Source organism: Tasmannia lanceolata, unplaced genomic scaffold (genome assembly GCF_043159265.1).
Source record: "Tasmannia lanceolata isolate RefF3 unplaced genomic scaffold, GAP_Taslan_0.1 ptg000005l, whole genome shotgun sequence".
Taxonomy (NCBI): Eukaryota; Viridiplantae; Streptophyta; class Magnoliopsida; order Canellales; family Winteraceae; genus Tasmannia; species Tasmannia lanceolata.
In genome coordinates, this window is record NW_027518682.1 from 947439 (window position 1) to 1008386 (window position 60948).

Below are 60948 nucleotides of genomic sequence, written 5' to 3' on the forward strand. Positions count from 1 at the left end.
ATTCACTTAAGTGACTAAACTAAAGTAACTTAAAAAATTAAAAGAAACTCAAATATCTCTATCAACTTAAGATAACTCACTGCCATTGAAAGAAAAAAAAAAAAAAAACTTTAGACAACTCACTTTCTAATTACCCTCTAACTCCTATATGGGGCTCATTTTATCTTTAAAACACTAAACCAAAGCATGGGGTTGTCTCTTTTGTCTTTTTGCACCTTTGAAATGAGTAAACGATTATTTTACCTTTTCATGTTCCTTTTGTTGTATGTTTTGACTTGATCCCTAGCACATCTTTACCACCCCTTTAAATCAAGCATGTTATTATAAACTCCGTACATTGCCAATGTCTCAACATGCGTGCGCCCCATCTCCTTGCAGATTCTCACAAATATCTGAGATATCTAAGAAGGAATACGTTGGCCAGTGAATAGTACTTGATGGTTTTATTAAAAAAAAGGGCGGCCCAGTGCACGAGGCTCCCGCCATTGCGGGGTCTGGGGAGAGCTGGAATAGTACTTGACGGTTTTATTAATGGACAAAAAAATGGAGAATGAAACAAACAGCATACATGCTTCAAGTTTCCTCTGTTGTAGTTTCAGATGTGTGTTTCGTTCATTTCGTATATAGGATATACGGAATAGCCATTAAGAAGAGTCTGCTCTTCTTTAGTTAGTTGGTATTTTTCCTGTATTATAGGTATGGTAGTGGAAGCTAATGCATTTGAATTCACTTTAGACCTTGTGAATTTTTAATTATTTATTTTAATCAACTGTCTTATCCTTTTATTGTACTTGTTGTAGGCCATATTTGGTTGCTTTAAAGCTTCGCACATCCTCCTCAATCATAAAATGAAATCAAAGACAGATAGGACCATAGTGAGAACCCAAAAATCAAAGCACATTCAAGGGCAGGGGCTGAATTGGGTCCTTCTTGCAGGCGGTGCCTTGTTGAGCACACTATCAATTAGGCTTGGATTCAAACTGAAACAGGCTCTGGAGACAAAGCGGCCGGCCAATGCTAGTAATGCCTTGAAAGGTCTAATGGTTCATGATTTGTCAGTCAAATTTTATGCTATGAGATTACATTCTGATGACTTTTGGAGTTGTTTCCAATTCAGGAAATGGAAATTCAACTTCCAAAAGCAGGTTGGGAGCTTGTCCAATGCATTCAGATATATATTGTTTTACCCATGACGAAGATGGCTGTTACCAATGTCTCTCAGGTATTTTATTTGATTCTTCGTATTTATGACAGCATATTCATTTAGACTTCAAAGAAGTAGGCCAGATGTCCAAGGATCTTAGATGATTGATTGCCACCCTACTGATTATAGTTCACCATCCAAACCATGGGTGCTAGTTGTAATATGATCTTATTTCCTTCATTAGCATTGTTAAATTCAGTCTGCTTGCAGTTCTTTTTATTAGGGTTTGGGCAAAATAATTGTCGTGTGCATTACTCAACTCAACTCAACTAAGCCTTTGTCCCAAACTAGTTGGGGTCGGCTAATGAATCCTTTAGAAAATTTTCATGATCATTTTCTATAGGATTCATTTTCTATAGGCTATGAAAAACCCAGGAATTGTGGTGTGCATTCATAAGTAAAAATGTAGGAGCACCATATATATTCATGCACAAAATCCAAAAGCATGTACACAAATCAACTTGTCTAATTCATTGCATATACTAATTTAAAAATGCATATACAATGAAGCCTATCACATCCTTGTCAAAAGATAATGTCAACCTATACTGTATAGATTTCTTTTAGATATCAAGTATCAACCATATCATAGTCAATGTCATAATGTATCTGTTTTTATGCATATTATCAAAAATCCTATTTCTTCTCACTTTGTGGGGAGCCAGGAGAGAACCAGCAAACCAATCTGCATGTTTGCCTTAAGAATTGAGGAGATTCGGGTGTTATGTATGTGGATTTTATTGTTTTCTCTGTTTTTCTATTTTTTCTTCTTATTTCATCTTCTGATGATAGATTTAGGGTTTTAATTGCTGCAATATAACTGCCAGTGTAAAGGGACTTTATGATGACTTTTTCTTTTTCAAGATTTAAATAGAGACCACTTCACGTGGTGTTTTTGGGAGTTTATAACCCTTGTTTATATAACCTAGGAATGCTTTCCTACATCCATATTTTCTAGTATGATTTTTTCTGTGTTTTCTCTCTTACTTTAAATTGTTAGTGTTGTGCCAATTGGTATAAGAGTGTCAGGTTTTTAGCCTTTGGATCTGCACATATTTCTCCTCGAAAAGAAGACGCTGACATGTTGCAGCTGTGGCGGAGATTCCCCCAATGATCCTAGAGTAGATATTGAACAGTTGAGACCCCAAGTGGACAATTTCACTCAACTAATCCTACAACTCAAATATCAGAATCTTGATGATAAAGAATTGGAATCCAAAGATGAGTTTGAGAACCCCTTTCATGATCGTGCTCTGCGTAGAGAGCCCCAAGTTTTGGATGATTGCCGTTGGGAGATGAACCTAAAGATCAAGCTACCTGAGTTTAATGGTGCCACTCAATTTTAAGAGTTTATTAATGTTAAAGTATAAAAGATAAATAACCCTTTCTTCAACAGCTTAAGCTTTTGGAGAAGTTGGTAAGTTAACATGGTATCGGAGCCAAAGGTCTCGAGTTCAAACCTACCAGATAGCAAAACTCCGCATGCGATGGCGGCCTAAAGTGGGACCACATGTGTCACGTGTTTGCCAAGTGGGCCACACGTGCGGGGGAGTGTTAAAGTATAAAAGATAATAACGCCTTTCTCCAACAGCTTAAGTTTTTGGAGAAGTTGGTAAGTTAACAATTAACTAGCTCAATACCGATTAGAGGATTTTTAAGTATGAAGAAGTGCCCAAAGACAAGATACTGAGAAAGTTAAATTGGTGGCCATCGGCTGAGAGGACGGGCATCAGGTTGATGGGAACAATTGAGAGTTAACGAAAAAGAATAGGAAATTCGAAGATTACAGATTGGAGAAGATGAAGAGGAAATTAAAAGGGAGTTTCCTACCTTTTAATTATATGCAAACCATGTATCAAAGACAATGGAACCTAGGACAAGGAACAAGATCTGTGAACGACTATACGGACAAATTCTACCAATTGATCACACGTGCCTATCTGATGCAGAGTGAATACTAATAGGTTGCTCAATATATTGGAGGACCGCATCAAAATCTGTAGAATATGTTGAACCTCCATTCGTTCTGGACTAATGACTAAAGCACAAAGCACTCTGCACATAATGCAGATGTGCAGAAGTGGCTTAACTATGCTGGTTATATTGAGAACAACCTTTTGAATCATTTAATGCCCATAAGTATTTTGTATGGCAGCTTGCTTGTTCAGTTCTAGACTTGCTAGTGATGTCTTTTGCATTTTTAAATTGATTGAAATTTTGTTTCTCTTGGAACAGGGATTTCACAAGGCATGGTGGAGATTAAGAGGCCAACCACTAGCCCAATGTCAAAAGAAACAGATCCAGTACTTCCTTTAGTCACAATTCCGCCACGAGAATCTAACAAGGAAAATGGTATGATATGGGCATCATCCCCTGAGCGCCTTGAGCTCCCTCGGAAGCCATTCCACTACTCAAACAGCTCAGACTCTCCCTGTGTCTCAGAATCTGGGTCTGACATCGTTAGCAAACGGGAAGTGATACATAAGCTGAGGCAGCAGCTGAACAGAAGGGATGAAATGATCCTAGAAATGCAAGCTCAGATCACAGACCTCCAGAATTCACTCAACACTCAATTATCCCATTCCTCCCATCTTCAGGTTCAGCTTGATTCTGCAAACCGGGACCTGTTTGAATCAGAACGAGAGATCCAAAGGCTAAGGAAAGCCATTGTCTATCACTGTGTGGGAGAGACAGGGTCTCCTGAAAAGCCTACAGTTACCAGAAACCAGCAAGTGGATGAGAGAAACGGGCACGCCAATGGGTTTTTTGAAGGGGGCAACAACTTGGAGTTGCAGTGTTTGAGTGTAGACATGGGCAGAGGTAGGGAATCAGAGAGGAATGAGTTGTTGAAGAGGGAAGTGGAGGAATTGAAGGAACTAATACAAGGGAAGGAGTTTTTGCTGCAAAGCTACAAAGAGCAGAAGATGGAGCTCTGCTCCACGGTCAAGAAGTTACAGGTGAGATTGGCTTCTCAGGTGCCAAATATATTGTAGACTTTGTTGAAATTTGTGTTCTTGTTTGGGTTTTGAAGTACCAACCACCCAACCCCCCCGCGCTCTCTCTCTCTCTCTCTCTCTCTCTCTCTCTCTCTCTCTCTCTCTCGTGGAAGCCTTCATTTGTGTGTGTGTGAGTGTGAGTGTGAGTGTGAGTGTGAGAGAGAGAGAGAGAGAGAGAGAGAGAGAGAGAGAGAGAGAGGTTTTTGAATGAAGAGCAAGCCTTGAAGCAAAGACTTCATTTGTATTATAGGTCTTTTTGAATGAAGAGTAAGCCTTGAAGCAAAGACTTCATTACTACTGGATGCTCTTGTTAGAAATCATGGGAAGCCATGAACTAGGATCCGGATCATTCATGAGAGGGCCTCCGACTTGTAGATTAACATAAATGACGGTGACTGGAATTTGCAGTGGTGCAGAAGCGACGCTGCTCAGATGAATAATCGTCCATTGGAAGCCCATTTTTCAAATCCAGGAAAGCCTTGCCTCTTCCATGTGACCCTTTAATCAGGCCCTATTTAATTTGGATTTTGATAACCAATTGTGAGTCCAAAGCAGTATTTTATTTTATTTTTTTGACAAAAATACCTTCCAACACACCATTGCTTGAGCAAACATGACAAATTGGGGGGGTTGTCAAGAAGCTCCCTCCATGCACGACAGGCCTGCGTTTCCATTTGGATGCACATTATTAAGTAAAATGACAGATTACTTGGATTACTTTCTCTTAGCTATTGATTTGGGAGGAAATTGAAACGGTTTTCATTTTGGAAAATTTTCTATGGACAAGGACTGTCATTGGAATAGTATAGGGTATCCAAACACCCATGGGAAAGAAAAATACTTCATTTCCACCCTTTTACTGAAAAACATGGTTTCAATGAAAATCAGAAGGATAACTTCCATGTTCTTTTTTTTTTTTATACCTCATTTCAGTTAAGTCTCTTTCCCTCGTAAGACATAATACGACATAGGAAAATGATATGAAGATAGGTCGAATCAGGGAAACAACCCTTTTACTAAAGGCAACCGATATTGGCACTTCCATGTTTTGATAATTGTACTAACTCACTTAGTCTCTTATATTTAAAGAGCTGTCAAACGTCATTACAATTCCCAAAATGCTCTAGGAAAGCTAGTTAAAAAATAAAAGACGAGGTTAGTGCAGTTATTTAAACATGGTAAGAGGGTAACCCCTTTTTTTAAAAAAAGGTGGCCTTGAATAGCACCACATGTGCAAAACTCCTAGGGGGATGGCCTGTCCAAAAGTTGAGCTAAGGGTGAGTTTGGTAGCTATTCTCTTGATTCTATTCCTGGACTCATGGAATCTCAGAATCAGTGCTACATCATTACGCGTTTCTTTTGGGGAAATGACATATCCGCCCCTTTTGATCACCAGGAACACCCCAGTAAGTGTATCAATGACTAAAGAGGGGCTGTTGTACTTATGTCTGAAGAATTCAATGCCCCTTATTGCCACAAACACTGACAGCAAAGTGAACCAAACCTTTCCTTACATTGGAAGCATCCTAACTACGGGGGGCAGGAATTGATTCTATACCAGCTCAAAAACCATTTTGTAGGACTCTTAGCCAGGGGGAAAGGTTGCATTTACAGAAAAATATCCAGCAGGGTTCTGATCAAATCTTAGGCAAGTAGAAATCCCAAAACCCCATCTGAAGTGCTGGCCAAGGAAAGGGAAGCTCAACCACCAATGCTGATAGAGTAAACCTTTATGCAATTTCCCTGTATTTTGCCTATTCGGCAGTTCAGTCCAGTGAAAATAACGAGGTTATTTAGCTACAGTTATGTTCTAAGAATGATATGGGACTATGGCCTTCAGACCCCAGTTTCTATGTTTTATATGATTCTGGTTAAGTTTCTCCAAATCCTATATAAGGGTAAGTTTCTCCGAGTCGTACCCATGACAATCAACCAAGTTATCACAAATTCAGCGCCCTATGTTTTGCATTTGCACACGGCACTAAACCTGATGGTACAAGACCATTTTGCTGCACAAAGAAGATTGAATCAATATATTATCCAAACAACTCAAATGAACTCCTTCCTGAAACCTGATGAATCACAAATGCTTGCTTCTTACAGGGACTCAAACTCGAGGTCCCTACATAAAAAATAAAGATGGATACGTACAATGGAACATAACAGAACAGACTTTTTCGTGAACCTACTAGAAAAGGCAGGAAACATGGGTGTGAAGGAGAAGGGTTCACAAAAGAAAGTAGAAATAAGCCAATTTATGAGCTAAAGCATCTATAGATTGCCAGATTCTGTAGCAGGTAAAGCACCAAAAGGAAGTTTCTGCAACTTTATTCCCAAAAGTGGGGATTCGATGGCTTTCAAAATTTGATGTATGACAACTAGGCTACAATGTAATTGAAGCTTTTAGAAGGAATTGCAGAATATGCTGGACATATTTATTGTGAAACTGTAGAGGGAAAATGTAATAGACTCTTAACATGATGTGCAGCATGCATCATGCATTTGGCAAAATAAGGCAGCCATGCATTTGGCAAAACAAGGGACTGATGTTAACAAGATCATTATTAGTGAGAGTTACTCGATTATTTAGTGCTGTTTTTGTGTGTGTTTTATGTTTTGTTTGGCTGCACAACTGATCCCCTGGTGGACAGCTCGCCCGTCCCATCATTTCTGTACTCTTATCTTTTTCTTATAACAGAATTACCATTTTAAAAAAAATCGTATGCATCACACATCTTTACTAAGACCCTGTTTGTTTTGAATTTGAGAACCGATAGTGAGTCCAAAACTGATTGTGAACTAAACGTAAATTTGAGTCGAATAATCACTTTTGGACTCGAGTAGTTTTCAAAATACAAAACAAACAGGAAAAGCTGAGTCTGCATGTAAACAGACAAAAGACTCACTGCATTAAGCAATTCAGAATAAGAAAAGCTTAATGCAGTCTCAAATCGCGTGCACGACACAACTTAGATGGGTAACGAGGAGACATTGAAATGGTTAGACTGAGATAACATTGTACGCATTGTAAGTTACAGACGCAAGCTTTTAACCTGAGATAACATAACATTACATAGCAAACTTGAAATAATCAAAGAAGCAAGCAAACTTTGTATTACATTCTAAACTTGAAATGATTGAAAGAAAATGCATGAAACATTACAGGTACCAGATAACTGAAAGCTAATAATACCAGCCTAATCAGAACAACAATTACAAGTGCATACTTCTGATCTGAAATCATAGGATACAAGATCTTCAATGAAAAAATATAACAAAATAATGGAGCTAAAAAATAGAAGTAACCTATTGATTACCACATGAGAAATACAATCCCAACATACTGTTGCTATTAACTTTCCATCTTCTCCTTCAGGCAAGCATCATTTCCTTCTTGTACTCCTCCATTTCCTTCATCCATAGATCTGCAAATTCACAGTTCTTCCAGGCCTCAAACCAAGGTCCACCACAAGTATAATGGATGGCCTTAGGCACCGTTGTCGGGTTACTCACATCAACCTGGTTATGACCCACAAGGAAATTCCAAACAAAGGGGATTGATCCAATTTCATGATCATCAAGCCACATGAACCTATGAAGAAATGCGCCTGTCTGAGAATTCACCAAATCAGGTGTCAAAATCTTGTTCTTTGGGTGCCCACAGTTATACAACACCATAGAAGACCAGTTCTTCCTCGGATAAACCGTCTGTACGGCACCATCCATTTTCGTGCTCTCCTTAGGTGTGTAATCATGCTTAACACACATAATCGCGTAAATATCATCGATCAATTCTGTCAATTCCTTAATGTCTGTGGTATAAAGAAAATCACAGTCCACAAACATTGCCCAACCCTCGAAATTGGCAAGGAACGTAGTCAGGAACCGACTAAACGAGAACTCTGTGCTCTCTGTAGAACCTCTCTCACGCCAGTAAAGGCCTCTACTCCTTAAATCAGACTGTTTGATCGGATGTACTTCAACTGGAATCGTAGATCGCTTCAAGATCGAGTAACGACAGACCTCATAAGCGAGATCTTCACGAGGATCGTATCCTATGAAGATCTTAAACGTATTCACCTTCCCATTACACAAATTCATCTCAGCCGATCCGTTTGCTGAAGGTTTAGTCATAGAATTGGCACTTTCGAGCTTATTCCCACACGGATTATCAATCACGACAGGTGAGGACATTCCAAATCCCAAATCTAACCCTATAGTGATAGTTCTACTATCTCTACAAAATCTGCTGACTCTAAATGAGAGTAACTCTTAGATATGGCGATTAAAAATGTAAAAAAAAAAAAAACCTAAATCGGTTCCAAAAATGACTGAAAAGGGGCTAATATTGCTAAAACAAGCGAAATATAGGATGAAATCGGTAAAAATCCAAAATACCTGAAGATTTTTTAGAAAAAGATATCGTCCGAGATCTGGAATGGAAGAGCTTTAACGAGATGTATTGAGATCTGAATGTATATCTTCCTTCTTTATGTGAGGCAAATTTTCAGAAAGAGAAAAAAGCTTCCTCGAAATGCTCTATCAGAGCTAGGGTTTTTAAGGCATCTGAAAACTTTCTTGAAGAAAAAGAAGCGCTTGCTTCTTTTCTTTTGTGAAACTTCTGAGTCTTAAGAAGGAAAGCAAGCAAATGAAGAAAAACCAGGGGCGTAAGGAATGTTGGGGTTTTAGGTCAAAAACCGATGGAGCTTTTGAACAATGAGCGGTGGCATTGATTGAAGGGCGGGTTTGAGAGGTGCGGCTTAAATAGAGGAAACCCAGAGATGGAGAGAGATCCTCCTCTCCCTTTCGTAAATTCCGTTTATCATTTTTTGGCCAACCGATACTCCCACTATCATGTTTTAAAAACAGCACCAACTTACCGTGTCTTTTATAATCTGACCAGCTGTCAAAGAATATTAATAGGCTATTACAATTCCCAAAAGATCATGTTAGCCAAAGAAAAAAGAAAAGACAAGGTTCGTTCGTTTGTTAACAGAGTATGCTAGTGCGAATACCAGCACTGTTATTTTTTCACCCGTTGTTATTTATTTTCCATGTTTCTATTTTCTGGATTTCTTTTTCGGGTTTCCCGCGCTCAAGGATTTTGCAGTTGAGCCCAAAAGTAGCGCACCGACATTAAAAATAAAATAAAAACGCGGGGGCCGTTGGTTTACTCCGAAATCAACTTGGCTAGCAATCTCCTTTCCGGTTAGACGAGCCGGATAAGATCGGTTAAGTGCCTGTTACTATTCCATCAATGGCTAGAATTGTATTATGAAAAATGAGTTTTTATATGGTGTAAGCCCCTGTACTCCACTATTTTTCAAAAGTACTGTAGGCCGACACCATAGGATGATCCAAACCGTCCATTTGAAAATGTGCCACGACGTAAAAAAAAAAGTTTGGGCGCCCAAAATCATTTCCATATGATCCGCCGGCTTGGATCATCCTATGTTGTGGGCCGTGCAGAACTTTTTGAAAATACAAAATTAAGGCACTCAATGCATAAATGCTTCTTGATTGATCTAGGAGAGATGAAGCTAGATAACCACAAATTGTAAGTGAATCACGCCACAAATATTACAGAAAGTTAGTAACCCCCCCAAATGAAGTAAAAAAAAATTTGAGACGGGTTCTTTTCTTAATATGACTTTGAACAAAGAAGAAATTAGAATTGAGAAAACTCATTGCCCCTTTGGCCCTTTCTTTATGCGACATGACAACTTTGTCTTGTTAGTTCGACTGTCTCTACAGCAGAACTCTTCTATTATTGCTCTGTTTCTTGGAATGATAGAGAATATGTGGTCTAAGCTGCATTTTTGTAGTCGGAAGAAATCGTACTCTGGGTGAGAGCAGCAAATAGGGGTGTCAATGGATCCAGACGGTCCGATGGACCATCCGAATTTAGTGAACAGGATATAAGCATACCAAGAGGGTCCATGGGCATATTTTGGATTCGCAATCATACGATCCAAAAATTTTCGAATCGGATCCGGGAATGCTTTAAAAGTCCTTAGGGACAGTCACGATCCGAAATCATCTTACAAAAATACCCTCAAAAGTCAAAATCATTATAACATCAATGTTAATAAGTGGGGGAATTCTCGTCAAAATAGCCCAAATCTTTCTAATAGTTATTGGTTTCCAACTTTCCATCATTATTGAACGTAGCAATCTCCTCTTTGCTTTTCGAAATAAATCTCCTCTTCCTTCCCGTGTAAGTAACCCTTGCCCATTTGCCGAACAAACATCTCATCTCATCTTCCTTTTGGTAACCCTAACCAGCCGCTCCAATGACACTCTCACATTAACTCGCTACCCATTGCCCTCACCCTCGCCATTGCCGCAACCTTGCCTTCTCACTTTCCCCGAGCAATAAGCACAAAAAACCCCTGTTATATTTTTGGTTTCTATTATATTCTTAGTATTCTAGAATCTGATATGTTTTTAGTCACATTTTTGAAGTCTATCACCTATTTTTTCTAGTGGTTATGATGGAATGATCCAGTTCTTGGACTTTTAGAGGGTCTAAGGTACTGTAAAAAGAATCTCTGCGGCTGATAATTTATCTAAGCAAGGATTTCAGCCTGAGTAATGGAGAAAACTTTATTATCAATTATTTGGATGTAAGCAACTCAATGGGTTTTTAGTAGGGCTGCAACTCGAGCCGGGTTTTACCCGACCCGCATCGACCCGACCCGAAAATAGCCTGGGTCGGGTTCAGGTTTCATGGGTTTCGGGTCGAGCCGGGTTCAGCATTCAAAAGCCCGCATGAATCTCGGGTCGAGCCGGATTTGAAGGGGCCCGACCCGACCCGAGTTACATAAGTTATAGTATGTACATTTTTTTTCTATTGTTAGTTAAAAGTTAAAGGGATAATTACATTTACACCCCCTCTAGTTTCTGACACATCCACTTCCACCCCTATAGTTTAAAACGTGACAAATACACCCTTGTAGTTTCAATTTGTTTAAGGTAGGCCCCCTCAGCTGAAGGTTCGTCCATAGATTGAAGGGTTAGGATGATCCGATGGAGCTGATTTTTTGGGCACACCCTATCTATGTCAGGACCCATCAAATGAACACTTTGGATCATCCAAACAATGTGGGCCCACATTATTTGGATGATTTTTTGGTAGTGTTTGGATTCCGGTAGGGGCCCACATTATTTGGATGATCCAAAGCGTTCATTTGATGGGTCCTGACATAGATATGGTGTGCCCAAAAAATCAGCTCCATCGGATCATCCTAACCCTTCAATCTATGGACGAACCTTCAGCTGAGGGGGCAAACCTTAAACAAATTGAAACTACAGGGGTGTATTTGTCACGTTTTAAACTATAGGGGTGGAAGTGGATGTGACAGAAACTAGAGGGGGTGTAAATGTAATTATCCCAAAGTTAAAAGTGAAAACCCACGCACCCACTGTTACTGTATGTGAGTGTAATTTCTGCTTCTATGAGTTGAGTTGATTCAAGTGTTTGATTCAGCATTGTTTGATTGTAATTACAACATTGTTTGATTACAGCATTGTTTGATTCAAGTGTGATGTGAGTGTAATTACATCATTGTTTGATTCAAGTGTATTGTGAGTGTAATTTCCGCTTCTATGAGTTGAGTTGCCTTGCCAAACAAGAATTTTCCTTAAAAATTTTCGTCAACGTGAAAAAACCCGACCCGACCCGAACCGACCCGAGATTTATCATGGGTAGGGCCGGGTTTGGGAATCGTGGGTTTTCCGGAAAAAATCCCGACCCGACCCGACCCGAGATATTTCTCGGGTAGGGTTGGGTTCTCCAAAACCCGACCCGCCCGACCCGAGTTGCAGCCCTAGTTTTTAGGGTGGTGATAAATTCACCCCCTATATTTCAAAATGGACTGTACATTCCACACCGTAGGATGATCCAAACCGTCCATTTGATGTGCCACAATGTAAATAGGTTGTGCCCCAAAAATCATTTCCATAGTATGATCCTAGCCCTCTGATCTATAGAGAAACTAAATATAATCAAACCTCGATAGATCGGACGGCAACGATCCCTATGGAAATGATTTTGGGTCACAACCTATATACATTATGGCCCATCAAATGGACGGTTTGGATCATCCTATGGTGTGGGCTTTACAGTGAATTTTGAAATATAGGGGGTGAATATTGTAATAGAACGGGGTGAATATATCACTGCCTGGTTTTTATCACAGAGTTTTCCTTTTGGAGTTTTTTATATGGTGTAAGGCCTTACAACTATATGGTGGAGGTGCCACCATTGATATTTGATCCAACAGGAGCTCACTTTTTGAGAAGCTGCTATTGGATATCAAGGGTGGGACCTCCACAGTACAAACGCCTACTAATCTTAGTAAGACATACTAGGACACTCCAATGGACGGTCCGATTTAAAATGGATCGTGATCGTGAAGTGGAAAGTAGGATCCGAAGAACAATCCGAATCCGACCCGACCGATAAGAAATTTGAATGGATCGTGACTTCGACATAGGTGGATCCGATTCGAAGTGGATCCGTTGACACCCCTAGCAGCAAAGGGACTTGAAAGAGTAAACAACTTTTAAAATGGTTGGGATCGTATCAATGGCTCCGATTATCAACCACATGTTCCACATGGGAGGGCATTGGATGCTTAAATTGAGAGTAATGGGGCCTACGCAGATACTTGGCGAGCTAGGATAGAGCTACCAGTCCGTGGAAAGCACACGGAGCCAAAGAGAAATGGCGTTGCCACCATGCGTCGTGGCTCTTCCCACTGCATGCTTAGCACATGATAAACCCAAGCATGATTTTTTTTACCTAACAAAGTAACAAGTGGCTACATTTTTAGGGAAGACTTTAGCGTTATTTACTGTTACGTGTCAGAGAGTTGCATTATTGACATAAAAACGTCACTTGTTGAGAAAAAACGAATAAATACTGATTTATAAAAAATCAAAATTTTAGGACCAAAATGCCCCTCGGTACATTTATTCTGCTTCCCTTCTTCTTTTTACAGTTTTACTTTTACCATGTTTTTAACCTAGTTGAAGTGCTTCTTCTCCGGCGAAACCTACTCTTTTCTCTGGCAATACGTAAGAAGGTAAGCCTGAAATCTCATTCTCCCTCTCTCTCTATATTTCTATTTTTTTTTTCAAAACTCTCTCTCTCTCTCTCTCTCTCTCTCTCTCTCTCTCTCTCTCATTTTTTAGGGTATTCAAATGTTTTCTTTGCTTGAAATGCACAAAATTGGACCCATCAGCCTTCTGCCTCGTCAAATCTTTCTCAAAAAGGGTTTCGAGATCTCCCCATCTTCTTCTCAACGCAAAAACAGGTACTCGAAGCCAAAACAGGATATTCGAAGCCAAAATTTACTTGGTCGAAGTGAAAAATGTGTTTCCTGTAATATTCGCCGTTGTGTTTTTCGCTTCAACTAAATTTTTTTAGGCTTCGAATAATTGGCTCTTTTGCTTCGACTAACATGTTTTTGGCTGCGACTAACATGTTTATGACGAAAAATGTGCATAAACAGCGTTTCTCGTCATATATTATGCACTCATGCTCTATTTATTGTTGTGGGAAGGTTAAGTGGGCCCCAAAAATATGTTAGTCGAAGCAACGAGTACCTGTAATTTTAGTCGAAGCGAAAAACACAACGGCAAATGCTATAGGAAACACATTTTTCACTTCGACCAAGTAATTTTTGGCTTCGAATATCCTGTTTTGGCTTCGAGTACCTGTTTTTGTGTTGAGAAGAAGATGGGGAGATCTCAAAACCCTTTTTGAGAAAGATTTGACGAGGTAGAAGGCTGATGGGTCCAATTTTGTGCATTTCAAGCAAAAAAAACCTTTGAATACCCTAAAAAATGAGAGAGAGATGATGTTAGATGGAGTTTTGAAAAAAAAAAATAGAAATATAGAGAGAGGGAGAATGAGATTTCAGGCTTACCTTCTTACGTATTGCCGGAGAAAAGAGTAGGTTTCGCCGGAGAAGAAGCACTTCAACTAGATTAAAAACAGGGTAAAAGTAAAACTGTAAACAGAAGAAGGGAAGCAGAATAAATGTACTGAGGGGCATTTTGGTCCTAAAATTTTGATTTTTTTTATAAATCAGCATTTATTCGTTTTTTCTCAACAAGTGACATTTTTATGTCAATAATGCAACTCTCTGACACGTAACAGTAAATAAGATGTTCGTAATCATCGTACGAAAGCCACGTACTGACGGATTAAGATCGGACCATGAAAAGATGTGGGACCCACCTAACTGAGTAGGTGATAAATATGGGCACGAAAGCCACATATCGGTGGACCACCTGCACAGATGCCTTTGTCGTTTCCTCTTTTTGGTTGGAGACATTGGATTCCGGCCTGTATCTTGTCCCGGTCCAGGAGAAGAGAGAAGGCAGGAGACAACAAGATGACTTGATGATAGAGAATGAGAGAGATGAGAAACAAGTCGAGAAATGCCTATGATACTCCCAATACCATGTGATGATAATAAGAAAGAACTGACCTCTCTTGTATTATTTAACCTGCTGTTAAAAGGCCATTACCACTCCTAAAAAGCTCTATGCAGCATCAAGAACGTGCAATCAAAATGGTTTAGCATCAAAGGTAACAAGAATTGTGAAGTTTGTAAAGAAGAGGTTCGAAACATACATGTTACCGTATTACGAATACAAAGTGTTCAAACGGTTAACGTGCACTAAGACACACATGAATTTCAGTCAAGTGATACTTTCCGAGGAAACCCACCTGTTACACTGTAATGAAGAGGTTCGAAGCCTACCCGTCACATAGCTATGAGGAGGCAAATAATTGCTTTTCTAGTTTATAATAGCAGATGTAGGATATGAAATGAAACCGTTTGGTTCAAAGAAATGTTTAAACATTTACACTCGCCATCTTTTTGAAAAGTCAGTCTTTTAATCGGTAGGTTTTTTGGCATGTATCATTCATATCTTTTTTTTTCCTACTTAGATATGACGTTCTTTTAAAGAGGGCATCTCTCTGGGAAGCCAAAAACTTTCCAACCTATTTGATTCATCCCATATGGCTTAGACATGGAGTCATATAATGAGAAGGCTTGTTTACCTGTCCGTAGGCATACTGACCACCGAATGTTAACCTTTTCCACCAGTAGTTTTCCCTTTTTTACTCCATTTATGTCATTGGATAATTTGTTGACACTTTCACTTGACAATGTCAAATATCTTCTGGAAAAAGGTTTTTTGGTAAAGCTTAAGCCAAGTTATTGTTCCATCTCATCATGCATGTTAGATTTTACTCCTTCAAAAGATGGAATGGGAGGCTGGGCTGATAAAAGTTTTTGCACTTTCAGTTTGGTTCTGAATGTGCAATGGGGACCTCTCTGTCAAACATAAGGACCATCTTCACTTGAAAAGAATGCCACTGCTTCCAGAAATACCTTTTTACATACAAGAGTTCTATACATAATTAAGGGTAGTAATAGAATCTTTTGAAATAAAGCCAAGAATTTGGTCCATATAACAGACTAAATCAAAGGACAGTACTGCACAATCAACTTGGTCGGTATAACAGACCAAATCAGATTAGGCCTCAAAGAAATCTTCAAAACAAGATATAAATCAGTTAAAATGTATAATCACACACTAAGTTACACCCTCTAGAAGGTCAACGTGTCTGGACTTGCCTGAGTTTTCTATTGCACAAGAAGCAAGGTCTAGTGATCACGACAACTACATTAAACAAAATTGAAGCATCAGACTTCACCAAATATCATTTGTTCCTGAGCAAGTACACTGAAAGTTGATTTTAGTGATGGTTGACTAACAAGCTTAGCAACCCACAGCCGAACAACCCACAGACCTTGGTTTAAATCTCATTACGCAAAACAAAAAAATATACACTAACAGAATAAACATATTTCTCAGTCAGTTCCAAACCCCAAGACTTTAGAAACTACACAAAAAAGCAATGCCCATCTCTTTCTTCAAAGTGGGTTTCGCACTAGCATCGGCGCTGAATGAAGCGACTGACATACAACAGTTGAAGGTCCTTCGGACGGTTTAAGAATGATCGTCCTTCAATTGGGTGAGTGCTTAGATGCTCATAGATATCAGATAGGTCACCAATGTCAAGACCATCAATCTCATTCAGTGCTGCCATGAGATTCTGACAGAGAATGTCATCTCTTTCGGTCGCACACTTAATTGCAGATGCCAACTCAGAGAGGCTGCTGGCGAGTTCATCTATACCCGTTTCCATCAAAGTTGCAGAATGAGGAGCATGCGAGAACATTTCTAGGTGTTCCATAACTGCCATTAGGACTAAAGATGAACCAACTGCAACCACTGCTGATACTGTCATAATCAAATCATCTTCATCAAACAAATCTTCATCACAGTCGTCAGCACCATTGAGGATGTCCTCATCAAACAGGATCCCATCATGGTCATCCATCCTGATGTGTCTTCCAAGAAGGCAAGGGACATCAGTTTAACATCCATACTGTTGGTCATAGGATTGTATTTATGCATGAAAGTTATTTTCTCATGCTATACTTTATGAGAAGGAAAAACTATTACAAGACTAACAGCAACGGACGCAGGTGAACCAGCTCCATCAAGGACTAGAACCTCTATCATTTCACAAGGATCTCATTGCCATCAATGTAAGGAGAGGATCACTTGCTGTTTGAAGTTTGATCTTCACATGTAAATTACCACTTATTAATATTAATTTTATTTTGAGTTCCATTGATAAAATTTAGTAGTACCAGGAACAATAGTGGCTGATGAATTGGTTGTACATTGAAGCAACTGAATCCTTTATTTCAGTGGACTTGATAATAAAATAAGATGTAATTATATATAGTTATGAAAGCATGTGGAGTGTTCCTATAAAAGAAAAATATAACGATGTGAAAATAATCTTCATAGGTAAAGAGTGTTTCATAAGTATTATAGGCCCTTGATTAACAATTTGTGTTTACAATATCCATTTAAACTTTCGTTTATCATCTATTTAGAAAAGATACTGCCTAGAAGCTCAAGTGTTACATCAGATTAGTAGATGTCAAATTGCAAATGAAGTAACTTATTTAAGTTGAAGTCTATTATAATATGTACTCAACCCATATTTAAGCAGTTGGTTAGTCATGATATAGAACAAAAAGTTAATTGTTGAGCAATTGAACAAGATGCTGTGTATTTTTTTCCTTTCTGACCAAGTTCAAGACTGAAATACTGACATAGAAAGAGAAAAAAAACTATTTTAAGAGGGTGTTAAGCTTACGGCACAGTCATGATATAGTACAAAAAGTTAATTGCTGAGCAATTGAACAAGATGCTGTGTATTTTTTTCCTTTCTGACCCATTTAAGACTGAAATTCTGACATAGAAAGAGGAAAAAATCTATTTTAAGAGGGTGTTAAGCTTATGGCACTAAGAGTACGGGATATGCATCCTACAAATAACGGAGGACTCGGGCATCCCCGCCCCCCCCTCTTTTTTTCTTTTTTTTAACAGTAGCAAATTTCATTGATTAAATGGGGCAACTGAGAAAGTACACCCAAAAGATACAAACTAGAGCATGACATAAAAAGCAGAAAACCAAAAAACAAAGATACAGCCCAATTATGGCGGAAGGAAATCAAAAAGCTCTAAACTCTGTTTATCTACTCCTTCCCTGGCCAACCTATCTGCAATCCCATTGGCCGATCTTCTCACATGCGTAAAAGATAAAGAGGCACCATTCAATCTATCACGGATTTCATCAAAGAGTTGAGCAAACCTCCAAGGGGGGACCGATGGACCTCTAAGCCATCTAACTACATTAAGGGAATCACCTCCAAGCATCTCTATTTGTAATATTAGTTTTGCAGTACAGGGTATGCCAACAATCACAGCAAAAATCTGTAGCAAACCAAACTCAAGGTGTAAATCAGTACGATAGACATGTTAGCAACAAAAAAACATAAATAAAATATATCGATACCACAATGAAAAACCCATTTCCCATCTTCTGTTTCATTCACAAAAAATCAATAATAGATAAAACCCCTACTCACACACTCTTCATTCCCCAAAAGAAAGAGAAAAATGATGGTTTTATCATCACTCCAGCCACAAGAACACACCCAACATCAGAGAACTTCTTAAAAGGAAAGAAAGAAAACACACAAAATAAAAAAAGAGGCCACAGAATATGGACGCAATGATATTGGTTTCTCTAGAAAAGACTAGCAAAGGAAAAGGGCAGAAAACGCTGGTTCATGATGCCTGAAACAAGATCAAAATTCCATTCCAGTTTCTCTAAATTTCACCTATTGAAAGCCTGCATGTCACCAGAAAAAACCCCACAAAAGAGTGAATCCTAATCTAGAAAAACCTGCATAGAAAAACAACCCAAGGGTTCAATTTTTCTTCTCCGATAGGAACAGATCATGACAGAAACCATAGATAAACCAAAAAATTCTGACATTTACTGAAATCATCCAACAAAACCCTGAATTTCCAATCCACAGATGCATCCACCACTAGAAAACAAAGAATTCCAAAGCGTTAAATGAAAAATAAAAGGATCACTCTCAATGCGTATAACAGGCACCGAGGCAACATAACACCAATAGCTAGACAATAGCAGCACTCGAACTGAAAATAAGAAACAAGTAATAAAACGAAGAAATTAGCAACTAGACCGAATATATTGTATCTACTAAATCCGATCCCTTCAATTCGTCAACTGAAAGGAGTGATGAGGGCGAAGAACAATGGAAAATCACAAGAAATTAGGGTTTGAAGACATTGGGATGAGAAAAAACAGAAGGAAAAAAGGGAATCCAAATCGGAGAGCACCAAAGGGAGAAAACAGAAAAGGGGAAAAGTAGAGAAAAGAGATAAAAATACTCTCATCAAAAGCCAGAATACCGTGAATCTTAAATGAGAAAACTAGAGAAAAAAAGCATCCACTAAACACCATACTCGATAGAAAACGGGAATAAACAATCAGAGATCTAAACAGTGTGTGTGCGCGTGTGTGTTACGAACCCGAATCGGTTCGCAACGCAATTGATCTTTGTAGAGGGAAGATCGGCCTTTTGATCCACTTCAAGGGAAGGATCAGTCCTCCTTTGTGCACAAGACACAATTTCTCAAACTAGTTTCTTCATTGATTTCCATTAACAATAACATTTGCTTATATAAAACACTCAAAGATAAACATGGAAAGATCTTATTATAAGAATAGAAATAGCTAATTAGAGACTATCATAATCTAACCTAACTACTAAATATAAGATATGATCTTATTCACTAAAATATCTAATTAACCTATTCCACTATGTGGGACCCATCTAGGTACGTATCATTCCACCCCTCTTGAAATCAACCTTGTCCTCAAGGTTGGAAATTAAGCGCTGGCTCGTTGGTGATCGATTGGCTCAGAACCTTTCAAAATTCTTTCATCTTCTTTTTCTTTTCCTTCTCTCTCCCTTTGCTATCTTCGTCTTGCGATTAGCTACCAAGTGTTGAGGAAGCTCCATTTTCAAATCGATTTGATCGTGGTTTTCATCAAAGTTACATCGTCGTGCTTGTTTTGAACAAAAATGGGATTTTGACGCATGAACGGTAGTGGATGAGGATCTTCTTGATGATGTTGAGAAGGTTGAGAGGAATGACGGATTTTTCGACGACGAAACTGAAAATCAAAGACGACTTTTATTTGTGGCTTTTTCAAAAAAAATTTCTATCTTTCTTTCTTTCTCCATCCTTCTTTTCTCCTCTTTTTTTGTTTCTTCTTCTTTTTTTCATCGTGCAAGACTTATCGATCGCCATGCCGATTTCGTTCAAGCCTTCCATAAATTGTCGATTCCATTCCTTTAATTCCAAAACGAGTGTTTTGATCTTCTTAAAATCCTCACGCATCGAATCCAGAATCTCTGAAGATATAGCCATAGCATAGGATCGACCTCTTTGATACCAATTGTTACGAACCCGAATCGGTTCGCAGCGCAATTGATCTTCGTAGAGGGAAGATCGGCCTCTTGATCCACTTCGAGGGAAGGATCAGTCCTCCTTTGTGCACAAGACACAATTTCTCAAACTAGTTTATTCATTGATTTCCATTAACAATAACATCTGCTTATATAAAACACTCAAAGATAAACATGAAAAGATCTAGAAAGATCTTATTATAATAATAGAAATAGCTAATTAGAGACTATCCTAATCTAACCTAACTACTAAATATAAGATATGATCTTATTCACTAAAATATCTAATTAACCTATTCCACTAAGTGGGACCCATCTAGGTACGTATCAGTGTGTGTGTGTGTGTGTGTGTGTGTGTGTGTGTGTGTGTGAGAGAGAGAGAGAGAGAGAGAGAGAGAGAGAGAGAGAGAGAGACCATACCTCAGAACGGAGACGTCGCTTTCTGTCGGTAGTTGAATGGTCTTTCAGGGTATGAGCCGGAACCACTACTCCCTACTGCTGCTACATAGGGGGTGTTAACCATATAAAACCAGAGACCTGTTGAGGGTTGTGCGGGAGAAATAAGAAAGGAACTACTAGGCCTAAATAGCCGTTGAATGCCAGGAACTACCCATGTGCGGAGTCATTGCTTCTATAGATTTGCTAGTGATCTCCCTAAAATAAAACTTGAAATTTAAAGACTTTCGTTGGGATGCAAACAAACATACCAGGTAGTTACCAAATAGAGTATCGTGAATTAAAGCTTAAGAGGAGACAAGGTGATAGTATCCTCCTTGTGGTTACCTCGTAGAGTAATGGCAAGTAGTGCTTGATGTCAACCTCATAGAGTAGTAGTTTATGCATTTCGGTCGTTTCAATAATGGTACCGTATTACACTTCGATTTTAGTTTATGCATTGCATCCAATTCAGTTTCGGCCTCGGTGAGGATGGTAACATTTCACTCGTTTCGTGTTAGTTTCGGAGAAAATTAAAGACCGTGTTCCCTATCCTCGAATCTTCTTGAAATTGCAAATGAAGCCACCAAAAGATTATGAAAAAAAATCTAAATCCTTTAAGAAGAAACTCCCATCCTTCCCACATCCTCAAATGAGAACTTCCTCCAATATGATCAATTCCTCCACAAGACTCAACTCTTAGAGTTCTTGTTGCCTCTCCATGGTCGCCTTCAAATTTGATGTCTATGGTGGCGCTATTCTAAAACAGGACATTTGCAGGGCTGCAAAAGCCACTACTAAAGGGCGTCTTGATGGTGCTCCCAAAGCATCGCATCTTGCTGGCTGTGGTGATATTCTCTTAAGATTCAGAGGTGAGGTTTTTATTGTAATGTTACCATCAAGAAAAAGCCTAGTAGGCATAAAGAAACTACGAATAATCTTGTTGAAATAATCAAATGTGAAATTCATAGTATTTAATCATCCATTTGTCATAAATATGAATACTTTCAACAAAATTCCCAACTTCTACAAAAATAGAAGAAAACTGATAAATCTTTCAGGCTAAATGTGGCCTGCATTCCTGCATTACAGAACACAAATACATGAAATAAATTCAACATCTCTGCAATGCCATCCAAATTTAAGGAATAATAAGAAACAAAAACGCAAGACTTCCGACTTCTAAAGCATCGAATCTTACACTAATTTTTTTTTTTTTATCAAAGATCAAGGTTTTAAATTAGGAACAAGGTTTTAAATTTCGGTTTTGGTTTCAACCACCACGGAAACGGAAATGTTTCAGTTTCGGTTTCGGTTGGAAATTTAGGAGGAAATCCTGTAAAATCACAAAAATGGGTGGAAGCACATGCAAACGATAGAATTTTAAGATAAAACTTTAGAAAAATGCTAGAATTACCCCTTGACAAGGCTTTAACCCTGCTATTATTAATGCAAGTGTCTTGATGTAGAGGAAATGAGTGGTCTTTACTAAACTTCTGAACACCCTCGCATTTCTCTCTTCCCATAAGACCCAAATTACCGCAAATAGTGACACATTCCACGAGATCTTTCCTTTCCTCCACCATGGAATTAAGGACTATCCATCTAAGAGTTCTATAAATGTAGATAGAAACACCCACGATATTCCAAACCTGCTTAGGATCTTGCTCCATACATACCTAACAGTCCCGCAATGAAGGAGCATGTGGCCGACGGCCGACCATCTCTCCTTCTTCCACACACAATGCAAATGATCTATGATCTATATGGGTCTATGGCGAAGGTGATCTACTGTAAGGATCTTACCTAGCAGAGCTGTACAAGCAAAGGCACATACACTTAGGCTCTTTTTTTAATGATGGCATACCCTTAGGCTCTGTTTGGCTGCAGGTAGTTACCTTATATATTAGTGGTATAAGTAGTCAATAGGGAGGAGACAAACATTTGATTTACCTATAATATACCTCGTAGAACAGTGATAATTAGTGTTGGTTGCCAACCTCGTAGAGTAGTAGGAAAGGGTGCTATTGCCAATATAGAAAGAGAAGAGAGAGAAAGTGAAAAAGCATCATTCTCCAAGCTAAATTCCACCTTTTTGAGAAATTTGACTTGAAAGGTATGAGGGGACATGGATGCCACATCACCAGACATGCAATAATAACCTATGAAACTTGTCCGGTAGCCTTCAGGGATTTCGATGCTACATTGAAAATCAAACAATAGATTTTGCTGATGTGGCACCCAAATGCAAAGCAAAACCCCTAAACTACAGGTGAGACTGCAGAATTGGATGCAACTGCATTGTAGAATGATTTAACGTTGAGCACTCCTGACTAACACCGGAACCAAAGCATTTTATCTTCTGCTGGCTTCTTAATATAATAGGACGACAGCACATGAAGTAACCTAGCCACCCTCTCCAACTCCCTGTCAAACAGGTTTCTTCTCAAACAAAGCCTCCATCGAATCCCCGTGACCCTATGCTCAAAATACTCCTTCACCCAATCTTCTTTATCTTCCACCACCTCATATAGGGAATGATTCATTCAAAGGGACCTCTCCACACCACATGTGAAGCCAAAATTTTATTCCATCCCCTAAGCAAACTCTGATCCTGACCCTTTATTGAACTTGCTTTTCTAATTCTATATGTCCCTCCACATTGTGATTCCTCCATCTTGAAACCCTCAATCAACCCCAGCATCTTACCTTTATCAATCATCCTGCTAAACATTTCTGCCATGATCGCATACAAGAACGGTGATAGAGGATCGCCCAGCCATAATCCCCCCGTAGACTTGAAAAATCCCTTGGAGAAGCCATTCACGAACACTGAGAACCATGCCAATACACACTCCCTCATCCACCGTCTCCATCTCCTTCCATAACCCATTCTTTGCAAATCATACCCTAGGTAGTCCCACTCCACCCTATGGTATGCCACTATGCCTTCTCCATATCGATCTTGCAAACAATCCCTTGTTCCCCTCTCTTTAAAATTTAAAGATAGTTACTAACTTGTTTGCAATCATCGCACAATCTAGTATCTGACGCCCACAAACAAAGGCTGACTGATTACTAGATCTAATAATTACTAGAAATGTTAGCCACGTGGCATCATGAGGCTTCAAATGTATGTCAAGCTCATCAAGCATAAGAAGAACATCAACGAACCTCACATTCTCTGAAAATCATTAAAATGCTGAGCAAGTACAGCAATAAAACTCCACTCAAGAAACAGCTAAGCAAATCCAGTAACCTATCTTACTAACAGTACAATTCAGGAATAAAGAAGGAATGCCCATACACACAGTAGCAATATTTATACATCCACGACACTGCGATTAGTGGACTCACTGCATATAAATCATACAAATAAGAGATTACTGGTATGAATCAAGGCAGTAAATAGCTGTCCTCGGATGCTATCGATTACAACAGAAAAATAGCACTTCACATCATAAATAATTTGCCTTCCAGAAGATTTGGTAGCAGTGAAAGATTCAAAAATCCCAACAATGCATTCCGTTAAAGAGATTAATACTAAAATCTAGCTCAAAAAGCCCTAGCATTATCGACAAATGCATATTGATCAACAGTTTTGTAATAATAGTAGACAAATTGTTAACAAAAGGCGAAGAAAAGTAAAATGTGGAGAAGATGCCGAACCTTGAGGGAAGTTTCGATGTGGAGATAAATCAATGCTTAGGGTTTTCGGCTTGTTGTTTCCTCGTGACAGTTCTCGGCACGAGATTTTGTATGGCGTGTGACCGTATAGTATAGTATTTTTCAAAAGGGACCGCCCACTCTATAGGATGATCCAAACCGTTCATTTTTTCGGGCATTTCTATACGATGATCCTTAACCGTACGATCTAATAGAGATTTTGAAAAATAGTAACCTCATCATCGCACACCATTTACAAGCTATGCCCCTCCCTCTAGTGTCTAGACTTGGCTTGCTTGTACCGTAAATAGAGTCAAGTTGGCTACTCTGAGGCTGCTAACCTAGGCCATAGGCCTTCTTAATCTTCATTTTATAACCTTCCTTGTCCACCACCCCATTGTTTCTTGGACTGAATTAAACATTAACATAACCGATGAAAGCTGTAAAAAATGCTATCTTAAAAGATATATTTATGGTGTCTCACTTCTATCTCGTTTACTTAATCAGATCCGCTTCTTGAGGACACCTTGATCGTATGATCCTAGATACTTGACCCATCAGCCCTTAATCAAGCCTAGTTTTTGTAGTCCTTTTATCTAGATGTCAGTTCGGGATCGGACAAAAAGCTCCTGTGATTCACCTCATGATGTTCTATATGATGGGTGGCCGTGAAAACACGTGAAGTCTCAAAAAGTAGGTACAGCCCACTTTTTTTTATGATCCAAACTGTTCATCTGTTTGGGCACAACGTAAATAGGTTGTGCCCCAAAAATCATATCCATTGGATGATCCTAACCTTCCGATCTGAACTGATCTGAATATGGAGATTTCCAAAAACCAGTTATGGAATCTTCTACAGATCGGAGGGTTAAGATCATCCTATGGAAATGATTTTTGGGGCACAACCTATCTACGTTGTGCCCAAACAGATGAACGGTTTGGATCATCAAAAAAAAGTGGGCCGTACCTGTTTTCCAAGACTTCACGTGTTTGCATGACCACCAATCATATAAATTCTCATATAATCCAAGATCATGATCTCACATACGCTCCTACGCCTCTTGTAGGACCCAAATATTGTCTTTTTTCCATTGAACGTTAAAAGTGACATTCTCTACCGTCAGTTCTGAATCTATACACTATTCATGCGTGAGCGTGCATTTTATTATACTTTTCTTTTACTTAAGATCCATTCAGACCATCTAACAGATGTGGCTTGCCTTTGATCTCTGACTATCTGAAAAATCATATCCATCCTATCAGTTCAATCAAGATCCTCTAATTCAACGTTCAAAAAGACAGGCAACATTATATGTACAATTATCGAAATACAATTGATACAAAACAACCAAAGTAAAACAACTCTTGACAACCCCCTCCACTGTCATAAATAGACTAGAGAGGGCTGTCCAAAGTAAGAAAAGGGGGGGGGGGGGATAATATATCAATTCCTATTATTTTTTAAAAAAAAATGCAGTGAGGGCCAGAAGGTTGGATGATCCAAACCATTCATTTATTCCCAACTTAAATATGTTGTGCCCATAAAATCATCCCCCGTATAGAATGACACTTCAGATCGGAGGGGTTAAGATAATCCTTTGGAGATGATTTTTCTGGAACGTAGTCTATTTAAGGACCTAACAAACGAATGTTGTGGATGATCTAACCATGTGGGCCCACTGCACTTCTTAAAAATACGCGCAAAAGGAAACCGCGTGCAACCTCAAGGCCAAAAGGTTCTAACTAGAAAATTGTGTGTGGGCCCCCCCTTGTGCACTCTCCTTCTTCTTGAGGAGATGCCAAGCTAGCGCTCCTCCAGAGTCCAATGGAGGCCACTAACCTAAGCCATGGGCCTTCTTGATCACCCAAAGACTCCGTCCAGGTAAGTATGCCTTTCCCATCGTCCCTCTTCCGATTTATAGTCTTCCCCCTCTTTGCACTTGTGTTTATCCTCTTCGATGAAATATGAAAGATATGCATACGGTTATTAAAATGCTAAATCTAGCCAAAAACAGTCCGCTCCATTCTAAAAACACATTTATTGGCCCTACTCCGGTCTCTTATACGCAGATCATATCCGTTGATCAGAATGGCAACCGTAAATCTTGCTAAATTTTGTCAACACACCTTGATCGGATGATCCTAAGCTCTTGATCCTTCAATTAAGGTCCAATCAATAAAAGATAAACCATTGGTTGGAGTGGATTGGTCTAAAAGTGGAGTGGAAATATCCAAAGCATAGGGGAGTTGATATTTCCGCTCCCCACTTGGAGTGGATTGGTCTAAAAGGGGAGCGGAAATATCAACTCCCTTTCTTTCTTTTTTATCTAAATACGCATTGGGATATCCGCTCGCGAAGAGACCAAGACCACGTAGCTCTCTGATGATGCTATGCAAGATTAACTGTCTTGATTTCACATTCATGTCCTCCCATAGAGTCCAAATACTGCCCCAAAAATAATACTGTACCCCTGGTTCGCGAAATTGTCTTTCATCATGTTCGTTCTCAATTCATATACAATTCAAACAAAGGATACCTTCCCTAAGCTTTTGGCTAAGATCAAATGTTCTACCTGTTTTTACCACTTCAACAAAGAAAGAAACCACAGCATTATTTGCTTGTCAATGGGGATGTTGATCTGGTGGGCCATGGTGGATTTCTTAGTCATTCATCGCTTCCGTTGCGAGTTAGCACTTGTGATCAGGGCCGTTGATCTTATAGGCCACCATCCTATTGAACGAACCAGTTTACTGGCTGTCCAAGGTGCAAGATTCAATCCGTTGTTCTGTCCAAGGTTTCCAATACTTAAACCAGATTTGGGGTAAATACCTCAGTAGGCCCAATTTCGATCAAGAGGTTGAGACCATCTTTCTCAATATAAAACTAAGGACCAATTACCAATGGGGGACAAACATTAGGCAAAATTATCAAAAGGACCCATGCTTTTCAAAAATGATCAGTAAAAGCTGGACGAAAATGCCCTTTGGCATTTACAACACGTTTTGACCTTGGTTTTTCCTTCTTCTCTTTTCTTTTACTTTTCCATTATCACCTTTTTTATTTTTTACCCTACCAGTCATCATCCTCCTTATTCAGCCACCATTGTTGTTGGCAAATCTTGAAAACTTGAATGTTGAGTTCTTACCATCTATCTCTTTGTATTTAGGTTTTGTTTTTGTTTTTCTTTTTGTAGAGTTTTGCACTATTTTTCATTCCTCTGTTTCTGATTTATCTTGTGTAGGGTTTAAGCTTTTTTTTTTTAGGGTGAGTTCTGGAGATAATGCATGGATGGCTTCACTCACTTTTTTGGAAGACAAGTGGTTGTATAAGAAAAAGTTGATGTAATACATGAATGGATGGCTACACATTTTTTTATTTACTTAATTTTTTATTTTTATTTTTTGTAATACACAAATTGGGATGTAATACATGAAGCACATTTAATGAAAACAACATCCATTTCTTTTGTTATTTCTATCATGAGCAGAATTGTAATGCCATTAAAAGAGTTGCTATAAGCAGGGAGTTTTGTAGCAGAAGGGGTTTATCAACTCTCTGGAAGGGGATTAGTAACTCTCAAAAGTAGGGTTACCAATTTTCGAATGGGTTTATCAAGTGCTTGAAAATTGGCCGAGAGTACTGGAGTTTTGGAAGAGGGTTTTCAAGTCTCTAGAAATGGGGTTATCTAGTATAAAAAATTGGGTTACTAATTTCCGAATGGGGTGATCAAGTCCCTGAAAATTGGCCAAGGGTACTAGAGTTTTGGAATTTGGTTTTCAAGTCTCTCGGATTGGGGTTATCTAGTATCAAAAATGGGGTTACCAATTTCTGAATGGGCTTATCAAGCCCTTGAAAATTGGTCGAGAGTACTGGAGTTTTGGAAGGGAGTTTTCAAGTCTCTAGGATTGGGGTTATCAAGTATCAAAATGGGGTTACCAATTTCCAAATGAGCTTATCAAGTCCTTGAAAGTTGGCCGAGGTCACTAGAGTTTTGGAAAGGGGTTTTCAAGTATTTGGGATTGGGGTTATCTAGTATCAAAATGGGGTTACCAATTTACGAATGAGCTTATCAAGTCCCTTAAAAATTACCCAAGGGTACTGGAGTTTTGGAAGGGGATTTTCAAGTCTTTGGAGTTTGGGTTATCTAGTATCAAAATGGGGTTACCAAATTCCGAATGGGCTTATCAAGTCCCTCATGAACATGTTTTTACTTCCTGTTTTTTTTCACTCGTTCATTTTCATGTTTTTTTCTTTCTACCGTACGATTCATCTTCCTCATCCTCTATTGAAAGGGAGAAGGAGAAATGCAAAACCCTAAGACAAATGAAAAACAAAACCTAGATATTGAGAGATAGATGGGAATGAACTCACGTTTCAAATTTTCGAGTTTTCCCACCTCCAATGGTGGCTAAATGATGAAGAAGATGACTGGTAAGGTAAAAAAAACAAAGTTAAAAATGAAAAGTAAAAAAAAAAAGGGAAAGAAGAGAGAAGAGGAAAAAGTGGAAAAGCAAAACGTATTGCTTAAGAAAAGGGCATTTTTGTCCAGCTTTTAATGACAAGACCTCTTTTGTCCCTCGTTGATAATTTCTGAAAAACATGGGTCCTGTTGATAATTCCACCTAATTTTTGTCCCCCATTGGTAATTGATCCTAAAACTAACAAACACCATACAGTTTAGTAGTGGGCCACATGAGACCAACTGACCCTGATCATTTTACAGATATGCCTATAGAGACTACGGTTGCATTCGGCAACCTTTCACGGGATGGGTTTTGCAGATTTTCATTCGCCAATAATGGTCGGCCAACTTGAAACACAAGAAAATCACACCTATCAAATGATCCCACTTTTAGAACAATGGCTCGTAAATGTCTTGTTAAGAAAAATTACCAAAGCCCACAAATTCAAATTCTATGAATGGTCTGAAAATGTTTGAACACGAAGTGATTTTCAAGCGGCCATGTTTGGCAACCATGAAAATTTTTTCCATGGAATATTAGTTTATCAAGTGGAGGGAGAGTGGGAGGAGGAGAGATTTGAGAGGGCATGAATAATGAGGGTGAGAAATGGCTAAAAACAGAGAAAAATAAATAAATTTTATTTTGAGTACATTTTTTCCCCTTGTTTTCAGCCTTTTCTCACTCTCTCCTCACTCAATCCCCCTCACTTCCCTCCCTCTCCAGCCCGCACTTACAAATGAGTAAGCTAATATTGCATGGAAATACAATTAGGTTGCAAAACATGGCCTTGATGTCATCTGAAGGGAACCACCAGATCATGTCGAACTCATATGCGTGGTCCAGGTCAAGTTTCCCTGTGCTTCACACAATTTGGATAACCTGTGGGGGGAAATAATCTCCTCAAAATATAAGCAAGTCTCACGTCTCCTTTCCTGAGGCAGATCTTGTGAGTATGGTTGTACAATGTCGCACTCTTCAGTGCCTGAAACAATTGGATAACACACGCAAACATACAGTATTCCCTTTCCAAGTAGGAAATTCTTATTTAGACTTGAAAGAACAGATATGACGGTATCATTTCTCTTTTCCAAATCCCAGTGTTAGCTGAGAATTCCTACAAATATTTTCATTCAAAGTATAGAAGAGGTGAAGAAGAATTTGAAATGGCCTGCAATCCCTATATCTGAACACATCCTTCATTATGGAGCAGGCAGGTATAGCAGAGATAACAGTGGAAAAGAAAGGAAAAAGAATATCGGAAACAATTACTTTCTGTGGTTGTCAGTTATTTAATCGGCTGATGGGCTAGAATCTAACTTTGGAACTATTGCAGATGACAGCTCAACATGTGATGCACGAACAGCGCCGATAAGCCGCTCGGGCAGCTCATCATAAGTGTTTGCCTATGAACAGAACATAATAATCATTTTTTAGAGGAATGGATGAAAAATCTGCAGAGAATGATGTGAAAACAGAAAGGAATTTACGAACAAATGTTTTTCATTTTCTTTTTCATGTTTTGTGTGTGGGTGGGTAGGTCTGAAAGGTTCCTTGAGCAGTAAAATGAATCAAAATTTACCACTAAGTAAAAAAAAAATTGAACATGTGAGACCGATTTTGACATGATAGTCTCTAGCCAATGACAAACATGCTCAAGCATACACTGAACTTGAATGAAAACTACCAAACGTCGAATGATGAATCACCCAATTTCATAGTTAGAGAATCCACACTAAGCTCACTATTTCAGGCTACTGTATAAGCAAGTTAGCATTTTGTATGTTGATTATCTAACAGATTGGGCTTGACCTGAGCCACAGGGCACTGACTAAATACCTTTGCAGATATACAAAATAAGAGAGAAATACACTTCACTAGCTAGAGTTTTTCATTTGAGAGAGTTCTCCCGTGATGGAAGGTGTCCACAAAGGACAGGTACAAAATGCTAACAAACAGATGAGAGACTCAACATTTCCCTGGATTGGAATAGCATTCTTGTCAAAGATCATCTGCTCAAGGAGTCCTGCTTGGGGTCTTAGCTTTGACAAGAGCTTAGAAGGAGAAGGCATCCAGTGTTGTCAGCTTGTGGCTAGATCCCCGAGTCAAGTTGTGAGAAGGGTCAAGCCAATATGTACATTGGCACCAAGGGAGGACAAGGATAAAGAAAAGGAACAAAATTTTCACTTGGATGCTCCTACCATCTGGCAGGTGAAATAAAATCATGTGTTTGCACAGGAGCACTGGTAAGATAGTGATATGGGCCATATGGCTTTTGGAAACACCGAACACCAGATACCCAGTCAAGAATATGGGTGATTTGTCACTGAGAAATGGGGGTTTCCAAATGAATGCCCACAGGGCGAATAACGAGGACACGCTATATTTGCCCCTTCGTATAAATTAGTGCCACGTGATCAAACCTGACACTTCTTTCTCTTTTATGGGTTTGACAGGCCATTCAAAGCCTAAACTCTTTCTTAAGAGACACTTGTTCCCCTTCCTACAAGGAATTCTTTCATTTTATCCCGATATAACATGGAATAATCTCACAAGGCGCAGAAATCCTCCATGAATTCCTTTTTATTGTTAGCTACAATGGGCCTCATGGCAAGCAACAAAGTGCCTACTTGAATAGCACATAAAAATTTATCTTTTACAAACTTTAGAGTGCACCAATTTAATGGGGGTGTTTTGGTCTTTTTTTTGTTGTTGCTACCCACACAACTATATTGCCACTTGAGAGAAACATTGTCTACTTCTTGTCACCTGAATAAGACTAATGAAAACAGCATTTAACTAGAGGCTTTTCAGCATTTTTTCACTCAAAAAGTCCCCAGTAGCTTGTCTATCTTCAAATTATTTTGTCCCGACAGCCTACCCACACATAATAGCATGCATTTGCCACTATATCTTGGCAAAACTTAATAACTTTATGAGTACCTTGGGATGATCAGAAACATTCACAGTGATTCATTAATATGTCCAAGAGAAACCAGACTAACTTAATAGATAACACCACAAGCACGCATTGGCACAAGCTCGTGATTTTCCCCCATGACACTGATTTTTTTTTTAAAAATTTTCTGAGTGCCCTTCAACCTTGTTGCAGTATCATCATGTCTTTCTTTAAGTAATATTGAATATTCTAGACTGATTCAAGTGTTGTGTACGGTTTCCTTGCTTTTGTAGGTTCTTTCTCCAAGCACAGGTACTTACTAGTTTCTTATTGGACAGAAGTCTTTTCGAAATTTTTGTTGTTTCTTTTGAACCAATTCGTTTTGGGGGATTTACCTCACTTTCCAGTTTCAGGTTTAGTGTTTAGAGTTTCGGTCTCTAGGTACTCACTTACCAGAAGCTCTGAAGATCAATGAGGTAAAAGAGACTTGCATGATAAAATCCTTAAGAAACTAAAATTGTTAAAGCCTATATAAGTACCTGTACAAGAAAAGCCATGTCCACCACCAACGTTGTAATTACACCACACACAAGCCCCAGAACTCCATTAGCAACAGTAGAAGAACCAATGTCAACATCTATCTGCACAAAGATAAATCGCGATTTGAATTTATTAGTCAGCAGCTGAAAGCCAAGATCTTAACATTTTCTAATAATGAAAGCAAGTATTTCTTACTTCCAAGTACTTCGGTCCACGGATATAGTTACAGTCAACTGCTTTGCCCAACAAACATGGGGTGCTTCCCACACTTTGACGCACAATCCAAGAGCCCTGAATGATTTAGCTATACTTAGGAAACAAATGAGAGACAATGCAATCGGCAAGCAAGATGAATAATATTGAGGCATCTAGAAGGAGAAAGCGACCTTAGGAACAGATGGTATGAGTTTGAGCCTACTATTCCTGAACTCATCATCACCATCAACAAAACGTTGCAATAGTGACCCAGGTACAAGGTATTTTGTAACAAAATAAAAGACCATACTGTAATGTGTTGAACCTGGTACCTGTATGAATAAGCACAGTATCATTTCCAGGCTCCAGCTGCGTCAAATGTAATTGTATATAAACAGCCAAAAAAAAAAGATTTGTTTGTGTTAGATTTGATGTTTGAAGCTATTTGGAACTCGAGCAGTTTTCTTCAAACCACTCAACAAATTGATGAAAAGGGCCACTCCCAACTGGTGATTCTATTAGGATTTCACATACAGTTTCCCAACGAATGAGGAAGCATACTAGTTGGTTCTAGCCTTATGCAGTGCTACAATTTCTTATACAATTTTTTGAAGAATGCTTAAAGTGGGGAAAAAGCATTCAAAGCAACTTACTTGCAGATTTATAGCCAACGAGAAGAGTCCTTTTTCCGAAGCAATCTACATCAGAAGAGCACACTAAGAATAGAACAGAAGACATCAACAACAATATAATATGGTATGATGTCAAATCATAAACCTAATGTGATGTGAGGAAAGTAAGTAAGATGCTCAAGGAAAGCATTCCTGAAAGTTCAAAAACCATTCATACAAGTAATGCATATTTCTTCACAGGGGCATGCTCTTGAGTCTACATGCTGTCTCTCAGGTTATCAGATATGATACCAGCTGAACCTTAACTTTGCTAATCCAAATAATGTTTAAAAATAAATATTTTACCTCTTAACGATATTTGCCTGACTCATGATGCAAAATGTAGGTAAAGCCAAGTCCAAAGCAAAGAAGAATAGATACAAAAATAGGCGAAAGGGTCTGTATTTTTTTGAGAATAGGCCTTTATGAATATTTAATTTATAGCGTATTTTGTAGGATTTTGAAGGGGCGGTTTTGTCTATTTAGAAATTGCTGAAGAAACTCGGAGAATATATGAATAGTAACTTGTGAGCTCTAGATGGTCAGTCTGCCTTCCAGGGTTTTCTTTTATTAGTAATAGAGAAACTTTATTAAAGTAAGCTTAAAATTACAAAAAAGGATGTGGTGAGATGTTCTGGAAGAAATATGAAAGTACACCAAATAGTCCTCCACAATCAACATTAATAGAAACCAGTTTTTTCCCCTAGTCTGAGGCCTACTTAGTCAATAGGATAAGTTTGCTTGCCTCTAATTAACGGCTGAGATTAGACTAGAGGATGGTTGATATTGGAAGTAAGATTCAGGGTTAGTTTTAGGAGTATCTATGTTAGATTTTGTGGGTTTTTTTTTATGTAGAACAAGTTGATGAGGACCTTTTAAAACCTCTTAACCACCGGAAGGTCCTGCAGTGATCCAAAAGATTGAAGGAGCAGAACCAAAGTCTGATGTGTGATCTAAGCCTGCAACTTGACCGAGTGTCCAAATCATCGACAACAAGACACCCTCTAGAAGATGATATCTTGTTTTGAGAACAGTACTCTTTTTGTTTTTCACATTCCTAATTAGCTATTGATAGGTTTCTGATACTTCCATAACATCAATAATATACATGTGAGTATGTGCATGTAACATTATATCACCCAATAGACCTGGTTTCACCTCAACACGGCTTCATAAAATGGTATTGAAAAAAAAAGGAAATTTTATTAGAGAAAAATAAAGAAGTCACTCATGGGACTAACTTGCACTGCACATCCTTGACGTCTTGCAACATGATCCATTCGTTTCGTGTCCTTGAACCAATCAACTGCAACAAGCTCCATCAAGGGCTTCCCTGCAAGAATCTGCAAAACATAAGATCACAATAAAATAATCAGTACAAGCCTAATATTGTTTAAATATTTGACACTAGGATAAGATGAAATTCACAGCCATCAAAGAGAACATGTAAAAACCTTGGTTTTGTCATATGTGAAATGTTTACTACGGACTCTGAAGTTGTTCCCATCAGATATTCTCCAACAGTCACGACTATTATCACGGTCATCCCGGCGTAGATTGCCAGAAAAACAAGACAGATCAAGGTGATCTCCAGGTTCCTCATCTAAAACTTCAATCCATGAAGAATATTATAATTAGAAACTCACTTGATTTCAAAGATGAGGATCAAAAATAAAATACATAGGAAGTAGTTATGTCCAACCTGTCTGTCTGATTTCATTTTCAAACAGCTCTTGCTCAGTCTCAGCAATTTGATATTCTTCATCCTCTTCAGAGTATTCATCCAACATTGCAGAGTTTCTACTAGCTGCATTTATTTGATCCAGTGATGGTGGACAAGGTTGAACATAAGGTTCCTGTGATTTATGATCCTTCTTGGAAGAGACAGAACCTGAGGTCATATTGACCATCACTGGGATCCTTGAAACTACATGGCTTTCATCTGTATGAGAAAACCATTCACGCAGACCTGCCATAGTACAAAAGCATCAGGCATCATTCGTTAGAGTAGAAAACACCACAAAGGATCACAAAAAGAACCTTGCAATAGAACCCGAGGGTAAGTGCAATGAAACACAATTGAAGTTAAAAAGATCATTGTCAAAAATGCAGTGCTTGAATCCAGTGTAATCAGGCCCTAAGGAAAAAATCAAATAGGGAGCGTCCATTTTGGAAGGCTATGTTTAGTGTACCTTTGGCTCTGAAGATAAAATTATAAATTATGTTCTCATGCAGGCTCTCAACAAACCTCCTTGTTTAGTAAAGAACAGCTACAGAGAAAGTCACTTTCACAATCAACAGTAAAATGGAATTTTTGGGGTCCACACAAGGGCACGCATGTGAAAATCAAGACCGTTGATCTTGTAGAACATCACAAGGCGACCCTATGGTGTTGGACCCCCGCCCGAATGATCATCCCAATCGTAAGATATAGGACAACAGAAACCAAGAGTTTATCTTTTCTTGGCAGAATACTAAACGGGGCTTCAGAGATCAAGAGCCTAGGATCATCCAATCAAGGTCTTCTCAACAACACTTTTTCAGACTTATGGTTGACATTCGGATCAACGGATCTAATCAAACACGACGCAGAAGTGAGTCACAACTATGCTCGATCATAAATATTTTGTTATCTTTGTGGATATTCTCGCATGATTGTTATATTTAATGATCATTCTACGATTTTGTTGACATTTCAAATGTTCTATAAAGAAAAATACAAACTAAGTTTGCACGTTATCAATTCATGTGTGATGATTATTTTCTAAAAATGTGTGATGATTGTTTTCTAAACATTTGAAAAAATTCTACTGACACTTTTTGAAAATTGTAACACATTAAAATTTGAGTGAGTAGACCTGGAAAGTAAAAGATTTGGTGAGCCAATGGAACATGCAAATGGATAGCAAGTGAAGTTTCCTTCAATATGATGACTATCTTATAAAACTGCACAAACTAATAATAGAAGACCCTTTCCACCTCATAGGTGAGCGGGTTGGTTTTTTTACTTACGATAGAAAGAGACAAACTACATAAAACTTCTCACTCCCAAGTTCCATACAAGAAAACACGAGTAATTATCAAGGGACCATGATCATACTGGCAAATAAGGCTTAATAGAATTGATAGAATAATTATCAAGGGTGACCATGATCAATCTATAAGGCTTAATAGAATTGATAGAATAATTATCAAGGGTGACCAAGATCATACTGCCAGATAATCCAATAATAGTAGTTCATGAATCGTGACGGACTAGTCAATTACTAGATGTCCTCATTTCAGATCCTACAAAGCATGTGTTAGTCAAATTGCATTGCTCCTTTCATTACTTTAAGAATAAAAGAATCCTCATTTTTCCTTGGGTATTCCTCATTTCTTGCAGTTTCCAGTTTTCCTTTAATGTTATTAGGACACCAAAAGTTCACTTCCAAACTGCACCCCAAGTTGAACAGTAATTGTTTCCCGTTTGGAAATCATTAAAAAAAACAAGCTGATTCATTGGCCAAAGGGGTGCAGGAACCAACTCTGATTTTAGATCACTAATTTCTCATTATTGAAGTGTTGGTGCTTGTAGATTTTCTATCTTTATGTTTTTCAGTCTTGGTATATGAATAGCCCAGTCATTTGCTGAGTCTTATCTTGCTTTTCTCTCAATGAACTTTGTTGTTTTAAAATATAGCAATATAAAAATTCAAGTCATTTGACAGACTCAGTGAGAAGACAAAAATCTCACAAATCCACAAGCATATGGGGGTTGTCTGATTTGCAATGACATTCCAAACCGCTAAAAGTGGGGATGAGATGTAAGAAGAATTTAGAATCTACCTGCAACACTGTTCAACATTTGAAGTAGACAATGCTGCTGAAAGGATGGAAAATAACCCACACCCCACCCCTTCAGATCGATTTGCATAAGATGCTGTACTTGTGTTCTTGGTCTACCATTTCGAGATTTTAGGGGAGAAATATTGAATCCACCGCCTGCAAACATTATGATTACAGGATGCTAATTAGCTGAGAAGAAATGAAGCATCCAAATTTAGGAATTAAAAGGCATGTATAATCATTTATCCATGAGAATCCTCAGTATAATTTAGGGGGAAATAATTAAACATACTCTCAATGTGAGCTCGCACAAATCCCGGCTGTGGACCACAGTTTGGATGCTCCCTGGAACGAAATAACACAACTGCACAGTGACAGATATGCATCCATGGTTATTTCTAAAAGCAGAACAGCAAAAAAGATGATGTGTAAAGTAAAAGTAACCAAGCAAAACACTCACCATAGCTTCCATCATCATTACGTCGCCAGTAACGCACATAGCAAAGATCACGGGGCCACACAAACCTGCAATAGCAACAAGGGAGATGTAGATATCATCTTGTTATTTATTAAATTTAATCAATCGATGTTATAAAGTAGTAAATTCTTCTCAATAATCAATATTTGTTGAGACATCTCAGCACCAAACTAGTGCCATAGCATTGTATTAGTATATATGTAAATGATTTGCAGCTAACTCTTCATTCAAAACACTCAGGCATAAAATTGACAGGTTAGTTGTCTCTCTAATCATTCGGTATCATTTTGAATGCAACAAAAATAATCAGGTTTGCAGGATCACACTTAAATATTCTATTTGCAGGTTAATACGAATATAAAGGACATCAAGATCACACATTTGATGAAGAGGTATATAGTTTTTTCATTATTGTTTCCTCTGTTCTAAGTTCTAAATACTCTTCTGCCCCTGAATTTGGGGTACCGAGCATTCCACGGTTTACTTGCTAGTTTGACTAAAAGAAGCATTGTTAGAACAGGGGCAGAGCTTGGTCAATATGCACTTCCTTCCCTGTAACCTCTGTAATTAATAAATCTGCCATCCCATTCACTTCCCTCATTACGTGCTTAAAACCTACAACTTCATCTACAATCAAATATAATATCTCATCGACTATATGTCTATCCTCGATGGACCTAGACTCTTCTTGTAGTCCAATTTACAGCAATGGAAGAATCCCCTCCACAGAAGCTTACCAAATAAGAAGGACAATAGGAGTTTGTAATATTACAAAATATCTCGAGACAAATAAGAACCTCATGTCTCGGCTTCATTAGAATCTCTTATCCTTGATGTGCTCAAGAAAAAAAAATCTTTTTTTTTTTAAAAAATGGTAGCAGATTTCATTTATAAGAAGAAGATGACCAAGGGGGTCATCCCCGACAGTACATGATAAAACATACAATAGAAGAAAAGAAACAGAAAGATACAAATAAAGCCTACTATCAAGGGGGCAAAAAATCAAACAACACCAGGCTGAAGAAGAGACTAGGTCAAGAATAAAATCTGATCACTTAACTCTCATTTCTAAGTTTACACCAACACCATTGCGGCCCATATATCCAAATTGAAAGCTTACTCACAGATGAAACGTCTTCCCCTATTAAAACAGTAAATCCCCTTATTAAGATTTATGATCGGATCACACATCCCAGCCATCATTCTGCACATAATAAATGATAATCAACTTTTTTATGCTTTGTCTAAGCATGCAATAGAATATTTATCTGCATGCCACAAATGACAGTCTGATTATTATAACATCCACGACATAGACGCTGAATTAGCTGCCAGAAGTGAGAAAATTAAACCATACTGAACTGCATCTCCGGTGGTCTATTTAGCTTGCGCACTTCATATCAAATGTATATGCCACGGGAAGACAAGTAGGTCAAGTAAATAAACCACAAACTGAAGAATACACAGGATACTCAAGGTTCAGACATTGCCAACTTAAGAATTATTCACATTACCTCACTCCATAACAAGAAAAACTAACTGATCGCTCATCCATGACTTGGACAACTCAACCGAGTTAAACACAAAGACAAATATGCTATTAAAAAAAGAAAAAGAAAACTTCCTTCAGTATTCCAATCTTAATCGGTTTCCCTTTTTTCTTTTTCTTCAATTTTAATTGTCTCCCTTTCTTCCTCTCTGAAGCAGAGACGTCGGAGCTGAGAAATCTTTTTCCCTTATTATTCTACTCCTTTCTTCCTACTCTCCTTCTTGGTGTGTTTGGCAGTTCATCTTCATCTCACCCGACCTCCCTATCCTCTGGTATTCTGCCTACTTTTCTAAAAAGAAATGAAAAGGATCACCTCACTTGAATGCACTATGATTAATCTGGAATAGTTAAATATGATGAGAAATGAATGAATCATAGGTTACTAATTTAGATTTTTGAACTTGATGATATATATTGATAGGTTATTTAGAATCTTTCATGCATTTTTTTTTAATGTTTTATTGAAATGGCGTCGTTTTATACCCATCTTTTTTACACCATTTTTTTGTTCTCATTTTTTCCACTTTTTTGATACATTTTTTAGGCCTAGACATCAGAATCCCGTTTTGGTGCTCGATGTTTTTTGCCATTATACATTTTGCTAACTAATGATCATGAATACGGAGAAAAAAAATGATATCCTAGAAAATATTCTTTTTACCAGGTAAAATGTTGTTTTTCCCCAATCGTGAATGGGCGAAGTAAGTTGTCCGTATCAAATTTGTCAAGCTGATAAAAAAAGAAGAAAAATAAAATATGTGACCTACAAGTCTCTTAAGTAATTGAAACATATAGTTCACACTTGAGGCCTAGACTTGTTTGGCATACCTAACTCGTGGACAATTCACAGCTAACTTTCCGGCCAAAAGCATATTGATTGGAAAAGTTTTCTAATTCAGCCTGGAGAAGTAGCATATGCAAGAGGGTGGAAATTCGTTTTTCACACAAGCAAGAAATTACTTCTAAGATCAATACAAATTCCCAGTATCTATCTACAGCTATCTAATCACTGAATGTTGCAGGTAATAGAAATGGGATAAGAAATATATTTCAGTGCACTAACCAAATACGTATTATCATAGTTGGGAATATTACATTGGGAACCAGTCCAGCTGTAGTCTATGATAAAGTAATGCAGTATGCCCATCCACCTCCTCAACTAAGCTACCATACTGGAAACTGCAATCCCACCTACAAAGCAAAGAGAAAAAAAGCATCGAGATGATGAGGTTACTGTACCACTGTACCGGTGATGAGTACAGTAGTTAAAATTATATATTAAAAATAAGAAATCACCAGGCTTAATGGGACCTCTAGTAATTTATAGTTCAGTCAATGAGAAAATCCATGAGCATATTGAAAATATATAAATTTATCAAGACAAGTAATTGACAAGGCTTCTATTGAGTATCGAAAATGCGCAACAAGGTAGAGTGCTGGCCCTTGGAGATTAGCATATTTCTCAAAGTGTTAATAAAATGGCGGATAGTCATTACAAGGGAAGGTGTTGATGAGGAGGCTTTGAGAATTAGCTAGCACTTCGTTTGAAACCGTCAAACAATTTTATTAAGAGGAGATATGAGCAAAAGTGTGAGACCTTGAAACCTTCAAACCAGATAAACTCCAATCTAATCCTCCACACGGTAGATCCTTTTTCCTCAAATCCTTTGTCCTCTTCTATAGTTTTGTAGAGATTTGCGAGCACTATATATATATATATATATATATATATATATATATATATATATATATATATATATATATATATATATATAGAGAGAGAGAGAGAGAGAGAGAGAGACCACTGCCACATGGTCTTTTCCTGATAAATCACATTAATGTAGGAACTTCTGCGTAAGAATTTATAAACTTTTCATGGAGAGCAGAGCATCCAGGTCCACACACAATAATTTCACCAACATCCCATTAAATGGCCACCAAGAGAATCCGCAATCAAATTGTAGCAAGGTATGGGAATGAACTTCAACTTCTAATTGAGGATCATGCTTCCTTACAACTGGTTTGGTTGTTAGCTGATACATATCAGCTTGCCTAGAAATCAAAAGCAATCAAGTCACATCCGAATATGTTGAAGTGTGGGAGCAAGAGAAGCACACCACCCAAGACAATAATCATGGAGAAACCCAGGGAAAACTCCAATACTGTATGTCGTATTATTGCAACTCACCTTCACTAAAACTTATTTTCTATTCAAGTTTTAAGTTGATGTATTTTTACCCATTCTATGTTCTTTTTGTACATGTGGTTGAATTGTAGCCTCTAAAAATCCATTCCGGAGTATATCACCAGTTTGCTGTCTTGTTAAAAGATTTTAAGTTTCAGTACATAAGCAGCTGCTCTGTACAATATAAAATTAACACTGTTGTATTTTATTAATCTATATACAACCAAAAGTCTGTATAGCTTTCTAAAATTGTCTAATGTTATGTTTTTTCTTTTGGAATTATGTGGTTTCATGATTGCCACCGAGGATCAATAACAGTGACGACTGTTCACTATTTATCATTTTTATTAATCTCAGATATTATTTTGTCATTCTTCCTCACAACATAATATAACTGTTAAATCGGGTTGTTTAGTGATGGCTATTTTGGTCATTGTCACCAAAACCCACATGTACATGACATGCTGTTTTAAATTATTGATGAATCTCTCTCTCTCTCTCTCTCTCTCTCTCTCTCTCTCTCTCTCTCTCTCTCTCTCTCTCTCTCTCTCTCTCTCTCTCTCTCTCTCACACACACACACACACTAGTATTCAATGTTTTACGTGGTATCAGAGCGGGGCGATACTCCAGGTACACTCATTCAAACTCTCTTAAACAAGTTGTTTCATCATCTTTCATCTCCTTCGATCGGTTTCATAACCTTCTTCTTTCTCTTTTGTTGTGAAGATGTCTAGTATTCTAGCAATGATCATCACTCTGGCAAAAGGAAAATAGAATTTTCGATTTGCGCTATAAGGGTATTTCGGTAATTTCCTGATGTAGCGGCAATATGTAAGCCACATATTAGGATTACAGGAAGAAAAGTTCTTTGTCCATTTCTTGGCCAAGAGGAAAGAAAGGATAGTTTTGTAACCCTAACTGAAATAGTGAAACTCACTTCTCCCATGAACGTAAACACTTCCAAACCACGTAAATCTTTTTTGTGTTTTGTGTACTCTCTAGAACACGGCTCCACACCACCTGCACATGGTGTGCCCGCCTGCCAATCATCTATGTCACAAATGTCGTTCTCGGGAATTTCTCGGCAAGGGAAAATCTCAGGACATATTAAATTTTTTTAATTTTTTCAGGTTTATATCGGGAAAAACTATAAAAATAAAAGTATTTAAAAAATATATAAAAAATATTAAATTTAAGAAAAAATATAAAATAAAAATATCATAAAAATACTATCGGGACATTATGATAAAAATGAATATATCGCTAATCTCGGGATTAGTTCAGGATTTTGTCGTTTTGTCAAAATGTCGTGATAAAAACGCGATATTTTGAAAATATCGGAGATATTTGTGACATAGCCAATCATCAACAACTGCTTGAACTTAGTCGATGTAAATGACTTTGTACACACATCTATTGCATTGTCATTTGTATGTGTTTTCTTCAAATGAATGCTTCCATCTGCCACATATTCTCTTATTTTATCATGCCTCGTATCGATGTGTGAAGTCCTTGCATTATACACTTGATTCTTTGCTGATTGTATGGCAATTTGAATGTCACTGTGTAGCAAGACTACTCCCAGCTTCAGTCTCATATCATGAACCAATCCAACCAACCAAACAGCTTCATTGGGAGCCTCACCTGTCATCATATACTCTGCCTCCGTTTTAGACAAGGCAATCATAGACTAAACAGAAAAATTGTAAGAAATAGGTCAGCCTGCTAATGTGAACGCATAGCTTGGAGGAGATCGCCTCTCATCCAACCCTTTGCATATTCTGAATCTACATAGCCTATCAACTCATCCGCAATTTTGTCCATGCCATAGACCGATTCTTCCCTGGAAGATTGTATAACTTTGATTCTATTATCGGATAGTCTTAAATCATCAATATCAAACTGTGTTGTATCATGCTTTTCTTCCACATCTACATCTCATGATTCATCTACTAACACCCGATTCTCATAAAAAATCGCATCCCAACTAATCACTATCTTTTTGGTAGTAGGGTCCCATAGCTTATGTCCTTTTACTCATTTCTCAAACCCGAGAAACACACATTGTTTGGACATAGCATCTAGCTTGCTCCTTTGTGCCATATGAATATGCACATAAATTGGTCATCCAAAGATACTAAGGCCCTGTTTGTTTTTAGATTGTGACAACCGATTGTGAAACCCAAACTGACTATTGGACTCAAAATTACACCTAATTTTGAGTCCAATAATTGATTTGGGTTTCACAATGGGTTGTCACAATCTAAAAACAAACAAGGCCTAAATATAGAGAAATCAAGTGACTTTCTAGTCCATACCTCTTCCGGAAGTTCGAAGTCAATTGTTATAGATGGATCTGTTTATCAAATGGTGCGTCATATCCATTGTATATGTCCAAAAGATTTTTGATAAATTTGCATTGATACTCAAAGCCTTAGAAGCACGAAGCGGGTGCGGTGTGGGTGCGGGGGCGGAGGCGGTAGCGGGGGCAGGGAAGTGTGAGGGTCTAGAAGAGTCCAAGGTTGGGAGCGCCATGGGAGCATTTATGTAATATTTTCTTTATATGTTTTTCAAAATCAAGTACATCAAAAAATAGTGATTTCTAAACATCTTCATATATATCTTTCAAAATCTAGGTACATAAAAAAGTAGTAATTTCAAACCATCTTCATTTTCATGCCCTCTTTGCTCATGCCTTCTGAAGACTCCTTTGTGCTTACTCTAATGAAGTGCTTTGAAGAATTAAAGGAGTTTGATGCAAGTTAATTGGTGATTATAAGACTAATGGAGTAATAGAAATAGGTTGGGAGCATCATGGGAGCAGTTCCCGTCTCTTCCAGAGCGCCATGGGAGCGGTAACCTTTCTAACGATCGCCGAATCGCGGCTCTAGCTTGGGAGTGGCATCCATGAGGAAGATTCTTGCTTCTAAGCTCAAAGCCATGGCTATCTCAAGAAGTGTAATGCTCATTCTTTCAGCTACATCGTTCTGTTGTTGGGTACCTCAATTAGTGAAGTGGCGCTTGATTCATCGGCCTTTCCAGAAGGCTAAGAAATCACCATCTTTGTATTCCATGCCATTATCAGCCCATAGACATTTCAGTCTTGTTCCTGCCAACCAATGGTTGAATTTGGAGAAGACTTCAGAGTTTCTTATGAAATACACTGTCGACAGCAAATTTCGCGTGAATTCACTAACACGAGAATTCGAGGACAAAATTACAAAGGAATTGTAATAAAAATGAAAATGGTACGACTTTCTAAAATCCTCTGATTAACGATCAAAGTGTTGAATACAAAGTTGAGTTTGGTGAAGACGAGGGCCTTGGTAGCGTGATTCTCGCTTTCGTCGGTGTTTGAAGATATTTGGACTTGACTTCACTCCGGGCTTCGCGCTTTATCGGTTGTGAAGATGTTTTGATTTACTCCAATGAAGGGCCTTCGTTTGGTGGCTTGATCTTCGCGGAGAATTTCTTCAAGTACTTGATTGCTTAGTTGGGAGGAGAGTTTTTCTTCTCTTGATTTGTTTTCTCTTCTTAGTTGCCTTTTGTCTTTTTTTTTTGCCATCCTTGAAAAGAGAGAAGAAACATCTTTATATACTACTCCCTCATGCAATAACTACCCACACAACCACTTGCATAGTGGTGTAAGTGGTTATGAGACCCACTACCTCCTTGTCTTGGTTTTGGTGGTGGTGAGTTGTACTTGAAATGGTGGCCCTTGGGCTTGCCACTTAGTGGGCCTCCCATTTGGGCTCAAGTGAGACCGTTTACATTTAGATACCTTGTTTTAGGGATGTATGGCCCACTTAGGGATTTGAAGGGCCATTTTGTAATTTAATATGGACACTAATTTTTTAATGCCCACATACACTCATAACTTAATCGAGTAGTCATCAATTAAGGTAATAAAGTCTTCATACCGACCCGTGATCTCACTGGTGATGGTCCCCAAACATCTAGTGAACATTATAAAGTATGCCTTCACTATTCGTGAACCCAACATTGCAATGCTTCCCATATATACGGTATTTGCAAAAATCTAATTTGCAATTCCGAACTCCCTTAAGCAATTTCCTCTTATGAAGTTCCAATCAATCCCTGATATGTCCCTCGTTGGTCTCAATTGATGCAGCTCCATCTATCAAGGTGTTTCCTAGTAGCTTGTATAGGTTTCGAATTTCTGTCCCTTCATTACTATTAGTAGTCCCTTGACTATTTTCATAACTCCTGCTGTGTTACCGGCAGCCATGATTTTAAATTTCATCTAAAACGTTTCAACCAAATTATTCCAGTTCCCATGAAAACTGAAACGAGATTTCGATGGATTCGTTCCACTTCATTACTTCAGTCGAAATTTTGAGACATTCGACCGAAATGGTCAAAACAACAGGAAGATCGAAATTCTCAAGACAAAAATAAAATATTGCCATGATATAAATCGAAAATATAAAATAGCATAGGTGATACTGTCCTAATCTGTTGTAAATCCTAAAACATGATGTTGACTGGTGAAATTATCCAAGAAAAGACCCACAAATCCATCAGAAAAGACGTAGCCACTATACACTATAGGTGCTGATGTCCATAGGTTTATAAACGAAAAGGTGAACCTATCAAATCCGAGGAATAAATCCATTGCCACTAGAAAAGACGTCAAGATTGAAACAGTGAATTTGGCTAGAAAGGAATGTGAACCAGCTGAGATAGGATTGTGATTCTCTTTAAAGTGGAGAGCAAAGCTCAGAAGACCATAGTGAATCATGTAAGCTTCTAGCCTCAAGCTCCTACCACTTAAATATCTTAAATGCACTAGGCAAAAGAAAAGGTAGATAGGTAGATATACTAACAAGAAAGGTATCTGTATGACCACAATAGTCACTTCTACATAGCAAGCTATGTTGGAAAATATTAACCAGTCTAACATTTATAAGATACAAGATACATATGAATTACAAAAGGATTAGCTGTTCATATAAATCAGTTAAGAATATTCAACTGAAAACAAAAGAAACTCACTCGAACCGTTTTCCATCCATGCCCATTACAAGCTCAAATATTGCTTCACAAGATGCCTCCACCACCCCTACAGCCTTCATTGCTCTACTAAAGCTCCTTGGCTGCATAAGACAAACTATTCATGACGCCTGACTTGAAAATATCAATTTCCAAATAAAAAGTACACAACATTATATGAACATGTCAAAGAAAAAAAAATCCCAAAACATACAAGGTAATCAACTTCAAGAAGCTCTTCAAAAATCCGAAGTCCTGCAAATTTACAGCCCAGACACTCACTGATGTTTTCCTTGGAAATAATAATAATGAAAACAGAAAAGAACCGAGATCTATTTGCTGTTTGGCCCTAGTGGATCATAATTAAGCTCTGTTTAAGGAAGGTTATGGGAAGAACTTGCCATTCTGACAACGTACTAGACGCCAATGCTTTCTAGAAAAAACTTGATCACTGTTATTCTGATTCGACAATCCTGAGTCAAGCTCCCGGGTCCAATCAAGAATTGAATCAGGAGGACCTGCCAGAGGAAGAACGATCATATTCTAAAAGATGCACCTATAAGAAATACACATTAAGGCTTACAATACATAGATAATTAAAACGTCAATGACCCTTTCCAATTGTTGTCCTCCGTAGCAAAGTTGGACGGCTGCTCTCTTCTTCGTCTTCTGGTGCACTACACCTATGAGAGAATTTTCAGAAATTTAAACTAGAATTTGAAGGTGCAATGCATAAGCAAAATGAAACCCAACAATATAAAATCAGGCACTCAGGGACTGAGGAAATAAATTTTAAGAAAGGGAACACCAGATTGAACTAGATTAAAAGGAAGTGGTGATGCCCGGAAATCCTCAAGACTAAAGAGAGGAAAATCTACCTCACTCCCTCTCATAAACTTGGATGCTACAATCGAGGTTTTAAATTTTGGTTTCGGTTTCGGTCATCAGCAAAACCGAAACATTTCGGCTGAAATACAGCTAAGATTGTTCACCACTGTTTTTTTCTATTTATTTTTGTCATTTTTTAAGAAATATCATCAAAGAAACTTGTTGTTCTTCTCTTTTCTGCAAGTAGAGTTGATTTTTGTCAGGGTTTTCCATTGTTGTAAATTCCGTTTCGTTTCGTCCGGAATGGACGAAACGAACCGGTTTCGTTACAATTCCGGAACGAAATTCCAAAAATTTCATTCCGGTGGAAATTTCGTTCCATTCCAGACGAAATTTTCCGAAATCCGGAATTTCGTCCGAAATGGACGAAATTCTCCATTCCGGCCGGAATCGTGCATAACGGCTAGTTTGACTGGATTTTGCAGATTTTACAACAATGCCCCTGGAACCTGGTGCGCACCACGCGTACCCGACACGTCCTGCTGCTTCTCTTTCCTCTCCTGTACTTGTCTCTAGTTTCCTGTACTCGGTATTTACATGTAAATCTTAAGTAAATGGACATTTACTTAAGATTTACATGTAAATAACGGAATACCCCCCTTTTGGATTTATTAAAAATAGTTTCAACACCCAAATCTAAAAGGAAAAAAATTCAACTCTCCAGTTCTAGTACAAAATTCAAAGAAAAATGGTCGGGTCAAAATTTTAACTTTCTTAACTTCCAAACGGTGGGGTATTTTTCAAATTTTAAAAATTCATAAAATCTATTTTGTCCAAACATTATTAAATCCCAAAAGTCCGGTAAAAAAAATCTCATAATTTGGTCTCTTAAAATTATTCATCTTGTCAGGCACTGGTCAACACACTGGTGACAGAATTTTTTTTCTAATGAATGATGTATTAATCACTAAACTTATTTTTTTTGTGAACGAAAAGTTTCGACCGAAATGCACCGAAATTTCGTTTCGGTGGCCAAAACGAAATGGCGACCGAAACGGAATTTACAACTAAGGGGTTTTCTATCGAAATGCAGACATTTCAACGGAAACCTTTTTTTTATCTGAAAAGGTGCATGTTTTGCATATTTCGACCGAAATCTCGAAATTTCCGAATCAAAGTGGATTTCGTTTCGGCCACGGCCGAAATCAAAATATTTCGACCGAAACGAAATGTCAATCGGAATTTAATACCATGGCTACAATTGGCTTAAATATCACAACCACAAAATTATGCTTCATTTGATTAGACCTTATTTGTTGATTTCGTTCCGTAATGGATTCCAGATCGTAAGCACAAACAGAACTTTTCGAAAGGAATCCCAAAAATACAAGTCTGTCCCCGGTCGGATTCCAATGTTCTGGAAATTCTGGTCAAAACGCCGCATTTTCGATCAGAATCGAGCCAAAATTCTGGGGAAATAGTTACGACGATTTTCTGGTTTTTCTACTTTTGCCCCCAATTGAATGGGAGGATTAAAACACATCAAACCCCCTCTTTTGCACACATTTGAGATTTCCTGAATTTCTAAAAAAAAAAGCATAACCAGAGGTTGAAGATGACAATTTCAAACCAACTTTCTATGCAAGCTCTTTTGATTGATATCAAGATGGGGAGACAGCAAAACCAGAACATTCCAATCCAAGAGAAAAGCCATATGTCCATTGAAACAGAATCAGCAACTACAGATTACACCATTAAAGGGCACATATATTTCTAACAAGTCTTCATTGGTTGTGAAATGTGAGAGAGCAAGATTTTTCATAGACAATAGCATGGAAGAATTAAGGATGATTCTAGTCACAATATGATACTCCCCCTCAGCGAAGGAACAAAAATCAAAGTTATCGGACAAAATATATGGTAAACCAGACCATTCAGCAGCATAGTGTTACCAAAATGAGAAGCTTAGGATACCTTGAGAGATTTAGTAGTCAAGGAAATATATAAAAGAGCAGGTGGGATAAAAGTATGGGATTTGGGACAAAATATGTGACTAATGATGTGAGTGAGATTGAAAAAGTAAAGCTAGCAATTGAGGATTTCATGGGTGCTATCAAGGATATGGCTGATTATAAAGCTAAAAGAGAGGCATTGCTAACCAAGAAAGATGCAGAGAATATTGGTCAAATACTGACAAACCAAGAACTGCAAATCCAAAGATGGATGGGCCAAAGCTTTTTCTTCTTTTTTTTTCTTCTTTTTTTGAATGGTTGGATGGGTCAAAGTTAATATACGATAATTGATTTGTCAAGGGTTGTTGTCAGCAGTTGCAAAGACTATAAGAAAACAATTTACAGAAGGCATCTTGGCCATCACACTCATAGTGTCAAGTTAATTGTTAGACATTCGTAGGTGTCCAAATACTGGAAAATATATTTCCACATGTAACTTGTGGACTTAGGTGTTTTATATTTTGATCATGGTTTTAAATTTCCACCAAAACCAACACGAAATGACCGAAATGCTTCTGTTCCCATCCTCATCGAAACGATACCGAAACAGAAACAAAGATCGTAAGTGCATTAGTGGTATATGGTATATGCACGAGAACACATGGCAGGCGATGTTCAATGTCACTAAACCTGTCTTGTGTGTTTGATGGATTCTAAGTAGGGGTGCAACTCGGGTCGGGTTGAGGCCGACCCGAACCCAACCCGAGGAACCATTTACTCAACCCAAACCCGACCCGAGTTCCAATCCGATGAGGTTCAACCAGACCCAACCCTAGGAACCATTTTTTCCAACCCAACCCGAGTTCCAACCCGACACAACCCAAGTTTTTAAGCTTTAAATGTACAAACGAAAAACTAAAAATAAAAATAATAAAAAATGTGAGGTTTCACTCGGGTTGGGTCGCCCAAGCCTTCAACCCGAACCCGACCTGAGCTCAACCCGGGTTAGTAAATTCAACCCGAACCTGACCTGAACTCAACCCAGGTTAGTAAATTCAACCCGAAAGAAACCTGGCCCAACCCAACTTTTTTCGGGTTGAACCCGACCCGAGTTGCACCCCTATTTTTAAGTTATGTATTTGTGCTTATTCAGTTATTCTAGCATTTCTTGAAGTTTCATCTTAAAATTCCATCATGTGCATATGTTACCGTGTATTTCGATGAGGTTACAGGATTTCCACCGAAATTTCCAGCCAAAAATTTGATATCTCCATTTTCATGGCAAGTGAAACCGAAACCGAAGTTTAAAACCTTGATATTGATAATCGTGTGAAACTAGTAGTGAGAAATCAATGGTGCCTAAATTTGTCGTAGAAAAGAGACCTGGATATCCTTGTGTATCAACTCTTCACATACCCAATTACCCATGTTCTCCAATGGTTTTAGGATATTTAAAGTTAGCTTGAATGAAGATGTTCAAAAATCAATTCCTTCTGCCTCCAATTGCAGATAGTTATACAAAGGCATAATCTGGATGGCCTCAATAAGCTAAGATCAGCCTATGACTCAGAATCTCAAACACCTTGGAAGGAAATAAAATCAAGTTGTGACCTATCTATTTCACAGATGGTGGAAACCAACAGCGTCATAATAACCAATAATACAACAAAGTGAACATAAATTAGCTACTTACTGACTTTCATGGTCTGATGAGGATGCAGTCCTCCCATTATCAATCCCAGATTTGTAATCAAATGAAGCATAGGGTTTGTTACTGTTCCCATTTGCAACAAGTGAACCCTGATGCTGCAACTTGTACATGATCAGTCCTCCATTTAAGATATCACATTAAAAAGAAATGAATCTCTTATTTTTTTCTAAATTGAAAACATGAGATCAGGCAAGAACAAATGGTGGGCAACCAGATATGATACCCAGATGATACCCAGACCCAGACCCAGACAACACACACATGTGTGTGTACGAGATATAGATATGGGAACACTGGGGAACACTGGTACAATTCCTCACTTTTGTAAAATTAAGGACCCAGATACAGCTAATATAATATTAATTAAAATAAGTTTGTTTGTGTAAAGATATATGAAACTATAAAAACTTCAATGGTTACCATGCTATGGTTTTTTAATGGTCTTAGAACTATCAATAAATGATAATGACATGCATTGGTCTAGTTTGATGAAGTGAGTGGTAATATAGAAACTTTTGCTTCATGAAGCCATATCCTGTACCCATATACGTGTTGTATCGTATTAATATGGGTACTCTGGGTTATACAAGTACCCCAGTATCATAGCATAACAAACAATTTAATTGAAAGTAAGTAATTAAATATTTCCACTCAGTGAGCATTTGTTTGGCAACATAATCACAAGTCAAAATAAAAAGTTCAACTAATAATTGCTTATACATAGTGTCACCCATAAGTCACGGCTTTCTTAGCAAGCCAAGAACAACAGTTTTAAATTGTACCTGATCAATGACAAGCTCAATCTTTTCCTTCCAGGTCAGAGCCTCCTGGATGTTAAATGCTGCCAGCTGTTCGAGAACAATGAAAATAGCAAAGAAAATTGATTTCAGAGAAAAAGAACCTACGCAATCTGGAAAATACACTATATCTAAACAAGGCTATAGTTAAATAAAGCACCATGAACATGCAACCATGAGGACTATCAGAGAGCTAGCCACTAGCAGGTATGATGGAAAATGCAAATATGACAACAAATTGTAAGAGCAGAGAATCACTAGAAGAAAACAATGAAGGAATCATAAAATACCAACAGAACCTATCAACTAGCCGGTCAAGGAAAACCAATATTGAAGCTTAAACGAAAAATCTTTTGAACGGTTAGACGTGTTGGGAATAAAATAAATGCATTCAAAGCAAAGTCAATATTGGCTCCATCCTCCTTCACACGACAGAAGGAGTTGCACAGCCACAGTTATTGGGTTTTTTTTCCATCTTTCCTATCAAAACTACACACCAGGCGCAAGGGTTGTGTCCATTTTTTTTTATCCCAAGCCATGGCAAGAGCTACATAACACTAGGAGGCAGTGCAGAGTGAAGATCTAGTGGTGAGTCCCAAGGTGGACCCAATTTGCTTCAGTTGCAAATTGTCATCGTTATGCGGAAGTACCTTACTCCATTCCACTTTTTTACAGTTTACAAAGCAAAGCACTCTCACTAAAGACTCACTAGCATTTAAACATTTGGGCCAAAGAGAAATGTCTAACCGAATGAGGACTTGATTCAAAGGATGTTTGACATATCTACTAGAAGAATATTCGTTAGACACAAACATCTGTTCTAGAGCTTTCCGATGTAACATAAGACTATATCGTCAGGAAATTCGTAGCAAATCTCACCAAGTAACACCACAAATATCTCTCTTTTGTGAATGTTTTCTCATCAAATGCAACAACCCTCCATAGTTGTAGATAAATCGTATTATATTCCAAATTCTCTCAATTGTGTATGGTATAATAGGAAAGTCATACAGATTGACCAAGTTTTCTACCATAAGATCTATGCAGTGGGCCGCACATAGGTTACAGTAGAAGGTTTGATATTTAATCTCTAACTTCTTTCCTGCAGATTTATAACTATGCTCACTATCAATTATAAAATGCACAATAGTCTCCGGAAGTACTTTTAGAATCAAAAATATAAAAAATGCACCAACATTCTTCAGTACACAAGATATATCAACAAATAAAAGCAAAACAACCTTTTTGGTCAATAAACTAAGAAGTTGATTGATGAACATTGTTTGTCCATCCATCCATCAACCAAGTAGTCGTGCATCTCATGCATAGTTTTCTTCAACATTAACCCTCTTAAGTCATAGTAATAGAAAGCCCTAGAACTCGACCATCCAACTCCTACATCAAACATTGATTTCCAATATGAAGATATGTCACTTTTAATATACCCACAGCGAATGATCTTGCTGATTCTTTGGCTAAATCTGGGTTCTGCAGAGACCATCTTTATAAAGGGCAACCTCTGCACCCTTGGTAGATCTCTCCCTTTTAATAAATTTTCAGTTATCCTTCTAAAAAAAGCCCTTCTGGATTGATTCTACAAGGCTAAAGGGTATGACGTTCTTTCCTTCCTTGTAAGGATTCACGTGTGTTATCTTTCTGTAGCTTTGAATAGAGCATTTTTTTTTCCTTAATTTTGTGGGACCCAGTGCTAAAATTTTAAAGGTGATCATTTGAGTAAGAAAACCTCATAGAAAAAGGGTATTTGCTTGTAGTTTGAAGTATTATATCGCTGGGATTTTTCCCCTGCATCAACAATCACTTCCCTCCGATCTACATTATTTAACTATCCTTTTGTCTCTTCTCAAGATCTCCTATCCTTAGATCTATATGCTCAAGTCCTTATTGTGACCCTTTACACTCATTTTCTCTTTCTAACCCTAGATACTTTGATCTCTTTCCACTATTTAGATTTCTTCTTCCCTTTGCTTTTGCCCCATATATAGGTCCCTGAATTTTTTTTTATTTTTTTTTTATGTCATCTTATAATCCTAATGATCCTATAAGCGCTTCCCTAGCCAGTGTCGTTGACTTTCTCAACCTGGTTCATTTCCATATCAACTTTGCTAAGTATAATTGCTCATGTCTTTCAAAGCCTGAGTATTTGAATACTGGATTCAAATTAATGTCAATCACAACAAATAGAAAATTAATGGCATGCTAATGAATCAATTTACATGTTTGATTTTTCTAACAACATGCAAACGAATATGCAGAACAGATAAGAGATAAAAGCTTTCTTAAGAAGTGTACATTAGAATGTAGTTAGAAAATTTTCTCCACATTCAAAAAAAACTTTCTTAAGAATCCAATAAAGGGACAGCTAGGAGTTCATACCGTAATTCGATGATACTTCTCTTTCTTATTGTACACAGATAAAACATAGACCATCTGTTGAATACAACAAATAGGTAAGATACTGTACATAAGACCTTATGACATAAATAAATAGAGAATGATGATGGTGATGATAAAACAAAGCATTGGAACAGACAGTTGCTCATATAAAAAAAAGGGGCCGATATCTGTGCTCTATTAGTTGCAAAGTTCACATTCCAAGTGTCATCCCTTTTGAGCGCCCTTGGCATCCACTAATAAATGTGGCAAAAATATAGAAAAGGCAGCATGGATGCAATGAATAAGAAAGACCCGATCTGGCTAACTTCAAATTTTTAAATAACTAATTCCATCATTAACATAAGGAACATAAGTGAAAACTATTGATGTGGCATAAAACATAGGTCCTTCAAACTAGAAATTGAAAAAGGATGATCTTTGATGACGGATCTTTTCTTGAACTTTGGCTACATTTATTTGAATTTTCAGAATATTTTTGCTGGGTTTTTTTATTTGAATGGTCCATATTATTGCTGGGTTTTAGAAGTCCTTATTTAGAATATAGGTAAGACTATTTGAAGCTTCTAGAGTTTGTATTTCGAATGGAAGTGTTTGAGTTGAAGTAGAAAGGTTGAATTAGGAGGACTCCTTCTAATGGGAGGACCACCCCTGGGTCCTAATGTTTTCTCTTAGGTGTCATTATCGTTGTGAGCATGGAGTGTCATTATCATTTTGGAGATTATATAAGTAGAGGGTGTCATTATCAACTAGGGGTTAAACGTTATGAAAGTGAGTATTTCAATGATGTAAGATGGCATCATGTCACTAAAGTGAGTGTTGGGATCACTTTAAATTTTCCTTAAAATGATTTTATGACTTATGAAACGACCAGTTACTCCAAAAGCTTAAGCTGTTGGAGAAGGCGTTATTATTTATTCTTTTATACTTTAACACCCCCCTCACGTGCGGCCCCTCTTTCTTTGGGTTGGCCTACACAAAACGTTATGAAAGTGAGTATTTCAATGACGTAAGATGGCAACATGCCACTAAAGTGTGAGTATTGGGTTCACTTTAAATTTTCCTTAGAAAGGTTTTATGACTTATGAAACGACCAGTTACTCCAAAAGCTTAAGCTTGGAGAAGGCGTTATTTATTCTTTCATACTTTAACACCCCCCTCACGTGTGGGCCCTCTTTCTTTGGGTTGGCCTACATGTGGCACATGTGGCCCCACTTTTTCGGTTGACCATTGCATGTGAATTTTTTACATCAAGGAGGTTTGAACTCAGGACCTTTGCTCTGATACCATGTAAAACGACCAATTACTCCATAAGCTTAAGCTGTTGGAGAAGGCGTTATTTATTCTTTTATACTTTAACAACTATAATTCAAAAAAAAAAAGGATCTTACGACCAAGCCTACATAGGTATTGTCTAAAGTATTAGGAGTCTTAATTCCGGGAGTTAATATTAGGAGTTGAAAGAGACTTCTGCCATGTGGCATGTTCCGATTGGAAATTTTTGTTTTGTTGCAATAGGATTGGGCGTCCTACTTTCCCCTGAAGATTTCCGTAGGGGCGCTTTGTCTATGAATGTAATGGCCTTTGGCATTTCATGATACTTGAGTGAATATTGATATTGAACGCCTCAAGATTGGTGACATGCCTCTTGCTTAAGGGGTGATTCTAGGTTAGCTCTCCGCTTTCTTCTCTTTAATCTCCAACCTTTCTTGTTGCTAACCAGCCCAATCCTAAACCCATCAACCAGCCCAATCCTTGATCTTTTCTAACCATTAAGTCCATTTAATCCATCAATCACCTTATCCTATCTTCATTTACATTTCATCACCTGCAACCCAAACTGATCGGCCAACCAGTTAGGGATCAATGCCCCAATGATGCCCATTTTCTCCTCATCATTCCTTGTTTGAGCCATCATCACATCTAAATCACTAACCTGCCGGGCTGCTTTAAAGTTTAGATCTGCCCTGAGATCATATCAGATTAGGGACCAAATCTCATGGAGCCCTTCAAGAACCTAATAATCTATCACTTTCCAATTCTAAATAACTTCCAAATACACGCGCAGGCACCCCTCTCTTCCTCTCATTTTCCAATGTGTGACAATATAGATCTCCACAACAATGACAAGAGATGGAGGGAAATTCAAATTTTGGGGTAAAAGAAAACAGAAAGGCACACATGTAAATTTGAATTGAACAGGGACTTTTTCCTTCAAAATAAAAGGAAAAGTGGGGCTCTAGCTCAATTGATAAAGACTATGTTCTTCAACCATGAGGTTGGAGGTTCAATCCCAACTTACCTATCAAAAAAAAATCCAACATTCGAAATATTTTACCCAGCCCTAAACCCTTTCCCTTGCCAGTATGATCTATTCCTAATCAAGAAACATCCAAGAACCATTAACTAAGACTGCTACAAACCTACACCCTTGTCTAAAACCTGCCTGTTTATAAACTTAATCAAACCCAGCCTCTAAACCTAACCCTGCATCAAAACTGCGAATCTCCAGTCCATTTTCTTGGACTATTCTACACCCTTACCAGTCATATATGCCCCTTCTAAACCCAAATTCCTCCCATGACTTTTTCCTATTGACTCTCATAAGTTCTATTCCCCAAAACCCCTTAACAGTCCACATTTAAAACCTGCAACAGATCCCTAATAACACCGACTCTTAACACCTGGCAACACAACTATAGTCTTAACCTACAACCAGCTTATCACAGATCTGTCACAATTACCTTCAATCTCAGATCTGTCCAGATCTGTCACCATTATTAAATCTATAACAACAATCTCTATTTTCCTATTCCTAAGCTTCTCTAAGCCTACTCCTTTGACCCTTACCTATTCCCATAGCCTAGTTGACCTAAGTCTGAACCCAAGGCCTGAAGTATCCCTTTCTCTTGGCTATCGTAAATGGATTAATGCGCCAGCCCAAGACAAGTTAATCTAACCAACTGCCAAAACAACACATAGCACCAATGTTAAAATCCTAATGTTGCACGCAGAAGTAGTTCTTCATTCCAGTAGCCAAGTAACTGTTGAATAGCCATTACAAATGATTTGGAACAATGTTTGCAACCTTACAACACAAGTTTCTGCAAGAAGATTCAGTGGAAGGTGCGAACTTTTAAGTACCCAAACTAAAACAGGTGGGATGAAAATCTCCAAGATAGATCAGTGGTTCCCCTGGACAGGCCCCAAGCACCAAAGCATACACAAATAGTTAATGGTTTCATATTATTCACGGTTAATTGGAAAATAAAACCATTCAGAACTGACAACTCTCAGCACTAAATCGCAAGTAAAAACAATATCGAACCCCTTCTGATGCTAGATATTCATTCATGATCTCTAATAACATATAAAGGATGCAATTTGTCTCAAATTTTACACAATAACCTTCCAGAACTACCTCTCTTTGTGTATATAAACTCAATAAGATCCAGCAGCATAAAAAGACTAAAGCCAATCTTGTGAAATGGCTGAAGAGAACAACATTGAGAATCCACAAGATCAAAGTAAAAGAGCTGGATAATCATTAAAAAAATAGATGGGCCACGTAACCTCATTGATTACAACACCCCCATGGCCCCATGAGACCAGAAACAAAAAAGGTTTGAGGGGTCAAAAAGCAAAGACTCACATGTCCATGCTGTGTCTTCAAGCCTCGATCCTCTACCCTACAGTTTCCATCAATAACAAGAGTCTTGATCGGAACCTGAGTATGCCCAAAGAGGAATTCACAATAAAAACCCAGATAACAATGCTTCCCAAAAAGTAAACCAAATAAAGAAGAGAAAGAATTCTACAATAAAAAAAAACAACTTCTATGAGCTATATGAAATTCCACAATTTTCATTTAATACAGGCAAAACAAAATCACCAGAATTAAACTAGAGAATTGCAATGTAAACAAATTCCTACAAAGCAAATGTATTAATTAGGTCGGAACTTACAACGTTATCCTGCGGTTTCTTCTTGTAATAAGCGAGGAGGCGAGATTCAAGAACGAAATACCGCATATGGATGAACGAACGGCCGATCTTTCTCCGTCCATATCGGACCATCCATCCCTCGTAAACTACCTTTGACATCGTTTTCCCTCCAAAATCGTCACCGGTTCATTATCATCAAATACCTCGAACCGAGTTACAAAAAAGAATATCTGCAAATCAAGATACTTAGAAACTAATTCTCACTTCGTATGAATCAATACGACCTAATTAACTAAAATCCACCACTGATTTCAACAAAATCCAATTGATCCGATCAAATCCAGCTCTGTAGTAGAGAGAAAAATCCACCAATTCTGAAAATCAACCCGCTCATGGAGCTAATACAAACGAAAGAGAACAAAAAAGAGTCGAATCGTCGTTTGTAGCGTTATATTTCTGAAAAAATCATTCGATTCGGAAAAAAAAAAAAAAAAAAAAGGGTACAAAATCTCTGTTCGCAGGTCTTGAAACTTAAAATACCTCTCAATTAGACGGGAAATTCAGACGAATCTGGAGATTATTCTGGTCCTACGATCGGTTCCACGGCAGAAAGCCGGAGACACACGAACTTTCCCAGCGGAATATTGTGGGGAATGGTATCTTTTAAAAGATATACAGAAGAAAACGCGAAAGAAAAAGAGACCGACGTGAAAAGTGGAGATTTTGCCTTTTAAACGACGACAAAAGGAGGAGAAAACGTAGTAGATTTTCTCTGTTTTTTCATTTGTGTATGCTGCGCCTGCGAAATAACGAGAATCATAGGATTTTCCATATAAAAAAAAACATATAAATGTCTGGTAGGGATTTCCGAACGGCGGTGAAGGTTCCGAGCAAAGGGTTTCTTCGTGCTTAGTTACATTACATGCGTCGTGAGTCTCGATGCAACGTCGTGGTCCATACGAGACCAACGTCATGCCATCCGGGAATTTATTGTTTTTAGACTAAGTTTTCAAAATACACGGAAATGATGATACATTCTCCTACTTTTCTTCCTCCGGCCACCCCTCGTATTGTCAAAAAGTAAGTTTAAATACACTAGAAGCCGTAGAAGGTGTGTCCCATGAAAGAAAAGGGGAATAATTTATCTATCAATTCCCAGATACACACGGAATGTTTAAAAAATTAGAGCAGCTATTCGCTAGGGACCATGGCAGAAGGTATTTCGTGGCTGGGCTGTTGCATGTGACAGCAGCCACCTCAGATGACTTAAATATCATTGAGCCATTGAAAAGACGGAATTAGCCCTGTAATAATTCTTTCATCCCCCTCCCCCCTTGAGATTGTATCCCTAGATAATTTAAACATGTCCTATTCAAGATTGTAACTCGTTCTTATTAATGAAATCAGGTCATGTCCACCTAACCCCGGCTTACTTACCCAAAAAAAGAAAAAAAATAAATTATTCTTCTGAGATGAAAACCTTGAAGAGTGAACGAATAAGTCCATGTTTGGTAAAATTAAAATTTATTTCAGGAATCCAGGGAATATTTTTGGACCTAACTACGTGTGAGAGGCTGATAAGTAAGGGAGGGAGAGAATCGAGAAGGCCGGAGTAGAGATTGTACCAAAAAAGTAAAAAAACTAGTGGAAATAAAATACACATTTGGATTATTTTTTTTAGTTTTCCTGGTTTTCACAACTTTTTTTTACCCTCCCTCTAGCCCATCTCTCACAAGTCACAACTGTCCTCACAAATATTCCATGGAATATTTTTTTCATGATGGCAAAGCATGGCCTGAGCATTGACGCTGGGGTATATGTGAAGAGGACTACTGCTGAAAGTAGAATCAGCCGGCCTCTATCAATCAAGACTCATTTATGGTTCCACCAAGAAAAGCTAGACCGTTGATTTTTGTAGTCTATAATCTTATAGGTGGAAAACCCATTTAGAATGTTTACAAGATCAGCACTGCTGATTTCACACTAGCCTTTTTCACTGATCAATAAAGTGACGTTCCGTTCTCAAATAATAGGAAATGCCAAACAACAGTGTCACTTTAGGGACCTTCATAAGAGATACCTCACACCTGCCGCATACATGTGATAAGCCTCTCTGGAAGTACCTGAGCAGTAAGCCTTGAGAAATTTGCACTTACACGCTTTCATCATTTTGTAAGAAATTTGGTTCCATTGTCAAATCGAGAAGATCCTTACACATTAGGGAAATGATATTCTCTCCCTTTAACGGTTTTTGTGAGAATGGTTCACTGATTGAGGATAAATTCACCCCCTTTAACATTTTTCTTTGCCTTGAAAAATGAAAACTTAACTAATAACGTTAGAGGGGGAGATTTTATCAGTCAGAGGGGTGGGGGGAAATATCATTCCCCAAAAAATAAAGCAACAATGACGGGCCATTGTAGGTCCTACAGTGAATTAAAATAGAAGTAAATATGGTTTTAAATCCAAACTATAGATGCTGGATTTAATAGTGAAAAGGAAAAGGCAATGTCGGGGGCGGATTTTAGCTTCCAGACAAATGACCACAGTACGCCTGCACGAGATGTTAATTTTCAAATAATAGCCCGAAAAATAAAAAATGGACCCAAAATCTAAACGTATTTTATGGCTTTATTTTTCCGGCGGAGAACAGCTTTCAGTGCCCGGAGTCTAATTCAACACCTTATTTTCTGTGCAGAGACTTCGCTGGCCATCGGTCACATTCGGTTGCCATATTGGGCTTTAGCGATGGTGACATTTTTCTAAAAATTCAACCTTTGAAGGGTGTTTTGTCACTATTGGTGCCATTTTATTTACTAAGAGGGAGCTCCTTTTTAGCATGGTTTTAAATTTCGACCGATCCGGATCTCAGTGGAGACCGACACCGAAATCACCAAAAACCGAAACGGTCATTTATTTCGGGTCGAAATTTCGTTTTTGCCCGAAATTTAAACCAAAAAACCTTTTTATAATTATTATTTTAATATTTTTCCGAATTTCGGCCGAAATTTAATATTAAATAAAATATCCTTTTCTTTGTGGTACCAAATTTCGACCGAAATTTCAAAGTCCGAAACCGAAATTTTAAACCTTGCCTTTTAGAAGTGTTTTACAAAGTGGAATATGAGGAAAATGAAGTCAGGCATTTTTGTCTCATTTGGAATCTTTTCGAGTCTCTTGCGTTCCTTGACTGGAAAAGAAAATGGAAATGGCATGGC

The 60948-nt window shown here is 38.0% G+C and overlaps 2 protein-coding genes, 1 long non-coding RNA gene and 1 pseudogene across 9 annotated transcripts in view; 1 reads left to right on the forward strand and 3 right to left on the reverse strand.

Moving 5' to 3' along the window:
• LOC143876444 (uncharacterized) overlaps positions 1 to 6659 on the forward strand; it is an 8734-nt gene extending 2075 nt beyond the window's left edge. Inside the window, exons 2-5 of one of the 5 annotated variants that reach the window (XM_077378141.1) lie at positions 801 to 1035; positions 1118 to 1222; positions 3440 to 4161; positions 4609 to 4877. In XM_077378141.1, the coding sequence (XP_077234256.1) occupies positions 849 to 1035; positions 1118 to 1222; positions 3440 to 4161; positions 4609 to 4704 (1110 nt within the window). In that variant the 5' untranslated portion in view covers positions 801 to 848 and the 3' untranslated portion in view covers positions 4705 to 4877. Of the gene's footprint in view, positions 1 to 800; positions 1036 to 1117; positions 1223 to 3439; positions 4255 to 4450; positions 4487 to 4608; positions 4882 to 6303 lie in introns of those variants that run through there. The other 4 variants (XM_077378136.1, XM_077378139.1, XM_077378140.1 and 1 more) reach the window with 4 other exon arrangements.
• Positions 6660 to 7288: 629 nt separating this feature from the next.
• Positions 7289 to 9043, reverse strand: LOC143876445 (protein CDI pseudogene; annotated as a pseudogene).
• Positions 9044 to 15914: 6871 nt separating this feature from the next.
• Positions 15915 to 24693, reverse strand: LOC143876996 (uncharacterized). Of its 2 annotated transcripts, none has more exons than XR_013250509.1 (2): positions 24270 to 24693; positions 15915 to 16634 (listed from the first exon to the last, which is right to left on the reverse strand). It is a non-coding gene; the product is annotated as an uncharacterized LOC143876996 (long non-coding RNA). The 2 variants fall into 2 exon arrangements; XR_013250508.1 differs by having other exon boundaries at positions 15915 to 16643.
• A 5060-nt stretch (positions 24694 to 29753) lies between these two features.
• On the reverse strand, positions 29754 to 58708 carry LOC143876997 (protein ENHANCED DISEASE RESISTANCE 2-like). 2 transcript variants are annotated; one of them, XM_077378694.1, is made up of 22 exons: positions 58271 to 58708; positions 57752 to 57960; positions 57439 to 57513; positions 53769 to 53822; positions 51360 to 51425; positions 50560 to 50666; positions 46699 to 46769; positions 46488 to 46604; positions 46301 to 46341; positions 46090 to 46190; positions 39983 to 40078; positions 37321 to 37385; positions 37153 to 37224; positions 36861 to 37016; positions 34735 to 35001; positions 34487 to 34641; positions 34274 to 34375; positions 33015 to 33059; positions 32553 to 32693; positions 32362 to 32457; positions 32166 to 32267; positions 29754 to 30133 (listed from the first exon to the last, which is right to left on the reverse strand). In XM_077378694.1, the coding sequence occupies exons 2-22, from the start codon at positions 57887 to 57889 to the stop codon at positions 30020 to 30022; spliced, it is 2181 nt and encodes a 726-aa protein (XP_077234809.1). In that variant the 5' UTR covers positions 57890 to 57960; positions 58271 to 58708; the 3' UTR covers positions 29754 to 30019. The 2 variants fall into 2 exon arrangements, with proteins under 2 accessions (XP_077234809.1, XP_077234808.1); XM_077378693.1 differs by having other exon boundaries at positions 50560 to 50672.
• Positions 58709 to 60948: the final 2240 nt, after the last annotated feature.

What these genes read in the sequence shown, in the direction of transcription:
- LOC143876997 (XM_077378693.1), bottom strand. Translation starts at nt 57,889, where the DNA reads ATGTCAAAGGTAGTTTACGAGGGATGGATGGTCCGATATGGACGGAGA. An exon ending in TGTGCGAGCTCACATTGAGA is followed by an intron (nt 37,017 to 37,152) that starts GTATGTTTAATT and finishes TAATGTTTGCAG; the next exon opens with GCGGTGGATTCAATATTTCT. An exon ending in AATGTTGAACAGTGTTGCAG is followed by an intron (nt 35,002 to 36,860) that starts GTAGATTCTAAA and finishes GTACTATGGCAG; the next exon opens with GTCTGCGTGAATGGTTTTCT.